Source organism: Amblyomma americanum, chromosome 3 (genome assembly GCF_052857255.1).
Source record: "Amblyomma americanum isolate KBUSLIRL-KWMA chromosome 3, ASM5285725v1, whole genome shotgun sequence".
NCBI classification, from domain to species: domain Eukaryota; kingdom Metazoa; phylum Arthropoda; class Arachnida; order Ixodida; family Ixodidae; genus Amblyomma; species Amblyomma americanum.
The window spans coordinates 74,385,252-74,457,340 of record NC_135499.1 but is presented as its reverse complement, the minus strand read 5'-3'; the positions used below and the strand labels follow the sequence as shown (position 1 = coordinate 74,457,340).

Below are 72,089 nucleotides of genomic sequence, written 5' to 3'. Positions count from 1 at the left end.
GTTAGGCTATCGCAATTAGATGGATATTGGCTCTGAGCAGTATGTGTGCTTTAGTGGCTTCATAGAATGCTTTGTATTGAAGAAAAGAAGCTGAGGGCACGTTTTCACCTTTGTTTTTTGAGCTGTATACATGACACTTACTGCTCGTATTCAGAGCAATTGTGAGCGATGTGTGAAGGCGCAGCGGCGGTTGTACACATAATTGAACTTAAACAGTTAGGCCATCGCAATTAGATGGATATTGGCTCTGAGCAGTATGTGTGCTTTAGTGGCTTCATAGAATGCTTTGTATTGAAGAAAAGAAGCTGAGGGCACGTTTTCACCTTTGTTTTTTGAGCTGTATACATGACACTTACTGCTCGTATTCAGAACAATTGCGAGCGATGTGTGAAGGCGCAGCGGCGGTTGTACACATAATTGAACTTAAACAGTTAGGCCATCGCAATTAGATGGATATTGGCTCTGAGCAGTATGTGTGCTTTAGTGGCTTCATAGAATGCTTTGTATTGAAGAAAAGAAGCTAGGGGCCCATTTTCACCTTTGTTTTTTGAGCTGTATACATGACACTTACTGCTCGTATTCAGAACAATTGCGAGCGATGTGTGAAGGCGCAGCGGCGGTTGTACACATAATTGAACTTGAACAGTTAGGCTATCGCAATTAGATGGATATTGGCTCTGAGCAGTATGTGTGCTTTAGTGGCTTCATAGAATGCTTTGTATTGAAGAAAAGAAGCTGAGGGCACGTTTTCACCTTTGTTTTTTGAGCTGTATACATGACACTTACTGCTCGTATTCAGAACAATTGCGAGCGATGTGTGAAGGCGCAGCGGCGGTTGTACACATAATTGAACTTAAACAGTTAGGCCATCGCAATTAGATGGATATTGGCTCTGAGCAGTATGTGTGCTTTAGTGGCTTCATAGAATGCTTTGTATTGAAGAAAAGAAGCTGGGGGCCCATTTTCACCTTTGTTTTTTGAGCTGTATACATGACACTTACTGCTCGTATTCAGAACAATTGCGAGCGATGTGTGAAGGCGCAGCGGCGGTTGTACACATAATTGAACTTGAACAGTTAGGCCATCGAAATTAGAGGGATATTGGCTCTGAGCAGTATGTGTGCTTTAGTGGCTTCATAGAATGCTTTGTATTGAAGAAAAGAAGCTAGGGGCCCATTTTCACCTTTGTTTTTTGAGCTGTTTACATGACAATTACTGCTCGTATTCAGAGCAATTGTGAGCGATGTGTGAAGGCGCAGCGGCGGTTGTACACATAATTGAACTTGAACAGTTAGGCCATCACAATTAGATGGATATTAGATCTGAGCAGTATGTGTGCTTTAGTGGCTTCATAGAATGCTTTGTATTGAAGAAAAGAAGCTGAGGGCCCATTTTCACCTTTGTTTTTTGAGCTGTATACATGACACTTACTGCTCGTATTCAGAACAATTGCGAGCGATGTGTGAAGGCGCAGCGGCGGTTGTACACATAATTGAACTTGAACAGTTAGGCCATCGAAATTAGATGGATATTGGCTCTGAGCAGTATGTGTGCTTTAGTGGCTTCATAGAATGCTTTGTATTGAAGAAAAGAAGCTAGGGGCCCATTTTCACCTTTGTTTTTTGAGCTGTTTACATGACAATTACTGCTCGTATTCAGAGCAATTGTGAGCGATGTGTGAAGGCGCAGCGGCGGTTGTACACATAATTGAACTTGAACAGTTAGGCCATCACAATTAGATGGATATTAGCTCTGAGCAGTATGTGTGCTTTAGTGGCTTCATAGAATGCTTTGTATTGAAGAAAAGAAGCTGAGGGCCCATTTTCACCTTTGTTTTTTGAGCTGTCTACATGACAATTACTGCTCGTATTCAGAGCAATTGTGAGCGATGTGTGAAGGCGCAGCGGCGGTTGTACACATAATTGAACTTGAACAGTTAGGCCATCGCAATTAGATGGATATTGGCTCTGAGCAGTATGTGTGCTTCAGTGGCTTCATAGAATGCTTTGTATTGAAGAAAAGAAGCTGAGGGCCCGTTTTCACCTTTGTTTTTTGAGCTGTATACATGACACTTACTGCTCGTATTCAGAACAATTGCGAGCGATGTGTGAAGGCGCAGCGGCGGTTGTACACATAATTGAACTTGAACAGTTAGGCTATCGCAATTAGATGGATATTGGCTCTGAGCAGTATGTGTGCTTTAGTGGCTTCATAGAATGCTTTGTATTGAAGAAAAGAAGCTGAGGGCACGTTTTCACCTTTGTTTTTTGAGCTGTATACATGACACTTACTGCTCGTATTCAGAACAATTGCGAGCGATGTGTGAAGGCGCAGCGGCGGTTGTACACATAATTGAACTTAAACAGTTAGGCCATCGCAATTAGATGGATATTGGCTCTGAGCAGTATGTGTGCTTTAGTGGCTTCATAGAATGCTTTGTATTGAAGAAAAGAAGCTGGGGGCCCATTTTCACCTTTGTTTTTTGAGCTGTATACATGACACTTACTGCTCGTATTCAGAACAATTGCGAGCGATGTGTGAAGGCGCAGCGGCGGTTGTACACATAATTGAACTTAAACAGTTAGGCCATCGCAATTAGATGGATATTGGCTCTGAGCAGTATGTGTGCTTTAGTGGCTTCATAGAATGCTTTGTATTGAAGAAAAGAAGCTGGGGGCCCATTTTCACCTTTGTTTTTTGAGCTGTATACATGACACTTACTGCTCGTATTCAGAACAATTGCGAGCGATGTGTGAAGGCGCAGCGGCGGTTGTACACATAATTGAACTTGAACAGTTAGGCCATCGCAATTAGATGGATATTGGCTCTGAGCAGTATGTGTGCTTTAGTGGCTTCATAGAATGCTTTGTATTGAAGAAAAGAAGCTGAGGGCACGTTTTCACCTTTGTTTTTTGAGCTGTATACATGACACTTACTGCTCGTATTCAGAACAATTGCGAGCGATGTGTGAAGGCGCAGCGGCGGTTGTACACATAATTGAACTTGAACAGTTAGGCCATCGCAATTAGATGGATATTGGCTCTGAGCAGTATGTGTGCTTTAGTGGCTTCATAGAATGCTTTGTATTGAAGAAAAGAAGCTGAGGGCACGTTTTCACCTTTGTTTTTTGAGCTGTATACATGACACTTACTGCTCGTATTCAGAACAATTGCGAGCGATGTGTGAAGGCGCAGCGGCGGTTGTACACATAATTGAACTTGAACAGTTAGGCCATCGCAATTAGATGGATATTGGCTCTCAGCAGTATGTGTGCTTTAGTGGCTTCATAGAATGCTTTGTATTAAAGAAAAGAAGCTGGGGGCCCATTTTCATCTTTGTTTTTTGAGCTGTATACATGACACTTACTGCTCGTATTCAGAACAATTGCGAGCGATGTGTGAAGGCGCAGCGGCGGTTGTACACATAATTGAACTTGAACAGTTAGGCCATCGAAATTAGATGGATATTGGCTCTGAGCAGTATGTGTGCTTTAGTGGCTTCATAGAATGCTTTGTATTGAAGAAAAGAAGCTAGGGGCCCATTTTCCCCTTTGTTTTTTGAGCTGTTTACATGACAATTACTGCTCGTATTCAGAGCAATTGTGAGCGATGTGTGAAGGCGCAGCGGCGGTTGTACACATAATTGAACTTGAACAGTTAGGCCATCACAATTAGATGGATATTAGCTCTGAGCAGTATGTGTGCTTTAGTGGCTTCATAGAATGCTTTGTATTGAAGAAAAGAAGCTGAGGGCCCATTTTCACCTTTGTTTTTTGAGCTGTCTACATGACAATTACTGCTCGTATTCAGAGCAATTGTGAGCGATGTGTGAAGGCGCAGCGGCGGTTGTACACATAATTGAACTTGAACAGTTAGGCCATCGCAATTAGATGGATATTGGCTCTGAGCAGTATGTGTGCTTCAGTGGCTTCATAGAATGCTTTGTATTGAAGAAAAGAAGCTGAGGGCCCGTTTTCACCTTTGTTTTTTGAGCTGTATACATGACACTTACTGCTCGTATTCAGAACAATTGCGAGCGATGTGTGAAGGCGCAGCGGCGGTTGTACACATAATTGAACTTAAACAGTTAGGCCATCGCAATTAGATGGATATTGGCTCTGAGCAGTATGTGTGCTTTAGTGGCTTCATAGAATGCTTTGTATTGAAGAAAAGAAGCTGGGGGCCCGTTTTCACCTTTGTTTTTTGAGCTGTATACATGAAGCTTACTGCTCGTATTCAGAACAATTGCGAGCGATGTGTGAAGGCGCAGCGGCGGTTGTACACATAATTGAACTTGAACAGTTAGGCCATCGCAATTAGATGGATATTGGCTTTGAGCAGTATGTGTGCTTTAGTTGCTTCATAGAATGCTTTGTATTGAAGAAAAGAAGCTGAGGGCCCATTTTCACCTTTGTTTTTTGAGCTGTCTACATGACAATTACTGCTCGTATTCAGAGCAATTGTGAGCGATGTGTGAAGGCGCAGCGGCGGTTGTACACATAATTGAACTTGAACAGTTAGGCCATCACAATTAGATGGATATTAGCTCTGAGCAGTATGTGTGCTTTAGTGGCTTCATAGAATGCTTTGTATTGAAGAAAAGAAGCTGAGGGCCCATTTTCACCTTTGTTTTTTGAGCTGTCTACATGACAATTACTGCTCGTATTCAGAGCAATTGTGAGCGATGTGTGAAGGCGCAGCGGCGGTTGTACACATAATTGAACTTGAACAGTTAGGCCATCACAATTAGATGGATATTAGCTCTGAGCAGTATGTGTGCTTTAGTGGCTTCATAGAATGCTTTGTATTGAAGAAAAGAAGCTGAGGGCCCGTTTTCACCTTTGTTTTTTGAGCTGTATACATGACGCTTACTGCTCGTATTCAGAACAATTGCGAGCGATGTGTGAAGGCGCAGCGGCGGTTGTACACATAATTAAACTTGAACAGTTAGGCCATCACAATTAGATGGATATTAGCTCTGAGCAGTATGTGTGCTTTAGTGGCTTCATAGAATGCTTTGTATTGAAGAAAAGAAGCTGAGGGCCCATTTTCACCTTTGTTTTTTGAGCTGTCTACATGACACTTACTGCTCGTATTCAGAACAATTGCGAGCGATGTGTGAAGGCGCAGCGGCGGTTGTACACATAATTGAACTTGAACAGTTAGGCCATCGAAATTAGATGGATATTGGCTCTGAGCAGTATGTGTGCTTTAGTGGCTTCATAGAATGCTTTGTATTGAAGAAAAGAAGCTAGGGGCCCATTTTCACCTTTGTTTTTTGAGCTGTTTACATGACAATTACTGCTCGTATTCAGAGCAATTGTGAGCGATGTGTGAAGGCGCAGCGGCGGTTGTACACATAATTGAACTTGAACAGTTAGGCCATCACAATTAGATGGATATTAGCTCTGAGCAGTATGTGTGCTTTAGTGGCTTCATAGAATGCTTTGTATTGAAGAAAAGAAGCTGAGGGCCCATTTTCACCTTTGTTTTTTGAGCTGTCTACATGACAATTACTGCTCGTATTCAGAGCAATTGTGAGCGATGTGTGAAGGCGCAGCGGCGGTTGTACACATAATTGAACTTGAACAGTTAGGCCATCGCAATTAGATGGATATTGGCTCTGAGCAGTATGTGTGCTTCAGTGGCTTCATAGAATGCTTTGTATTGAAGAAAAGAAGCTGAGGGCCCGTTTTCACCTTTGTTTTTTGAGCTGTATACATGACACTTACTGCTCGTATTCAGAACAATTGCGAGCGATGTGTGAAGGCGCAGCGGCGGTTGTACACATAATTGAACTTAAACAGTTAGGCCATCGCAATTAGATGGATATTGGCTCTGAGCAATATGTGTGCTTTAGTGGCTTCATAGAATGCTTTGTATTGAAGAAAAGAAGCTGGGGGCCCGTTTTCACCTTTGTTTTTTGAGCTGTATACATGAAGCTTACTGCTCGTATTCAGAACAATTGCGAGCGATGTGTGAAGGCGCAGCGGCGGTTTTACACATAATTGAACTTGAACAGTTAGGCCATCGCAATTAGATGGATATTGGCTTTGAGCAGTATGTGTGCTTTAGTGGCTTCATAGAATGCTTTGTATTGAAGAAAAGAAGCTGAGGGCCCATTTTCACCTTTGTTTTTTGAGCTGTCTACATGACAATTACTGCTCGTATTCAGAGCAATTGTGAGCGATGTGTGAAGGCGCAGCGGCGGTTGTACACATAATTGAACTTGAACAGTTAGGCCATCACAATTAGATGGATATTAGCTCTGAGCAGTATGTGTGCTTTAGTGGCTTCATAGAATGCTTTGTATTGAAGAAAAGAAGCTGAGGGCCCATTTTCACCTTTGTTTTTTGAGCTGTCTACATGACAATTACTGCTCGTATTCAGAGCAATTGTGAGCGATGTGTGAAGGCGCAGCGGCGGTTGTACACATAATTGAACTTGAACAATTAGGCCATCACAATTAGATGGATATTAGCTCTGAGCAGTATGTGTGCTTTAGTGGCTTCATAGAATGCTTTGTATTGAAGAAAAGAAGCTGAGGGCCCGTTTTCACCTTTGTTTTTTGAGCTGTATACATGACGCGTACTGCTCGTATTCAGAACAATTGCGAGCGATGTGTGAAGGCGCAGCGGCGGTTGTACACATAATTGAACTTGAACAGTTAGGCCACCGCAATTAGATGGATATTGGCTCTGAGCAGTATGTGTGCTTTAGTGGCTTCATAGAATGCTTTGTATTGAAGAAAAGAAGCTGAGGGCCCGTTTTCACCTTTGTTTTTTGAGCTGTATACATGACACTTACTGCTCGTATTCAGAACAATTGCGAGCGATGTGTGAAGGCGCAGCGGCGGTTGTACACATAATAGAACTTGAACAGTTAGGCCATCGCAATTAGATGGATATTGGCTCTGAGCAGTATGTGTGCTTTAGTGGCTTCATATAATGCTTTGTATTGAAGAAAAGAAGCTGAGGGCCCGTTTTCACCTTTGTTTTTTGAGCTGTATACATGACACATACTGCTCGTATTCAGAACAATTGCGAGCGATGTGTGAAGGCGCAGCGGCGGTTGTACACATAACTGAACTTGAACAGTTAGGCCATCGCATTTAGATGGTAAAGTAAACCTAAATTCTTTCTGATAGCCGTTTGCAGCACGCTGGGCCTCCTAGAGAAGTGGTATTTTTTAAAAAAAATATTTGCTCAGGTTTTTTTGGGTTTGGTGAAAAAGTGGTGTGTGTGGCTTAGGTTGGAGCATCCCTTCTTCATATTTTCAGCAACTAACAAGCGCATATTTTTTCCTAAATTCTAGGTTCACCCTCATTAACAACAACAAACCCTTATTAAATTGGTTAACTTATTTCCTTGCATGCCCAAGCACTGCACTAGTGGACTCTCCTGAAGCTGAACGCGGTTTGTCAGTTGAGTAAAATTTATGGTCTGGTCTGGTTAGGGATTTGCAGCACCTCTTTCTAGTTACTGCCATGGTGAATGCGGCTGAAAATAAAATGAGCTCCGGAACAGGCGGCTACTTTGCAGTGCAACGTTGTAGCTTTGACAAGCAGTGTTGCATTAGTTGTGTGTGTGTGTGGAGATCAGCTTGAAAAAACAGTCAAATAATTTTCGGACTCAAACTTTCTTGCTCAAAATATCTCTGTCCTCTAAATCATAGGTTAGCTATGGTTTTTTGCTCGTTGCCTGTGTTCTTTCCAGTTAACAGTAAACCACTGTTTCAATTAGGGCTCTTCTATGCCAAACTTCATCGCGAACGGAAGCTGCTTGCATGCCTTTCACAGCGTGATTTCTGCCTGCGTATGTCCAACGTATGCGGCAGCAATTACCTGTTGTTAAAACATGAATATGTGGAACTGTAAAGACAGAAGTGCGTGCCAAGAGGAAAAGGAGAGCACTTGGACATCATCTAGGTCCCAGCATTAAGATCAGGTCAGTGTCCTCGTCAATGCTTAATAACAGTTAGGCACATCCTTTGCACTCTCATGTCCCGTTGAAAAGGTTAATAGAACGGTAGCGTTGGCGCTTTGGTCATTCAATGCTTACGCATTTCTTGCAGTGCCCGAAACCTGGAGTCAGCCCGGATATGTGACCGAGTCTGCGGCAGCCCGCATAATCCGCAAGCATGCGACGGTATCCCTCGCCCGCAAGTAAGAAACTACAGTTTGAAGGTGACTCGCTCATCATTCTTATTGAGAGAGGGAATAAAACTGTAATGAACTCTTATGTCTGGGGTTTCTCACTAGGCCTCGCCCAAAACCTTGCGGACATGTTAGACGAACGCCTTGTTGGGCAGCGGGCCAGTTGTTGAGGGAGGCAGGACGAATAGTTCGGTCTATTGTGCGTAGCCTATTTGTGCGGGATTCTTTGAATATGGGGCATTCTGGCGGAATGTGCATGAAAGATGGGATGGCCTCGCAGTGGGGACAGGTAGGGGAGTCTGGGGGCTTGCTTGACGTAGTGGCATACATCGTGAACGGGTTGATAAGTAATAGGCTTGTGCTCTCCTCAGTAATTAGGATTCGAGGGTCAAATCTCGGAGAGGTGTAACTCGATATTTTGCTTCTGTGAGCTTTGTTTGTTTAGCTCGGCTTTCTCTAGCATGCGTTTTTTTGTGCCGTCCTCGTGTCCTCGAGTCTGGCTGTTGGAATGGGGTTTGCAGTAATTGCACTGGCGGGTGAGAATGTTCGCTCTGTCGGTACCCGGTATGTCTATGTGGCCAGGCATCTACGGAAGGAGGATGCGGTGATGTTGGCTTAATTGTTTACTACTAGCACTTGCTGGAAGGCCTGCAGTGCTCTTTGACTGTCCGGCTGAGCCAGGACATTGTTGTGTTTCTTGTAGTGATACAGTACCAGCTCAAACAATTAGCTGCCATTTCGCCATCTGTAGTAGAGCGCACGTCCAGTTTTAAATATGTGGTGCGCCATGCATTTTACGGGTAGTGTTGCCATGAGAGTAAATTTCTCCTGTGGTGACTGCCTTGCCTGTTATAGATACAGGCGTCGGGGTAGTGAATTTTCAATTTGCCACAGTAGTAAGACTTTTACAGTTTAGAGTAGTAGTAAGTGGATTTATTAAAATGAGAATAAAAAGAAAATAAAAGATTTTTGCTAGCCCCGGCATCTGCCATACATACTGAAGCATCTGAGCTGGGGCAGTGGAATTAAAGGATAGCAGGCAGAATGGAGAAATGAAAGAGATCAGGGGACAGAAAGAAGGAATAGGAGAGAGGTAATGCGGTTTAGAGACTGAAGGGGGTTCTAGGGGAAACTGGAGCACAAGTGGAGGCGTGTCCAAACTCGACATTTTGCCTAGTGTCGCTGAACTTTTAATCATGCAATTGTATGAACTTGACGCCCACTGCAATGTTACTGAAGGTGCAATTGAACGAGAGAAAGAAATCGAAGTGAGCATTGAAAAACGCTTGCCCAGAAATTCTGCATAGCCACATTTTTCAACGCGAAGTGTATTATGAACGCATTTTTTCGACTAACAATCAATGTATCTCCTCATCATCCTCATCGGTTCTTAATGGCAGTCTTAACTACTCAATGCAAATGATGAACAATGATAAAAAAAAAATTTGTTACGCATCCGAAGTATGAACCATTACGTTAAAAGAAATGAGGAAAATATTCCACTCTAGCGTAACAATGAAAAATATCTGAGTCCCGGACTTGAGAAAATGACGCGGAATTCTGCACGTCACATTTTCAGTACTGCAAAGCTCTAGCCACCTCGCATCTTAGATTAGGCGTAATTGTTCAGGTATGCAATTAGCCATTGATATTTTCTTTCAGAATAATTTCAGCCTCCCGTTGTGAAGAAAGTATTTTAGCAGGGAGCTACAGGTGTGACAAAACGCTAGCCGGTGACTTTCTGCATGGACGCATGCAAAATTTATTCCGTGCTCTAAAGCTTTATTCTTTTTTTCCAGGTCTGTAGGATAGACTGAAAGTACAATAGAAAATAGGAAGGAAACTCTGGAGAGACACAAACAGCACCAGTTTGATAAAACATTTGGCGGATAGCGTAGGAACCCACAACAATTAAAAGTGACCAGATATGAAATGCGACCAGATATGAAGCGCAAGACGTGCATAAAAATTCGTGCAAACCTCGGCACCACAGTCATTCAATTGTCATGAACAACTGCTTGTACAGCATTGTTATAGTGAGCAAACAAACTCTGTTCGCTCTGGCCTGAAATCACATTTAAAAAATCTCCTCTTCACGTGCTGTGCATCGTACCAAGGCGCATGTCCATTAACAGGGCTGAGGGAAACACCAGCAACTGTTGCACTAAAACAGAATCAAGCAAATATCGTGTAGGCTGGTGGCTGGATATAGATTTGCCATTTATTGGGGCCATAGAACAAAATGGTTGCGGGTTCGCTGTGGGTTTAGTCTCTTGTATTCGAGTAGGGTATTTAAGGTGGTCTATGTGCAGATGGAACCAGCGTCGCATAAATTTATTTTAAGGAGCCATAATATTTTGATTTTGGAATGGCGTCTCATTATGAGTCATGCACTTTCATTTTGACTTGCGTGTAGAGGCAAAACGTGAGATTTCGTACATTTTTAAGATTTGCTTTGTGCTTGTCTTCTCGTATTTAGTGAGCATTATACTAGCATTGTGGTAAAAACTTTAGCTTTTTTAGTAGTTGTGAGTAATGAAATTAAGGGGTCAAGTTGCAAACCTGTGTCACATTTTGCCCCACTCTTCGAATATTTCCTTCAGACTGCAATTAGACTGGTTCTGCTTTTGTCCTTTCTTGAAAAAAAAAAAGAACCTGTACCCTGTGGGCAGTGGGCCTGTTTTTATCGTTTGTGGCACAAATACTGCTCTAGAGTGAGAAGCAAACTGTGTGAGTGGGAACAGCCACAATGTTTTTACTCTTAAGAGGCATACGATATGGTTTGCATAGATGCCATACAATGCATGATACAGTAATTTAAAATGTGTTTTTCGAACATCAGTAATTCAATATTACTGTTTCTAGAAATCTTCTCTCTTGAGTTTCATCGGGAATAATTGCTCTTCAATTTCATCGTCAGGGACGTCAGGTAGCAGTTGTGAGTATTAGCTGAAATGTCAAGCTAATAGAAGCTGGCACGGCGAGCAGAGTTCTGTATATGCATGTTGGTCCTGCTTTGAAGTTGAATATAATGGACGACTTGTCAGTCCCTTTTCCATTTGTCTGTCATCCTTTCCTTGCCATGCTGCAATCACTTTTAGTGAGCTTCGCTAACACGCTCGTAGTGAACCTGTACAGTAGTCTATCATGGTCCTCCTGTTGCCAGTTGGTATTGGCAGAGCTACAGCCGAGACATCTGTGGCGTGGCATTTTGCGCCCGCTGAATGAATAGATGAACAGCACAAGCAAGAACCGGAAAATGTGTTTAGCCGGTGGACATGTCAGAGCAACACGCGATCCTATATTTTTACGGCGATGTCCTGTAGTAGTGCATGTGGAATATAATACATGTCTAAGGAAACATCCTGTATAAGGAAACATCCTTGCACAAAGAGCTAACAGGTACAGTGGCCGTAGACATGCGTAGCTGCTGTTTTCAGACACGATGCACTTGAGAGACAGTGGTGTCCACGACACTTCTATAAAGGTTGGTTGATTCCTTCCTGTGCGTTGTCTAGCAAACTAAACTGTTAGCTTGCGGGATCCGTGCATGAGCGAAGACGCAAGTTTATGGGCTGAAATTTTATGCCGATGGGAGCCATATTTATGACACCAGCCTGCTGGAAAAAACACTCGCTCTTTTTGAAGAAGCCTGACAGAATGCGCGCTCAGCAGGGCCGCATGATAATGAGGTCAATTCCTTGCTTTACCGATTTGTCTAGCAGGAAGCGTCGACATTTCGTTCCCCGCACAGTTCATTCATGTAGGCGTATACGTAGGTGGAAAATCGTAGTCTTTCTTCGTCGATAATGATAGCTCGCGCTCCCACGCGCGATCTTTGACGTAGTGTCTAGTCTCTGCTATGCACTTTAGCTCACATGTTGTATCAAGTAGAATCCGGCAGCTCATTTCACAAAAGGTCTGGAGAGCTTTTTCTCACGACCGCTATTCTTGTGTTTTTCTTGCGTGATACGGGGGCACAGTTCATCCCGTTTGAACAGCACTCGAGACACCGTAAACTTTGTACTTGCCCGTGAACTTCGCAGGTTGTGCGACACCTATTATGAATACGGCATCAGCACCTGCTTTACTTTAGTTTCAGCCCTTTGATGTTCTTTGCAGCAGTGTTTCAACCACTGCCTCCACGATAGTGCAAGAGAAGCCAACATATATGAGACTGCACTGAGAAGTAATACATCACTATTCAGTGCACTCAAAAGAAGTCGAACACAATATCAGGACTCTGAGCCTTCAATTTGCTGTCCTGACGATTTGTCTTCAAGATTATAGACCTTTGGGATCGTGGTGGTGGGGGCCGTAGCATCAGCAATAGGTAAGAGTGAAAGAGAGACAAAGAAAGTAAATGGAAATAAAACCGGTTGTGATGCCTTATGTGCATAAATTGTCACTTAACTGGAAGAAAGGTAAATATTTAGGGCAATTCCCCAAGGGGGAGTAGATTTGTTGTTATAAGGGTAGCCGGCCCGCCTACTTGTCGGTCATGTCTGCAGAAAGCGTACCTTTACGAAGAAACAAGGTGACTGCTGCATTAGCAATGTTGTTTGTTGATTTGCTAGCGTGAGTGAGCAATTGCTGCCTTGTGTGCAATGTGGAACCTGTTGCTTTTCCGCGAGTGCCTTTATTCTCTTCCCTCAAATTTTCATAACGAACTTTCCTGAAATGAAATTGTCCTGCATCCTGCCTTTGGCACTTTTGCTATCTTGAAATAGGACGCAAACTGACTTCAAAACTTCGAAAGCAATCGCCACAGTAGAAAAAAACACCAGCAGTAATAACTGGAGGTACTGCTTGTCGTAAAGTATGAGGACACAAGCAGGGCACTTGCGCGTGCATCGTCACCACTTTGGAAAGTAATTCCTGTGGAAAGAGTGCCTTGTTATCTTACCATGAAACCACTTGCATGGCTGGAACTTATCATCGCAAATGATGGAAGCTCCGACTCCATCACACTTATTCTCGAACTTCAAAATGCTGCTTACCAATCAGACTATTGTCAGAAAGCTATGGATGTCGCTACATCAAGTCACTACAATTTGCACTTACCTGCCCAGTCCCGACAGAGGATTTTTCAAGCGAATCGTGATATTCATGCCACCCAGTTGGTAACTGTAGGAATTAATGCATTTGAAAGTGCAGGGCACTGCTTCTGTTTGGAAGACATAGGAGACGACGTTCCAGTGCTTCTTTAATTCAAGCTTAACTCAACTCAAAGGAATCTGTCCAACCCCGCCATACAGCGCCTTATTTGTAGTTACTGAAATCATCTTGTCTTCAGTGCTTGCTGCCAGTCACCTATGTCGTTTTCTGTTTCATCTCAAGAATTTTCAGTGAGTTATTATGCCTTTATGAGCCCATTTGTTTGTAGTTTAATACTTAGTGTTCATCAAATCGCTTTTTAGGAATGGTAGTTTTCTTATAGTCCATTTCTTAATCCATCCAGAAGATACTGCATTCTGAACAAAGGAAATGTGTATAAGTGCTAGCAGTTCATTTCCTGTTGCGAATATAGGCTTTAGCTGAGGCCACTTGATGGGGCTATACTCCACACCAACTGCTACTTTTGTCGGAAATGAAGCTTATCCTTCTCCTCTTATTGCGAATGTAGGCTGTAGTTCGCAACAAAATAAGAAAACGGGTAAGCTCAGTCAACCTGCTCATTTCTCTGACCAGAACACCAGACTGCACTAGTTCTGTGACCTTCTTCAGCTTTTACAGTCTACATCAATGCCGAAGGCAGTTGGCAGGTGTAGAACTGTCTTATTGTCTGTCGATTTCACTCGACAAAGCTTGCCCCGACTCTGGTTTAAAACGAGAGTTACTGCACTTCACTGGTCTGATATTCAGCATTCATACTGGGCAACATTTGGACTTTTCTGCCAGTGAAGCCGACGTTAGAGGAAGCTTGTCTTCAACCCAAACCCCAGCAAGATTTACTGTTTTTAAGACTGTCCCACTGATGAGAAATTTTGGTTCTAGCAAACTGAATCCTGCTGATGGCTGGATGATGGCGGAGGAGTCTTTATCACAGCTGCTGAGTTGTTCCTGTCAATTCGAACCTTGAGCATTGGTAATAACCTGCCGAGATATCGCTGTCAGACAAATTTTATCAATCGGCTACAAATTACCTCTATTTGTTAATCGATCAAATGTTGTCGGAAACATAATGAAGGCACAGCTCAGTTCCCAAGAACCCAATGCGTACCTGTAAATTAAAGCAGCGTCATCGTCAGCGGATTCGCCAGTGTTGTTCAGTGTTGGAGTTTGTTTTCCTAGATTATGTTACAAAACTCTTAAGAAAGCTGCTAAGTTGCGAAGAGGTCCGACGGGCAAAATAAAAATGCTTATGGAAGAGAACGTGCACGGTAGGTGAACATCACCATCTTTACCTGCACACTCCACTGAAACAATTAGGCTGAAAGTGTCGTCTAATATACAGGGATAACAATAGTGTATTGAACCGTATAACTCGGCTCAATGCTAGTGGGTATTGGAAGCGATGAACCATGGAAGGAATATACCCGGAGTACACATGGATTGAGTAGGTGACCGCCCCACCCCCCTCTCCTTCCAGCCTCGATAATAAGCAGTAAGATCAATGCCGGAGCTTAGACAAAAGGCTTCATGCAATCACCCACAACCCAGGTGGTCGATATTTTCGGTGCCCTTCACTGCGGCATTCCTCACAGCCTCAGTCCCTTTGAAATGTTAAAAGCACCCAAGCAGCGCAGGTAGCCAGCCAAATATTGGAAAAAGTATTAGAAGATGCTGGTCCTAAGAAGGAGCAATGTGAAACCATTCCTTTCCAATTTTGGGCCAATAATTGTCTGTGCTATTCGCATACGTGCTCCGTTAAAACTGTCTAGCGCTTTCAAATTGTTCTTATTAGAAAATTTTCACTCGCCTTTTTCCAGGCGTTCCTTCCACCCTGTCGACCACTGGACCGCCGTCTGCGAGCGTTCATCCTGCTAGCGGTACGTATTAGTACCACTGTGTATGGTGTTTCAAGCTGTAAAGTTAAATATACATATTTTTCACCTACTGGGAAGGTTGCACACCTGTTAAAACAAAGGGCACTGGCATGGAGCCACGCGAGTAGTGGCTGCATCCATATCCTGTTCTGCATCCATATCCGTTTGATCTCCTGCGCAGGTTCTGAAGATAACACGTTGCATGAAACTGACTTACATATAACCGCCACATGTTGCCAAGTTTCCTAATCATAATGATAACAATTGTTGACTGCGCGGAATGACAGTGGCTTCGAGAGGTTGCATTGACATAACATCGTAAAGGGATTCCCGTCACTGCAAAGCCTGCATCGTACTCAGCGTGGTTGGATGTGAGCGAAAAATGTACAAAAAAATCCTGATAAGCAATCTAGTTTGGACGCATAAGAGTAGGGCCACCTACGTCACGTGACCTTGTGACGTCATCACGACCTGCTTACAGGAATGTGTGCAAACCGCCTACAGTGACCAGTGGCAGTGAAAGAAGACTGGGAAACGAAAGAAACTGGGGTCTCACAAGCCCCACCTTAGCCTGTGCTTAAAGCAGCACCTGCCGGGGCAGAGGCACATGGCTTAACCACTTTACCACTGCGCTAGGATAGGTATGAGGACTACGCGATCTATGAATGCAAAGTAGATAGTGATATATCCTGCACATATGGGGATTACCGCAATAAGCGTATTGCATCATGCTGCTGAGGCTGTAAGAATCCTCTGGAACTTTTCACGGAAAGTAGCTAGCGGTTGTTGCTCCGCATACTTTATGTAGTGTAAGCAGCTTCACTATTATGCCATTCGATAAAGTAATCTTGCTAATAGCACGAAGAGAACGAAGAAACTGAGTTTTAAATCTACAGAAAGCAGAATAAATTGCAGAAATTGATGGACCCGAAGCAGCATTTGGGCTGCGAGGGACGTCGTATAGAGGGCTCCGGACTCCTACCTGAAGCTTTGAGGCCCGTAAGGAACAACCTGGGCCATGTGCTGATATCTCGCAGTGGACACGTTTCTTTCTCTTCTGGCGGCTGCAGCGGGTAGAGCTACGCATTTATCTAATCTCGACAATCCTGAGGAGCTTATGCGTAAGATGGTAGTGCGGTGGCGCCAAGAAATTATCTAGCTAGACGTTATGCGTAAGATTGTAGTGAGCTAGTGCCTAGAAAGCTAGCTAGACGCACGCACTATTGTCGATGCTACCGTGTGAGACCAAACGAACATTTTGCATTTGTGGACTTCTGCCTGAATTAGCACAATGAGAAAAACTTCGAAGGAAATAAGTCTTTGAATAGGCTGATAGATTTTAAATCTACAACCTTGTAATTCATCTTGTTAGAGCCACTTTGAAAGTGTAGTTTTAGGAATAAAATAAACAGCTAATTAATGCAAAGCAAGTTACATAGACAATCCTGACGGTAAGTATCAAGTGTAAAACACCCTTTTTTAGAATCGTATGATAATTTTTTGCTCCCTCAAGCTTTGTTTATCAAGTTGGGTGAATATTAGTAGCCTAATCCATGATCAGGAGGTTAACTGCAATTTGATATCATGAAAAAAGTCCGCCATCAGTGAAATTAAAAAATAATCGGGTGGCCCCAATGCGGCGCCCCTCAAAGCACATATGTCTCTTTATGAGGTAGACGCATATAATGTGATCGTGCATTGCGATACTGGACACTTATGGTAAGCAGAGAAGTCACTTTCTCAGTGCTGTAGGTAGTACATACCCATACCTCTTTAGCAAATAGGCAAATGTGGCATGACCTAATTAGTTAAGGTCTCTCTGCAGCACATATGCAAACCAGGTGGTAGGCTGCATACTAAGGCAATTCTCAGCGCTCCAAAACATTCCCATTTCTGCTTGTATCACGCAGCACTGGTTGAAGTGCGACTGCTTTCATCCCGTGGGTGCATAACCAGCCTGCATGCAACGAAGCCAATGATAGCAACCTCTCGTAATGTGTGTCCGTGGCCAGTGATAGAGTAGTTGCGTATCTATTTATCAAGCCACATACCGAGCATTTACTGATCTCCGCTAAGGAAGTCTGCAGTCTGGCTTCGCCCACTGCACCACCGCTTTCGCTCCCAAACCTGTGGCATTGGTAGGGCTTTCAGCTTATTGTTAGTTATTCTCGCCTAATAATAGGCAAAAAATTTTATTGAATGCTCGGTGTTGAAGCGGGTTTAAAACGAGGCCTTATACTAACTTCCTTTTTTGCAGGCAAGGCATCAGTGACGAGCGGGCGGCCAACTATGGCCGGTACGTAAAAGCTTATTTCCCTGCCTGGTCAATTCATTGAAGTCGGGCTAAAATACACTTTTTTTACTGCCGTGGTAGGGGACTGAACAGCAAAATTAGCTCAGGTACAGGCGAGAACTTATGGAGTGCATATGGTCTGTCAGCTGTGGTGTTTAATTTCAATGCGTTCGCGTTGACGGGGAATGTTGCATTTGCTAACTCTAGAGCAATGTTAGCTGTAATAAGGAAAAAAATGCGTTTCAAACTCTGTGCAAAAGGTTCTCGTAACTTACGCCGCTCAGAATATTGCTGCTTTCCTTTCCTTCTCTAAAGATTATTTTAGGAGCCTGTTTCAGGCATTTTTCAAAGTTATCATCTTTTGGCTGTAAGTTCAATGATGTTTTCGAAATATACACATCGGCATCGGAAACCATTCGCATGGCTCCCATAGCTTTATCTGTCATGTTTTCTAGTTGCTAACAAGTGGCGTTCGAAAAGCTGTTAATTAGCAGTGAAATAATTAAAAGCTCTACTTTTTGCCAGTTTGCGCTTCTAAAACCCGGCTGCGATCTAAAAGGAAAGTGGCAGAGTCAATAAATATTTACTGTGCCAGAAATTGAAAGCAACCTTGCGACTCGAGTCAAATAAGCATGAGCATAATGTTTGAAGGTGTGCGACTTTCTGTGCCCAAACGATGGGCGCCGGTGTTTTATGCTCGTAATCCACGCAATATAGTGTACTGCATTTTCTGTGCTTTTTCACGGATTTACAGGAAACTCTATGTTAAACACATCTTATTTAGTAAAGTAATGGTGGTATTGCTTTGTAATGCAGCGGGTCGAGGAGTTCGTTTTCTGAGCATATGCAGCTTTCTTCGCTATGTCCTGTGCTTATCATTGCATCGCTGCGTTATTAGGTGTTGTGGAAAATACGATTGCAGGTTTATGCTCAGTTCTACAAATCAGTATGCATATGTACAATATTGAGTATATTACAAAAAAGAACGGATGGACATCGGTTCGGTATAACACACTCAAATACTAATGATGGCATGCATGTAGCCGGAATGCTTGACAATCTCTACAGAAGACTACGGCAGAGGTCGAATGCTATTGCAGACCCCAAAACTCTTAATTGGCCAGTGCCTAGGCAGGCATCTGGGCCTAACTGTTTTAGGCACCATTTATTATATGGTTTGAAGAATATATTGTCTATTATTAAATACAGGCCTGAGGAATGCCAGTCAGATTAGAAATTTCATTATTCAGTACAAGTATTCCCGAAATTACCATGCTAGCTACAATTTCAACACTTTCATGCTACATGCTACAATATCAGAAAAAGAGAGATTGGTACCGGGGACAAACTTCGTCAAAGAAATGGCGCATGATGTGCTGCAACGATGTATTGAAAAGTATCTGCTCCATTTGCTAGTTGCCAAAAAAACTGCCTATTTCCAAAATTATGGTTGTTAGCTTAGGTGGGGCACACTCGAAAAAAAAGCCGCAAATTCGTATTGTAGGCTTGTTTACCGAGGTCCTCAGAGGATCGATGCGCATGTTGGCTCCAAGCCGTGTGTGCGTTTTAGTGGCTTCTTAGACTGCCGTGTATTGAAGAAATTAATCTTGAGGGTCTTTTAAAGCTTTACGACTTTGAGCTGTGTAATCAATACTCACTGCTTGCTCCTCAGAGCAAGTTTCACAGATGAGTGCAACCATAGGGGTTGTGCAGAATATGCACATTTGCATTAGGACAAGAAGTCGTGACAACACAGTTAGATGCTGCGGTGAATATAAATAAAACATTCTTACGACATCTCTGTTGCCATCACATTAGGCTGCTTAGGGCAGGGATGTTTGAAAATAGTTGCTGGAACTTTATCGATTTGCGATGGGGCAAGAAGTGTACCGTACTCCGCTTAATGGTGTGAATTTGATTGTGGAATTCCTTTTCGTCATACATTCAAAATAGGCACGAATTTTTTAATTCTGACATTGAAATTGATTAGTAAGAACAAATCATTATACGACTGCTTAATTAATTTCCTTGCAGGCCCAAGCGCTGGGCTTGTGGGAACATCTAATCTCATCCTCCCATCAAACTTTCGGCCACCCCCTGCTACGCTTACCTTCTCTCGAAATAATTTCCTACTCTTAAGAGCCATCGGTTATTTTCCTTTGCATTACATGCCCTGCCCAAGCATAATCATTTCTCCTGATTTCGACTCGTATGTAATTAACCTGTGTTTCTTCCTTGACCCACTCTACCATCATCCTGTCTCTTAACATTACACCTGTCACTTTTTTTTGCCTAGCTCGCTGCATTGTCATTAAGTTTGGCATCCACGTTTATGCCCTGTAGGTATGGGCATCGCATACTAGTTAAGTAGAAAAAATGCTATCTTTCCGGATTTTAAAGATACGAGTTATAAGTAGACTAAGTGTGGAGTGTGTCGGAACTAGTTTGAAGTGCATAAGCAAGCAGAACAATGCAGTACACCTGGTACTATGGGTACATATAAATATTAAAAATTAGCTCTGATCGATAAAACAATCTTGTAATGCTGAATTTCTGAGTAATATTTATGCAATTATCTTGCTTTGTTTTTGTATCAGCGTCCACCACCCCAGCCGTGACCATGGCAAGCGGTACGTGCAAAACATTTGCTTCAACGTGGAACAAAAAAAAAGACCGCGTAGAGCACTGCTGAAGTTTTCGTGAAAGGTAACCAGGTTAACGAGACCACCGAAGATGAGCGCTGTTTGCTGAGCGGTGCGCTGCCCTTGTGTTCTCCCAATACATGAAACGCTGCAAGGAAAGCCTGGCTACGAGTGGGAAAGATGGTAGCTAGAATGGACCTTATCGGTAAGCAGGCAGGCCTATCTCTGCCTTTTTTTTGACATGCCTGCCTGGGCTCGGGCACGGTAGTGTTCGAAACTAGGGCTTTAATTTGCCATCCGCGTGACATCCACCTGTCTTTTTGCTATCTTTCTCTAGAAAGTGGTTTACTACTTAGCGTGAGATGCTGCAAGAGTACAACCCCGAGCTCGTCGCTGTTTTCCGCGAGATGCAAGGACTACAGAACATGTGCAATATAAAACTTGTGCAGTCTTCAGTGCATGCGAATAGTGGTATTGCATTTAAGAGTATAGTGGTATTGCACATGAGAGACAGGTAAAAAAACTACAAAAATAACTCCACTGATCTCGTCGAAGTCTAAACTTTCATTATTCGAAACTCGGTTTTGTTCGGAAGTTATGTGTGTGAAGATGTTCCCCTAATACGAATCTGCATGCATCGAAAAATATTTGGCACCTGTGGGTTATGAACGCAATAACAAAATATTAGCAAAATTTTGAAAGGCAGTGTCTGCAGATAGCGTGCATCTAAAGTACCACATCTCGCGGTAGGTGAAGCATGACCGTTGGCATTTTCTCTTGTATTCTCAGCAGCGACTGGTGTAAACTGTGGAGATGGGAAGAGTGCGTAAGTAGGGCTGCCTACCTCATCTTTGTAAAAGGGCAGGACTGGCACCACGTGCACTACACGCATGAGTGAAACAACTCTTCCCTCCGCGGCCACACTGGTGTTATCTTTTGTCAGTGCTGTTATAGTCATGTTATTCGGGTAACATCACCACATGTCTCTGCTCTTCTCGATTTCAGGAGCCGCAAAAAGGAGTAAGTCATCTTTGTACTCTCGATGCTAGTAAAAATTTATTTCGCTGTTTTTTGCGAGACTTTACCCTGTACAATGGTGAGAATGAATTCGAATCTTCAGAGCCGTACACGTCCAATATTCTTGGACAAGAATTTTGCATATTTGAAAACTGTAAGGTACTGGTTTTGAAATAATGTAATCACATAAATTGCATATTCCTATTCCGCTATATGAGTGGGTCTTATGAAGCGCTTCAGTGGGGATATCCCTTTTTTCGGCACCTTATTGACTTTGTTATTTCCCATAAAATTCAACGATTTCCCATCAGGAACAGTAAATGGCAGTATGCAGTGAGCACAAAAGAAAATAGCCCTTTTGGTTACCTTTTTACTACAGATGATGAGGAGACGGAAGTACTATATGTACAGAAAGTAACTGTGTAACTAAGCATCACTTTACTGGCGCATTACACAGTGCTGTTACGTATGGTGCGATTCAAAGCTTGATAAGGCGTGAATGGTTTTACGTTTTTAAGTGGAGGTAATCAAAGCTCGGGTTCAGCGCTATCAAATATAATTTAGTATTGTGGCCTTCCGAAGCAACACGAGTGAAAAATCTCAAGCAGTGGGGCTATGGATATATATGAAGCATGTGTCATAAGAGGAAAGGTTCCTCACCGTATGAAATTTATATTTTAAACAGATTGATAACTTCTCGTATTGATTTTAATGTGTATGTCCAGCATTTCTGCTGTTTCGGTATAATTTTTGACACATTGTTTCACTCATTTGCGATCTAGCAATGAGAACGCACGAATAAGAGGAAACCTTTAAACTAGTTGTCGAAACTGGGAATAGATATCGAAACTCAGCTTGGACTTGACATGGAGCCCATTAATTTAGCCGCCGATGTGTGGGTGTAATTTTCTAAAAAAAATGTTGCTGCCTCGCTGGAGGCAGAATTTTGGACGACAAAGAAAAGTTGTTGAGTACCTTATGGACGCTGTAAGCTGTGGAAAGGAATACAGTGATAAATCAAACTTGTGCATATATAAATTAGGAAGTCTTCTGTAGGCTTATGCTAGCACAGGCTTGTGTTAGAAGTGGTCTAACGGTGGAGATGTGGCGCGCCCACGTTTAACATTCTTGGAGAAAAATGCTGAGAATTGGAGAATTGTATGACATGTTTGTTGTAATTTTGAAGATAATGGTCCTTTCGTCTCCTAGGTAGAAAACCCCTTTAAAGTGTTGCTATCGATTGGATCTAACAGTTGACTGCCGTCGGGTGATCTGCGAATATATTGATTGTTATAGTTATATGCAAAAATTGAGTTCATAAATGGTTTCACGCTCAAAAAGCATTTTATCCAGATTTGCTGGTTAAACTCTCAGAACAACGCATTAGTATGTGCATATGCAACTGCGTTGTGGTGAGCATTGCGAGGCGGAGGTTTTTGTCTGACTGGTCGGGGGCGCAGACTGGACTTTCAAATGTCCGGCGGCAGTCGGTGCTTATGCATATTTTTGCGCGCGCAGGAAAAACAGCTTGCAAAGCAATTGCAGCAGTGCCTGTTTGATCGGTTACAATGCAGGGAGAGGAAGACAATCAAGTGGATTCTTTGGATAATATGCCTGATCCTCCTCCTCCTTTTCTGCGTAATCCCGATATTCTGTCGTAAGTAGCTGCATATCTTCTGTAAAGCGTTGTGTGTAAGAACACAGATTGGAAAGAGCTGCTATCGAAAAGCGACACTTCTCTCGCGTGACAGGAATCAATCGGCTAAACTCTATGGCACTCACAATACTTGTTTTGCACGCGGAATAAGGCTGAAGACCCTGTGACTTCTTCCCCAAACTTGTAGCGCCCATGCTATAGAGGACCATCAGCTCTAGGTTAGAAAGGTACAACAGGTTGTGCACAGGCTTCCGTACAAACCCAAAAGAAGCGTGTACGCTGTCTCATGGAAGCATCGGCTTTTTGTATTCAAAATTAATGTGCCGTGGACAAATTTATTCAGGGCAGACCTGCAGTCGGAGTGATCATTTTGAAGCGACAGCTTCACTACGGGACCTCGTGCTACAATCGCCGTTTATCTAGTTTTCATCTTCACCCGAGTTAGAGGTCAAAACACCAAAAAGAGAAGAGAAATTTAATCAATATCCTTGACCTGCGGTCGAACCCGCGGCTGCGCGAACAAATGTCTTTTAAAGGGCCGCTCAGCGAGACCTCTAGGCTATCGCCACACCCAACACACTTCGTGTCAAACTGCACCACACACACAAGCTGTGCATTGGAGAGCGTCGTCTTCATCAAGTTCCATCTGCTCCGTCCGGCGGCACTGCCCGCTCACCGCGTCGTCTTCTACGTAGCACAAATCCATGCTTTCTCCCCGATTCGAATATAGTAAACATTCTCGGTAGTTTTTCGTTAATGGCATCCAGATTTTGGTCGATTTCTCTGGACGATTAAGTTTCTGTGCAGCGGAGTTGTAGGTTGACATTATGCACAGCAGTAAGACATGCTTATTAGGAGGCAGTTTGTCTAATTCCGAGTAGTTTCGTTATTAAAATTTTTGTTAGGCTCCTTAAATTATGAGTCGCGTGGTACCCATATTAAATAGTCTTTAAAATTTTGAAAACGATGTTATTCTCGGTGCTGTGGCCCGAAATATTTGGGCTACATAGTGGCAAAATACATGTGCTTTCGAGAAACTTGCAGCCAGAGCAACCTCGCCGCTGCACGTATCTCGTCGAAAAAGCCAAAGTTTGTGTGGCCCCGGTGCTGAAGCCAACCTCTTTTTCTAAATTCTCAAGTCTTATGGATATATCTTAGAGTGGGATACTTGCTCTCGATAATTAAGGAGCCTGTAAGAAAATGACGATTCAGAACTGCCGCACATCGCTGGGGGCTAGAGTGCTGGTCTCGATTGAAGCTGCTGCCTCCGGCTGGCTGTCGCGTCCTGCTGCTTCCTGCATTGGTGTCCGCGACTCTTCAGTAAATGCCCTCTTCAAGCCTAGCCTGAAGCCTCTAGGGTCTCGCATTCCACTAAGGCATTATTACGTACTTCGCACGCTGGCTCTTCAAGTCCTGTGACGCTATTTACCAGCACGGCGTGTTACTAGCTCCAGTCGCGCGAGTCGCCCTCTCACAATTTTCTTGGTTGGTGTTGCACCTCGTCAGAATGGGATTGTATAGTTCGACGCGGGGGAGCGTCCTGCGTGGTCTCGTTGCTCTATGCTTACCCAGTAGGTTGGCCATGCCATCATGTCGTCTAAATGGGCTCGGGCGCTGGAAGGCCACCACTAAGAAGTGTTTACTCATCCTAATTCTTGCTGGGCATCATTCTTTCGTGGCGAGAGCCAGGCCTGAATATCTATTTTTCTTAGAGTAGAATACTCGTGTTTAGAGTATTTTTTCCTTGATGCTCATCGAGTCCGCTTCCACGTACATCATCGATTCTTGTCCTCACTTTGCAAGTTGTCGTCGCAAAATTCTTTGGGCAGTAGCGTCTTAGTGGAATAGACCAACTTCTCATAGCGGGTTCTTCGCTCTCCCAAGCCGTTCTTATTCGTAGTCCTTGAAAACAAGTGGTCATGAAACAACCCCCAGCAGCTTGGTTTGCCTACACAAGCGGGCGCTAGGGCACCACCGCCTATCAAAGCGGAGAGCACTAGACCGCATAGAAGTCTTATTGAGTGGCTGTGCCAGAAAATTTGTGGAGGACCTGTTTTTGCTTTAGATTTGTTAGTATAGACCACTTGACACTTATGTGGAGAAGCACTGCCTTCAGTTCCCTTCTCTGCTGCCGTCCTAATCAACGTAAAACATACCTACCTTTCACTCATCGGTTAACATGTATTTAAACCACTTAAGTTTTAATAACAGTACTTTTGAAATATCGGCCTATAAGTACCTTCTGTATCTTCTGAAAAGAAAGTTAGATGTAGAGTTCTCAAATTTGAATCCGAGTGTATGTAGGAGAGGCATTAGGAAGTGGTTTAGTTTCCCTAGCCGCAATTGATCCTGGCGCCAATTTCAAGCCTATCATTACAGATGGCACCGTATGCTTGAGAGCGGCTTTCAGAGTTTCCTGTTCAGGTCTTGGCTACTTGTGCTTGCTTACCTCATTTCTGGTTTGACTTGGCTGCAAAGCATTAACTAACAACGTGCCACGTGCGACAACGGCGAGCTTTTTGTGCCATGATAAAGAACTGATATCATCCGCTTGCATCATACATAAACCGAGCAAATCAGTGCTCACAATCTAGACAAATGACTCCCTAGCACGTCCAGTAAAATGAATCGCAGGGATGATACCGAGCATTTTTAACATCCCTTACTATAACGTCGCCCAATTTAATTAAATAATCTTTGCTGCTAAGTGGCATTCTTGCATGGAATTAATTGGAGTCTTCACCAGGCTAATGACTGTGCAGCTTCGTCAGAGTTCATTTGGCCAATGAACGAGTATCACTTGTCACCTGCTACTTAGCCTTAGTTGTGCAATTGCTTGTGCTGAATTTCGTTACATGCCTAGCAGGCATAAAAAGCTATAAATTAGTCTCATTTTGTTTTAATGCAGTGCCGCGCTCACCACCAACCGAACGACAACCAACGACAATGACTGAAGGTAAACGCATATTGTGTTTCGGTATATGAGTTATCGGAGTGAACAACCTTTTTGCTCTGAAGTCTATCAAGAAAAATTACATAACCGCACAAGATATTCATCATTCTTATTAATGTGGGTACCATCTCTTCTCTTACTGTAGATACCACGCGCGTATCAGTGCAGCTTAAGTAGTGAAATAGTTGGCGACTTGAAAATTATCAATACAAGCAGTAAATATGGCGGCAAAACCACGGCGTTGAAGCAGTGTCTCAGGTCTGTCAGTGTGAGTGGGCTCAATATTGTAGTTGCCTAAGGATGTGCGATCCAGGATGTGGTAGGGGCCATATTATTTTTAAAGAAGATTCTTGTAGAGGCCGGGAGCACTGGAGGAGATCCACAGCCAGACGAGTGACCCGGACGGGAAAGCCGTGTCAAGCTTACCTTCGTCATGGCGGTGTTTTTGGCACCCTTGAGTGTCGGTCGTGAGCGACCGTGCAATCTGCAGGGAAGAACTGTTTCAATAGGAGGGGATGCATTCCAGCCATAAGTCAAGAAAAATGGGGAAAAACCAGTCATGGATTGTGTAGCAGTGTGTTAGGCGTACGTAATATAAGGTAGATCGAGGTCCCAGTTCGTCTTGGTGGCAGTAAGGGACGTATCCAGCATGTCGCCTAGAGTGCGAAGAATGAAGCGCTGCAAAATGAAAAAAGCCATATCACGAGCTGTAGCAGCCGGGATGCGGCAGTTTCAGCATACTTGGTGATGTGATCTAGGGAGTGAACAGCGGTTGCCAGCAGTTGTGTGTGGCAGAGGGACGTATAAATCGATGACAACATGGTCGAAAAGGGGAGGCAGATAATGTAGTAGCTGCAACTCGCTAGTAGAGTAATGAGGCAGTTTCTTACGGCGTTGGCTGGCCGGCAGAAGCGGGCGTACTTGAGAATGAGGGTATATATGTAGCGCCGTTAGTAAGGGAGACGGATGCCAGTGTATGTCTTGAATACTTCTGTGTGGCCGCATTGCGGGTCAGCGCGAAAGCAGGTGCATTTGGTACTGTAGGTGACGGGGACTGACAAGCCATTTACGCCCATCAGAGATATAGCTACTCCAATAAAGGATATTACTACTAATTTCAAAATGTGCAGCTTCGTGAGCCTTGGCGCCGGATGCTGGAACCAAAAATTGGTCAGGGAGAAAGTTGAGAACAGACAATCCATGGATCTTTACACTGCTCGGAAGGTATATCGCAGGTGGTGAACGTAGGCGTAGAGCGTTTGAGGGCGCAGTGGCTGAGTCCCTGCTGGTAGTGGGGTGCGGGATAAGGCGTCGGCACCCCGTTGCTTGCGGTCAGACCGGTAGGCGACACGTATGTTATATTCTTGTAGACAAACAGCCCATCCAGCTAAGCGACTGGAGAGAAGTTTAAGAAGAAAGCAAAGACAGGCATAGAGGTCCGTGACCACAGGAAAAGGACGGCAAAAGAAATAAGGTCGAAACTTGCCAAGGACCCAGACAATGGCCAAGCACTCTTACTTTCACACTGTAGTTGGATTCGAATGTCATGAAGACGTAAGAAACTACATATTCATATAATTCATACTTGCCCTTAGAGAGGACAGCTGCGAGGCCGATACTGCTGGCGTTAGTTTGTACTTCGGCTGGGGCTGGCGGGACGAAGTGGCTCAAGATTGGCAGTGACATGCGGAGACTGCCAGAGGTGTTGTAGGTGTCGTCGCATGCAGGTGACTATCTCAGGATATCAACGCTGCTGCCGAGAAGCAGAGTTAAAAAACGTTAAAATTAGGAACAGAGCCCTCGGAAGCTGCGCAGTTCATATACAGGTGATTTGGAAACGCAGGTCACAGCAAGAAGTTTGGTAGTGTCAAGGACACCTCCTTTGACGCAACGTGGCCTAAAATTGCCAGTTTACGAGCAGCAAAGCTGCAATTTTTTAAATTTAGCTGAAAGCCGGCGTGTGCAGGACAGATAAGACGTGCTTCAGCTGGGACAGAAGAGTTTCAAAGTCGAGTGAAAGATCACGACGTCCAGATAACAGGCACGTTTACTTCAGACCGTGCAGAATGGTGTCGATCATGAGCTCGAAAGCAACCAGAGCTTTACAGAAGCCGAAAGGCATGACGTTAACATTACAGAAGCCGAAAGGCATGACGTTAAATTCAAACAGGCCTTAGGGGTTAGAATTGTGGTTCAGTGCAATTTTCAGCTGCCATTGAGACCTCCAAGTACCCAGAGTGTAGATTAAGAAAGAGAAGAGTTGCGCTCATTGTAGGTAGTCCGCAGCATCATCAATAGTGGGAAAAGGCTAAACATCCTCCACGTGATCGTGTTGAAGCGGCGGCAATCAACGCAGAAAAGAATAGTGAGTTTTATTCACGAGTATCGCGGGTTAAGGCCATCGACTGAGATGCCTGAATCAAGCCGCTACGTAGCTCTGTCAAGGTGTTCTCGAATAACCTGGCACCCAATGGCCGACACACGATACGGGCACTTGCGCAGAGGGACACTGACACCGGCGTCGATGTGGTAGCGACCCTCGACGTGTAGCTCCAAGCGTGGCTGGCGTGAATCCGAAGGAGGAACGAAATAAGTAAAGCAGAGCGAGAAGTTAGACTGCGTTGAGGTGCAGAGAGATAGGCGTCGAAGGAGGGAAAGAAAACTTCCGTAGGCGAAGCGTCGAGTGCAGGAATCGGCGTTCTGAAGGCATCTACGCCGAGACACGACGAATTGTCATTCTTATCGTGATAGAGAGCGAAATCAATGAGCTGGACGGCACCGAGGCACAAATCGCGACGTTCTGGTGAAGCACATGTAAACGGACTGGTCACAAACAATGCGGTAAGTCCAGCCGGATTGGTGACTACATCGTAAGATAGGGGCAGGTACTTGCAGCGCATAAAGAGAGAGGGGCGATGGGGAAAATAGAACTTTACCTTCACGAACAAAATCAGAAGCGATGAGCATAATTAACGACGGCATGCAGGCAGGTCAGCGTTCGGTAACGACGGATATGGCAGAAGCACCAGAAAGGGCGTAGCGCAATCGATGACTGCACTATGGAGTGAGAGTTAGTCCCAACCCAAGATGTCATGAGAACTGGTTTGATAAAATGGATTCAATGACTTGGACAATCAACTGATTGAGTATATTGCAGGGATTGTGTTCTCATAATGCACAGATGATGGAACGAGCAAAACTGATGTAGGACAACAGGGAGGCACAAACACAACACCGCTGGACTTGCAACTCCAGCAGGGCTGTTGTCGTGCGAACACTGACAGAGCAGGGTCCACAGGATCCTGCTCTGTGCGATGGCAGTGCGGCTAGTCTAACACCGGTCTTCTTGTTCAGAGTCATTTCAATGAGTGCACATGTATCCACACTGCTGATAAAAACCACGTACCACACCGGTCTTCAAATACTCTGCCTCGAACTTGTTGGCTTACACCGCTTAATTTTTCACTGAAGGCAGTGGACAAAGAAAAGGCCCGACGTTGTGCAGTCCCTTATGGGACTGCCAACGATGTGGACTAGCAGTTGCTGCCCAAGCGTTTGGTTTTTACTTTCACCAATCGAAATCAATAAATCCTGTTGACACTCATGGGATCAGTTTCGTGCCAGTTTTGACTGCTTTGTTACAGCTTTTGTGCACCTCTAGTCGATTCATTCTAAAATTATGACTTTTTGAATGGTAATTTGTTTTACTATTTATGGATCTCAGAGCCTGAATACTTTATTTTTTTGCAGGCCCAATGACACACACAACAACTGATGGTACGGTTTTCCTTGTGTACTAAAAATTTCGTTGCTCCAATGCTGCAGCGCTTTGAATGTCATATATTATTATCATCCCAGCACTGTAAAGAAAGAGGGTAATACCTACGAGCTATATTGATAAGCATGATTTCGCTTGTGACCAGTGTTGTTGGTACTAGGACGGAAAGAAGTGTTGGTCTGTGCAAAGTCAATACGAACTGAACAGAGATTAAACAGCGAGGTACACGGGGAAGGTCCCGCATGCTGTACTGTGACACATGTGCTCATGCTCATCCTGTTATACCACTTGAAGTAAGGAGTGACATGAAGCATACTGCCGTTTGCTCAAAACGGCATAGCGAGAACAGAAAATAACCAGTATCGAAATAGCCTGAGAAGCAAAAAAAAAAAGGGCGGCCGAGAGAAAGTCCGGCACCAAGCTCACATTTCAAAGAAATACAGGGACATGACACTTTTTAGTGAAAACTCTTCCCGTTCCGCTCGTGACAGCCGGAAGGAAAATGCACGAACGGACCTGTAAAATGTGCAGACCGTGCAAGCCGCATATGCGCGTGTCCATCACTCGCCAATGCCAAACTGCCGAGAGCGGATGGCGTGTCCAGCTATCGTCGATGTTAGAAGCAGCGCACTGTTGCTGGAACAACTTGGCGGCCGATGCGTACAGGTGTCAAAGAGAAAGGACTCTTTTAACCAAGTTTTACAGTCCACGCAGACGGGAGTATATTCCCAGGCCAAACCAAGGTGACAGCCGGAAGGAAAATGCACGAACGGAACTGTAAAATGTGCAGACCGTGCAAGCCGCATATGCGCGTGTCCATCACACGCCACTGCCAAACTGCCGAGAGCGGGTGGCGCGTCCAGCTATCGTCGATGTTAGAAGCAGCGCACTTTTGCTGGAACAACTTTGTCACACCACAGCTACAGAACATCTAATTAGGTCACTGTCTTTGGAGCCATTTTTGGAGGTTTTGATAAAGACAAGAAAAAATAAGTGTCTGAACTACTCGTTGTCGTGTAGCTGGCGCCGAGAACTGCCTCCAGAAGCAGAGTTCTTCATGAACGGCACGTATGTTTCTGACGTTAAGACATTTACTGTATGCCCGACCTGGTTGCAGAGCATTTACATATGGTTCCCTGCGTAACACTGTTTCATGAATAACCGCGTAGAGACAGCCAGTACGCTTGTGCGAGCATGCTGCAGGGGATTTAATCAGTCGCTGGGTTGTGACTGTCATCTTTCTTTACGTGGTGAAGAGGTGCAAGACAAGTAAAAATTGCGTTGCCCACGTCACCTATCCCAGAACAGGCCTGGAGGTGCTGAAAGCAGTTAGGTGGATTTTCGTGTCAAAATACATGCCTGCGATTTTTGTTTTGAGCTTCAAATCATCCAGATGATGCCGTAATGTACGTCTAATGTATATATATGTCTCACCGCTGCAGAACTGTCATGCAATGCTTCAGTCTAATATGTATTCTGCTTATCCTGGGAACTTCCGTTCTTCAGTGATATAGCTATAACCGGCCCGTTCACTGTGCAATTCTTTTATGCTCTTCAGCAAGCATTTTAAAAGAAAGTGTAGATGTCATGTTCACACCTAATATGACTCGAAGTGATCATAAGATCAGATCTGGCAGCCTTTGCAATCTGAGCTTTCATGGTATTTAGACACTTTCTTATGCTTCGCTTTTAGAATTTATCTTACTATTACAGCTAAGAATGTGCATCACCATTTTTACTCTTCCTCCTTTTTCGTAGATTTGACAGTCTGTTTTTTCTCTTTCTCTAGTAATTTCTCTTGTACTTTTTGTTGTGCGCTAGTTCTGAATGGTCTTTCGCGTAGGCCGAAAATCTCAACAACCAAGTTTAGACGTCTGTAAACCTTAAATATACATCTGAAATATTTTTGAAAACATTGTACAAAAATATTACTTAATGCTCTGAAAGGTCACCTTTTGGTTTTTGCCTCAGAATTAACAACACTCAAAGCGCATGGAAACGTATTTTTGCGCAGACAGAAACAACGTGTGAAAAAAGATTATCAGGAAGTTCTTATTGTGACTGTCAAAAAGTTGCTGTATTCTTCTATACTGTTACCACAGTAATTTTTTCTCTCTTTCTTTACAGAAGACGAATTAACTACCAAGGACACTAAATGTAAGCTGTTAAATGATCTAAACACTTAAGTATGGCAGATAATTCTGAAAAGCAAGAAATATATGTGCATGTTACATAGCATGATTGCATGCAACAGAATGAATCACTGAACTGGGTCTAGTGACGCCATCTTACTTTCAGGACACTTCTTTTCACCTCGATCGCTTTTCGCCGAAAAATAGTCTATCGTCCTAATTTGTTGCAGAGTTAACTGTCAACTCATGACAATTAAGCGTCAGTTGTTCCGTAGTTTGAAGTTCTCACCACAGCCCAGGAGCTTTCCTAGGATGCTTTTCACCACACTTGGTCCTGGAACAAGCAAAAGTACAAAAAACAAGCTGACGCAGTGACACATATATGCACCCTGCATGAAACCTATAGGCATTTCTCTTGCGACTTTTCTGCATCACAGGTAATTTTAGCGAAGCAGATGTGGCAACAAAACCAATGCAGGCACATTTTGCATTAAAGGCACAGGCTATGTTTAAGTGATAAAGATAGATACGATGATTCACGAACACCTGACGTCATAAACGTGCTTCCATAAAATATTTTCTCAGGTTCATCAACAAAACAAGCAGGTAGTTTAAGTCATTAAAGGATAAAATCAGCAGAGAGCAAGGTCACAGGTGGTGCTTTGTTATATTAGTGAACAAATTGTTAGCTACACTACAGGGGCCATTTTTGTCTTTCTTTCGAAACCCACAGCTCACAGGTGTATTGTAGTGTAGTTGATATTTCGCCACGAATGACATATACTGATGTGTGGGACGTAGACTGACATTAGCGAGTCTACTGTTAGACGCTGCTTCAAAAAAGAAATAGGGTGGCTACAGAGCACCCGCCGTCGTAAGCTCTCATCTACATGATTGCAGCATGTTTACTCCTCCTTAACGCACAATGGGAAAAGCACCTATGAACCCCGTACAAGAGACCTCCTTAACTACCAATCGGAACATTCAAAGTCGTTGATGCAAAGCATAGACAGCTTGAGTTTTTCCTACGCTCCCAAAAAATCTTGGCCGCACAGTATGCATACCAGTTTTGAAAACCAATGTAATGGCTTGTCAGAAGCGCTCTACCCTTCATGACATCTGCTTTCAGTCGCCCAAAAGCTGCAAAGCAGATAGATTAAAATCAAAGTAAATCAGAATGATGTCACTAGATTCCTTATTGCCACACTTTTTCACGCAATCTTAAAAACATGTAAGCTCTGCCAAAGTTCAATTGAAAGGAAAAGTTTGCAGAACGAAGCATCAAAAGCAATTTGTTCCATGGGAAAAAGAAGGGGCAGAAAAACCAATGCAGATCAGTCTTGCGTCAAAAGCACAGGCTATCTAAATGACTAGTTTACATTAGCGCAAATATGACATCAAGCATGGTGTTAAAGGCAACCTAGCCTCTCTTTGCAAAACATGTCACATGTCTCATCCAGATTCGGTGCACTGATTTCTTAGGTTCCCATGCTTAACAACATGCGTATTAGAGAAGCTATTGGGGCCTACTGACACAGCAAATTCTTGTCCACTACGCGTCGATGTCTAGTTTGTACACAAGACTACGTATTGAAGCGGCTTTGATCATGTTGTCCTTGCAGAGAACTTGCATGAGTTTTCCTGTTTAAAACTACTGCGTGGGTGAAGTCGTACAGACCAGCGGTGCGATTCTAAAAATAGAGAGCACCAGCTTCATTTGACCGCTCACTTAGAACTGCTTTTCTACCAAGCCCTCGTGGATGAAGTGTTGCTTTACTATATGTCCTATCACAGCTTTTGCTAAAAATATCGCCCTTTGTATTCATTTTTTGAATTATTCCTCTTTTCGTCGCAGATTTGCCAAAACAAAAGTAGTTGTACAAGTTCATGCGGTGTCTCTGTCTTCTGTGCAAATTTCGCGTTGCCCTCTTTCACGTAGCCGAGACTTCTGAATCTAAATTCACGGCACCCCTAGCGCATTTAACCAGGTATTTTTTTGAAATAGATAAAAATGAAATCCATAGCAGCTACTTTGAAAGATGATGCAAAATAATTAATATTTGCTGCTGTACTGATCTCTGAGTAATTTTCTCCACTCTTATTTACCAGCAACACAGATAACCACGAAGACCACTGAAGGTAAGCGGTTGTGAAGTGTGGAAGTGCGCTCAGTGACAGCGGGAAATGAATGTGAAGTTATATAGTGCTGAAGTACGTAAATAGAAATGGTGCTAATGATTTCCCCAGATTTAGGGTTGCTGAATGCACAGAACGGGGCGAATAGAAAAACGCAGCTTGGGTATGCAATCTTCACGACACTGCATTCCAATGGAAGAGCACGTTTCCCATTAAAGGCACTGGCTATCTTTTGTTGAGGTGAATGTACGTGAGTGAGCAGGAAGACGTGACGTTTAAAACTCGCTTCAATGTCCCATGATAAGTATCCAGAGCACTTCAGGTTCATCCCGAGAACCCACCATCGTAAGCGCCCACCGGCACCGTAAGCAGCTAGGCCGGCAGCAGTGCGCCTGGTATTGTGAGCCGCCGCAAAATCTCCGTGCCGCATGATCTGGGAACCTATGTCGAGAGCGCCGCGCCACTAATAGCTGCTCAAACTACTCGCTAGACGCCATATGGGCCGGCGTTCTTCCGTGGAAACACCCCTGTTTGCCCATTACCCGCCCTTGACAGGGCCCACTCCCTGCATAGCAGCCAACCTCTTGATCCTTCCTTTGGCAGCCATCGTCCACTTGAGCACTTCTCCACTGACTATAATAACCTGCAAAGCCAGTGAAGAACCAGCAATCTCCACCCTCTTTCCTCTCGTGCTTCCTCTTCCCCCTCTCCCTTAAATGTAGAGGGGGCTTCGCTGGAATTAGACTCATTAAGAAAGCACGTTGCGTAAGTTCAAGTAAACTAATTTATCATGTAATTAAGGTCTTCCGACTGACGCCGTACAGTCAACTATAGAATTCAGGGCTACATTGCCTGAACCAAGGTTCACAATTTTGGCTGCAAAAAAAGGAACCCTGCGTTGAGCCAGGAACACAGATGCAGAGCTCTACACGCGACAGAAAAGAGCCTCTCGCCTACTAATAACCAGTACACGTCGCTACTGCGGTGGAGGGAAACATGAAACATTTTGCGGAAATTACCAAATGCAAACTTTTCACCCCGAGGGAGACAACAAAGCACCTATAAAGGAAGTCGCAGTGGAGTTGCAGTTTACAATGAACCCAAGCAATAGTTCCTAACACGTCCGCAAGGCGAAATTGTCTACTTATTTACAATGCTTACTGAATGGTAGTACTGAGTAGTACTGAATAGTAATAGTAGTAGAAATCATCCTGGGAAGGTCCCACGGCTAAAATCTGTTGGAACTGCTTTTAACCGTGGGACGTACATGAACGACGAGTTCGACTTGCGTGCGGAGAAGCGTTGTCCTTGGGAGAACTGACTTCGCCGAAAGTAACAAGCGCGTGCACCAGGCACTATTGAGGCAGCAGGTCTTTGTCCATCGGCAGTGAATACTAATTCTGAAATGCAAGCTGTCTGATTAGGCTAAGTAAGTCATAAAACATTTTATATCTCGTACGGCCACTGCTTAAGGTTAGAAATGGGAATACAGAAGTCATTTAAGGATACACTAGCAACGACTGGCAATGATTTTGTTCTCTTAATGCGTTCGTTCAATAAATCAGGCCTTATTTGGGACGAGTATACTTTGAGGTGAACATCAACAACGGGAGTTGGAGGCGCAACAGGAAACACTGTCGCCATGCTTCCACTTTTTTGCAACAGGTGTCATGAAGCGTTCGTCAGCCCTAAGTGCATTGTACTGTGGAGCCCATCTGGCACTCGTAGCGCCGATTTTGCGAATTTAGATACAGAACTGATGTATTTGACTTACGGTAATTTACAAGATGGCGCGTAATATAACTCAAGAAGCCATATTTGAGACTTCGTGACTACGCTGAAGCTGAGAATGAATGTCGCACCTCGAAAACACGCATATTGTCGCCTAGTGGTCGGTCTATTGTGGAGCTGCCACAGTGTCTCCGATGTTAATGTCGCTCGGCTGGGGGTCATAATTTACGGAGCCCTTCACTACGGGATCCTCCCAAGCCTGAGTCACTTTGGTACGTAAACCTCCCGTGATCTTTCACTCTCTATTTATTCCTTCCTTTATGGGCTAGTTCAGGTGTCCGCTGAGATGTGACACAGATACTGCGCTATATCTTTTCCCCAACAACCAATTTAATTTAATAAGCTTTTTGAATCTAATCAGTGCTCTCTTAACAATTGACGGAACCCGAGACAAGCGCTTGTCGTCTCCACGGCTGCCGCCTCATGGCAGATGGCTTTGAATGTTCAAAAATAGCCCGTGGACCTCATCCAAAAGTTAAGGATGGAATAATTCTCTATCCACCTTAAAATTCCTATTCCTTCACATCTGAGGTTCTGGGTTTCTTGTTTAGTCTGGATTCTTGCAAACGTTCCGTACGATTTTTACAAGGAAGGTAGTTACTCCACTTCTCATCAGGTCGGGCATGAAATATGACCTGTAGGAAATTGTATGCCCAGCCTGTGTTGCATTTTTTTATTACGACTATTTGATATTACATAGCACCCATATATACAACATTTCAGAAAACCACAAATGGTTTAAAAAAAGTAACTGCACCACCCAGCTATAATTGCTTCCTAGAATATTATGCGGTATCTGGTTGTAGGTAAGTTAGTGTATATTTCGAGTCTACCCTAAGAGCTATTAAATTCTGTCTTTCTAGATCACGACTCCACCCTTAGAACATCAAGAGATTTTGAGAAAGGTGAGGGTATATTGACTTCTTCATGAGCATGCCGTGGGAATGTATCAAAACGTATGGGAATTCATTTATGGAATACAGTAAAGCAATCAAATGTAGTGTCATTATAATTCAGCACAACCGCTTGTCCTTCCCGTAGCTACCACCATGTTGCGCAAGGCTTTGAACACTCCACTATAACGTGTGAACATTATCCACGACACGAGTTGCTTGAGAACGGAACGTGACAGGACAACAGTCCCTAATTCTTGATGGTATAGAAAGCTTTACAGCGTCAAGACTGTGTACTGCGTGTTAGGAGGTAACTGACCTTTGATGTTCAGGACTGTAACTGCAATGTCGCCTGTAATTACAGTTAAAAAAAATGGTGTCATAAAAAATGCATAAGACTTCATGTGCCACCTCCGAAGTGGTTTCAGTCCGCGCTTTTCTGAATTTACATCCATTACTTGAGATGAAAGTTTATCACCTAAATTTATCACATCTACGTACCTCACCGATTCTGGGCATTGAAACACGTAAGGCTTTCAAACACGTACGTAATTCAATTTTTATAAACAAATGAATACCGAACTGCATATGGTAAAATTTATCCTCAGTGACAGGTAGTGGTCTTGACACCAGGAACGTTTATCTCTTAAGTCGCTTTCTCATTGGACATATGCATCTTACATACTTAATACGTATGAAGCAAATAACGCTTTTTTGGTCTATGGAGTATAGCGGCCACAGAAAAAAAATGTGAAAAGCTAGAGAAAAAAAAGCCCAGTAAACCATGCCAACAAGATTTGTAGGCTGAAGAAGGCTGTCCTCGATATAGAGGCTGCGATATTCTGCATGACGTTTGAAAACTTTAAATATTAATACACAAAAAAAGGTATTAAGAAAAACTGGCATTCAGTTTTCAGAATTTCGAAAATGCGGTCACCCTCGGCACTGAGGCTTAACAAATTTTTGCTATTACGACGAGTTGCATGCACTGGAGAGGTTGCTTTGCCTGCAAGCTTCTCTAAAAGGCATGTATTTTGGTGCGACGCCGGCAATGCTTATTCGGCCACAGAACCGAGGGAAACCGCGTTTTGGAAATTCTAAAAACTGATAAGGATATTACTTGGGTGGGCTGCACGCCTCTGAATAAAGAAGCCAAACTGTTATATTTGGACAGTGAACTATTTCATATCAGTTAACCAGCCTGCTACTTCATAAGAGTTCTGATGTACTACGGCAGTGACAATGCTATATTCAAAAAAGCGCTGTTCTAACTCAATGCCTATCTTATTTTCTTAAGAGAATTACCTCCTGAACGACGAGATAGCGTGTGTTCTATTAATTGCGCAGCTCGTTAAATTTAGTCAACATTGACTGTTTCCATTGTTTTTATAGGTGATATTACCGAACTTCCTACCTCAACTACAGGTGAGCCTTGTTTTAGCAATATACACAGGAAGTGACACGGTGTCAAAATTTCCACATGAACATCAATTTCAATTGCTTTATTTAGTAAGCGTTCGGGAACCACGCATAATATTCATGTGGAGTATTTACAAACAATACACTCGAGCTATCTTAAGTTACTACCTACAGATCATAGGAATGCAGTGCTGCGTTTTTTTCTCAAACAAGGCACTGTCAGTGTCCCAGCTTGCTGGCCATTCTGTTGCCATTTTAATGAGGAAACTTCTAGAATAGAGTGTCATTGTCTGTCGTTCCACAGTTTTGTCTTAGAAATTGCAGCTTACCGGTTGGTTGTTTAGTTAACAAGCGGGAATCCTTGGTAGCATTAGGTGTTAACGTTTGGTTACAGGTTTCAGGCCAAACGATAGATCGCGGAATTTGGTGCCATTGACATTGCAGGAGAACGCTGTTAACACAATTTGTAAATCAAAGCTGTCGTTCAGATTACAACTCGCGCATAGGTCGTTCCGATACTAGAACGGACTCGTGACATGGGCCGGAAGTGGTATAGCCCCAGTTAAGGCTGGGGACTGCTGTTCAAAGAAATAGGGTGAAGTAATTGTCTTGCTTCTTCGTGCACACCTCAATCACGGTGTGATGAAAGTTAAGGAGAGAAAGGTGTTCCGTAATGAAGGCCTTCATAAGTTTTCAATCAAATGGGAGTCTTGCACAGGCATTGCGCAGCACACAGCTGCCCTATGCATGTCGCCACCCTCAAAAAGTGCTTAAAGTGTACGCCTATATCAAACTGGGGAATACTATCGAAATATATTATCAAAGGCAGTAACTGCTGCTAGTCGCACTACTTATTTCCGTCACAAGTATTCTCCGCTGCGGTGCACTGCGTCAACCTCATCGTTTACTCCGATACGCAGGTGAATCTCTTAGCGTCGCGGCTATGCGCTCGGAAAATCGCTCGCTTCCTTAGGAAGGTTCACTTTTAATTTGGGCGCCGATCCGCCAGCGACGGCTCAGTGCTCAGCGCGCATGGTTAATGAGCCTGAGAACCGGCGTTCTTGTGTGACGCAATGGACGCATTTCGACGGAGGCGAACCATGAAAGTCAGCCACGTGGCGTGGGAATGAATGCATGGTAAAGAAACCTTGTGGGTAGAAATAATTTAGAAGCCAACCACTACGGCAACTTTATCTCATTCGCATTTCGAACTTTTTTAAAGTGGCTTTGCTTGTGATGTAGGATCCGTTAGCCTTTTCACCATCACCATGCCACAAAATCCACTTGTAGAAGGAGCATTCTCACATATTCAAATTTTTAAAGCAAAAATCTCTACATTCAAGCAGGTATATTTTTGAAAGGAATAAAAATAAAATACATTGCAGTTAGTTTGAAATACGATGCAAAATAATTGATATTTGCTGCTCTACTGATCTCTGAGTAATTTTCTCTACTCTTATTTACCAGCAACCAGATAACCACGAGGACCACTGAAGGTAAGGGGTTGTGAAGTGTGGAAGTTCGCGTAGTGACAGCGGCAAATTGATGTGAAGGTATATAGTGCTGAAGTACGTAAATAGAAATAGTGCTAATGATTTCTGCAGATTTAGGGTTGCTGATTGCACACAACGGGCGTATAGAGAAACGCAGCTAGGAGATGCAATCTTCACGACATTGTATTCCAACGGAAGAGCACCTTTCCCATTAAAGGCACTGGCTATCTTTTGTTGAGGTGAATGTACGTGAGTGAGGAGGAAGATGTGACGTTAAAAACTCTTCCATGTCCAATGATAAGTATCCAGAGCGCTTCAGGTTCATCCCGAGAACCCACCATCGTAAGCGCCCACCGGCACCGTAAGCAGCTAGGTTGGCAGCAGTGCGCCTGGTATTGTGAGCTGCCGCAAAATCTCCGTGCCGCATGATGTGGGAACCTATGTCGAGAGCGCCACGCCGCTAATAGCTGCTCAAACTACTCGCTCGACGACTTCTGTTACATTTGTCGGTGTCTGTACGGCAGCGGCTTTGTGTACAGAAGCAATGTTTAACCTTATCATGCAGCCATTATCAAATGGTTGCATGCAGCAGCCATTTTGATAATGTTGTCATTCGAGCTTGAAAAGCCATCCTAGGACGCAAAAAAAATGGTTTGTGAAATGAGAGGTTCGCTGTGACAGATTAGAAGGAAGCCAACCGATATCACAGGAAGGAGCATTGGGGAAAGTTTTCATATCTTATTTTGGTCCACCAATTAATGAAATGCCGGCTGTAGGATAGTGCCCCAGAGCCACTGTCTAGCAGCAAGTGAACTACTACAAATGGTGCGCTTAACGTAACTTGAGTTTCCCAGTGTTGCCCTCGTCCGCAACGGCTATGTTGTACGTGCTGCAAATCTTGTAGTACCATGAGGGCGCAAGCGGTGCATGGACCTCCTTGTGCTATCTAAGGCATCAAAAGCTGAATGCTCTCAAGATTAGGTTGCAGGCAGCATAAATACTTTCGAAATACCGCCATAGCTTCGTTGGTAGAGCATCGGACGGGAAATCTGGAGGCCGTAGGTTCAAATCGCAATGACGGCATGTTTTTCATACTACTTGATACACACTTGTCTTTTGGAAATCAAATTAACAATTTTTTCATTATTAATACAAATAACACAACAAACATACCTGCATGCTGCGGCGCGGTTTGGGTGACCCCCGATATGCGAGACGATACTGCGCCATTTCCAGAGTGCCAGAGCTCTGTTCCCGGTTTCTCAGTCATTAAATCGTTCACTTCTTTGTGTTATCAGATCTGGTGTGATTATCCAAGGTTGCAGCTGGCCTGTTGTGGTGCCATATTTGTATCTCGAACACATGGACCCCTCCACCTTAGCCTTAAGTCAACACAGAAAGGGCGCCAGCATCTCCCATTCCTTGTCTAAAAGGTCGGGACACACCAGTGTAAAGTTTGTTCGCTATCGCTGCGCAGCATCATTCCACAGTCCTGGTGGCTTCCTAGTTTGACAGATGTTTGAAAGATGTCTGTTGGACAGATGAGAAAACAATTTCCTTAGACCATCTGGACAGTTGCTATAAAGCTCAAATCCTTCGCACGGTTTTTAAGAGGCGTATGACACTCTCGAGCGTTACTTGTCAAGTAGGGGCGACCATTAATGAGCCCATTGTATCATCAGGAAGATGCCTAGGCTTTTTATACCATGAAATGTTCAGTGCACGAGCACGAGGTGTGAATATTAGGCACGGTGGTCGCGTTTCGATGGAGGGAGAATTCAATACGCACGTACCTCGAAATATCAGCTCATTACAAGATGCCCATGTGGGAGAAATAATCGGAGCCACCCAATAGGCCTCCTTCACAACACATGTGCTGCTTTGGAGCATAAACCCTTATATTATACTGGTAGCATACTTAGCACTAGAGATAAGCAGGGTCGATACATAATCAGACCGTTTCCGCATATACACAAATGGGGGATGAACCATTTTGGTAAGGGCATTCCGAAGCACCTTCTGAACCAGGATAGTATGGCGTTCTCTTATGGAAGTCTTAGCGGAGCCCCTCCGCTTTGCTCCCATAAGCCTTCGGCATTGCTGGAGGCTTCCGTTTATTGTCCTTATCGTCGCCTAATAAAAACATAAAATTTTTCTCCTCAGTGTGGAAGCGGGCTTAAAGCGAGGTATTATACTTATCTTCGTTTGACTATGACAATGACTTCACAAAGTGACTTGAATTTCCTACCACTCTCTTTTCTCATTCATTTTTTTTATCCTCTCACCCCTTTCCCCCCGTGCAGGGCAGCAAACCGGTTATTGTTCCGGTTAAACTCCCTGCCTTTCCTCCTCCTCCTTGCAGGCAAGGCCCCCATCTCCTACTCGCGGCCGTCCCTGTCCGGTACGTAAAAGCACGGTTGGTGTATAATCAGACAGGCCGCACACAGCAGACTGGCTCAGTGGGTATGGCGCTCGACCGCTGACCTTAAAGACGCACGTTCGATCCCAGCTGCGGTGGTCGAATTTAGGTTTTTAGCTGGGCTCTAGAAATCTGTGTCGGTATCTTCGAAATTTCACACAAGGTAGGCGACTATCTTCGTTGGGCTCTTAACGACACCGAAATATTAACAAATAACATTCATAGAGCCGGAGTGCTTTGGAATGTGCACAGAATTGACTACAACAATGTTAGAGGGGAACGACTTCAAAATGCTATTCCTGGGGAAAATATTCATCTGGGATCATTTAGTTCGAGTCAAAGTGGTTTAAGGAACAATTTTCCACTTGAACTGGTTCAGTTACAATTGGTCCCTGTAAAAATGGAAACTTGTTTCTTAAACCAGTTGGCTATAGGTCCCAGTGCAACTGGAAACTTGTTCCTTAAACCAGTTGGCGACTGGTCCCAGTTGAACTGCAAATTCGTTGTTATTGAAACTGGCCACTGGTGAATCTTCAGGAAGCACGTTGTGTACGTACAGGCAGTTTTGTTCAGGAAAGCCAGAGAACAATATTGCACTTTTAAATTCATGCCTGATGTTCCCAGCATTAAATCGGCTACTCTGCCTTCATGTTCACAATTACTGGTGCCACTGTTTCTGCAGGTATTTAGGCTTAACCCTTATAGGCACTGGTGGTTGCAAGTGGTTGCTCATTGGAAACAAGAGAGCCGTAGCGCTCCCGAAACGTCAATTTCTTTTGTTGACCTTGGTCAGTGGCCAGTGAACCTCAAGCCATGATTCCTGACCAGACGGTATGCCGTCGAACCCTCCACTACACTGCTTATCACCTGTGTCGCAGAATATTTCTTTAGAACATGAGGCAGATTAGAAGCTGCAATTTTCAGATACTAATACTTCTGAGATTAATGCACTAGTGTTCATCATAAATTGTGTTTTGAAGATGCAGTTTTCATGAAGATGCACACGCCAATAGAGATGCGAAAAACTGCACCATGGCCAAATCTTTATTAGTGGAATGGCGGGTTACATGCTTCAGTGCTATTTTCAGAAATATTTGCTGAGTTCGCTAGCTGGCAAAGAAAACGGCTCGTTCCCAAAATAATGGAGGTCATGCTACGTGAGGTACACCCGACAAAAAAGGTCAATGTGAGTGTTGGCTCTGAGCGGTATGTGCACTTTATTTGCTTCATAGACTGCTATCTACTGAAGAAATGAAGCTAAGCGAACTTTTGCAGCTTAAAATGTTTCAGCTCTATACACGGCACTAACAGCTTCAACTTCAGGACAATTGCGACCGATGTGAGGAGGCGCGGCAGCGGTGCAAAGTACACATCTTGCACAGTTAGGCCAATGAAGTTAGACGGTAAGGTAAATCTAAAATTCTTTACGATAGCTGTTGGGTAGATTAGGGCAGTGATGTTTAAAAAAATATTTCCTCGGACGTTTTCGAATTGTGCTTGGCGAAAGAGTGCCGTACTGGGCTAAGTGGTGTGTGTGGCTCTTGTTAGAGAATCCCTTCATATTTTCAGCAGCTAAGAAACGCTTATTTTCTTTAATTCTTGATTTAACCTCACTAATAACAAAATCCCCTTATCACATTGGTTAACTTATTTCCTTGCAAGCCCAAGGCACTGAGCTAGTGGACTCTCCTGAAGCTGATCGCGCCATGTCATGTGAGTTAAAGTTACGGCCCTGCCTTGCCAATGATATGCGGCAACCCTTTGTAGCTTCTGATGTAAGCAAAATGAGCTCCGGCACAGGCGGTTAATTTACAGTGCAAAGTTGTCACTTTGACAGGCATTGTTGCATTAATTGTGTGTGTATGACCATCAGTTTGAAAAAATACTAAAAATTTTCGGAATGAAACTTCGTTGCACAGAATATCTCTGTCCATCGAATCATAGGTCAGCTATGGTTTTTTCTTCGTAGCTCGTGCTACAGGCAATCTTTTCAGTCTTTGTCGTGTTTTATCATGAAATAGAATGAGAGCTCTTCTAAACAAAGTTGAATTGCGATCGCAAGCCGCTTGCATGCCTGCCACCAGCATGCGTTCATTTGGTTATCATTTGCATCGTAGAATATCGTGTCTGCTTGTGTCGTGCGTGTGTGGCAGAAATGATCCGTTTTTTCTAAAATTAATGCGCTGAAATGTAAAGAGGGCAGTTCTCACCAAGAGCAAAAGCTGAGCACTTGGACATCATGTACTTTTAAGCATTCAGATCAGGTCAGAGTCCTCTACCACGCTTAATCACACTTAGGCACATCCTTTGCGCTCTCATGTCCTCTGAGAACAGGCATCTTGTGTTGAGAAGGCTTACAAAATGGCAATGCTAACAGCGTTTTTAGTGCAGTGCTGCCTTCTTTCAGTGCTGGTGCATTGGTCACCCAATGCGTACGCATTTCTTGCAGTGCCCACATCCTGGAGTAAGCCCGGATGTGTGACCGAGTATGTGGCAGCGCACTTCCATTCCAAGCCTGCGACGGTATCCCTTGCCGACAAGAAACTACAGTTTAAAGGTGACTCGCTTATCACCCTTATTGAGAGAGGGAACAAAACTGTATTGAACTCTCGGCCCCTGTCTGGGGTTTCTCACTAACATGTACTAGGCCTCTCCCAACACCTTATGGATGTTTTGGATGAACGGCTGAAGAATAGAGATGCAGGGTTTGGTTTTGGCAGCGAGCCAGTTGTTGAGGGAGGTAGGATGAAGGCTTGAGTCTATTCTGCATAGCTTATTCTATAATAATCAATATATCCACAGATCTTTCCTTTGCAGGCTTGCTTTTTTTTGCTAATCTTTGCTATCATCAAAAATGTGCCCTATTGGTCCTTCATGACACTCTTAACTATTCGATGCGCATGATAAACAATCAGTAAAAGAATTCCCCTCATTCGTGCATGCGCACAGACCTTGCCATGCTGCACTGCATATTTCCTCTTTTTCAGTTGCCACCTCTGAGTCGACTGCAGATCCAGGAACAAAAGGAAATCCAGATATACAAGGTAAGGTGACCCACTATACTCACGGCATCTCCATTTACTGAGTGAGAAAGAGCCAGGAGGTCTATGGCAGGCTGTTCTCATATCAAAGGATATTGGCACGCAGCTTTTGAAGGACGGTTCTTTGAATTTGATTGCCATGTGTAACCAGATAATCCGCCGTGGCTCTTTGTTCTCGAAAGCCAGATTCATCTGGATCAAGGGCCTTTTATTCTTCAGTGCACAAAAGCTTATGATACATCATTTTTTAAAAGGTTTGCCCTGCTGCTCAAAGTCTACGGTGGCTGCATTCCTAAGGAGGTTCCCCCTTTTCACTCTCTCTCTCTCTCTTTCGCTTTCCGACTTCCACAACACCGCAGTTTTTCTGCGAAGTTGTCGCTGGAAACAGCTCGAAGGAAGCAGGCGTAGCGCCGAAGCAAAGGAGGCAGCGCGGCAGCCGAGCGCGCCGTTCTGGGCCACCGAAATCGCGCTTCACGATGCAGCTGGCGTGAAAGAGCCCGAGCACGGCACGTAGCCGGGGCCGATCGGATTTGGAGCCTTTCTCGTTCGCGGGCGGATGTGGGGGCGGCGCGCATGCGGTTGGAACCCGAGGAACAGACTCGAGAGGCACAAGCGAGATAGAGAAAAAGGAACGAAGCGCGATTGCGCAGGGATCTATGAATGTAGATAATGACATTGTGCATATATATGAACTAAACCATCACGCTGCCGCGTCATACACTCAAGCTTGCGCCATAACCACTGAGCCACAGAAGCCGCTCAACCTTAAGGGTATGACGAGGCTCCGAATTAAGGTGGAGCCGCGGCGGTTGCACAGTGCTTATGGCGCCCGACTGCTGGCCCGAAAGACGCGGGTTCAATTCCGGTCGCAGCGGTCGAATTTCAATAGGGGACAAATTCTAGAAACCCGTGTACTGTGCGGTCTCACTGCACGTTAAAAACGCCAAGTGGTAGAAATTTCCGGAGTCCTTCACTGCGGCGTCCCTCATAGCCTGAGTCGCTTTGGGAAGTTAAACCCCCATAAACCATAAACCACTACCTCTATCTAAACCATAAACCAGAGCCAAAGGTGAAAGGTTAAGTAATGTTGCACTGGCCTGCGATGGCACATCTTCACTGCGATGGGCCTTGATCACCCCGAATTCTTCCCGAGTAACCAATCATTACCTTAACTGCCACCTGCCACACTGGGCTGTTTGCTGAGTGTCCGGTGGGCAGGTTGGGATGACACTGCAAGATTATTGGACATAGGTCGTCCGTGCGCGCATCAAGAAGCTGCTAGACAGTCGTGTCCGTGCTGCGGTCGGCGCATTTTAGTTTATTTTGTGCTTGGAAGTGGCTCTCCTTACGAGTGTGCCGCCCGCTTGCGAGGACTACAGCTCGCTGCTGATCGGATCAGCCCAGGGAACGAGATATATTTAGAGGATATCCACAAATGGTCCCAATATCAAACATCATTTTGAGAGACCCATGAAACATCCGGGCGAGCATTTACAAGAGATCATCTGTTAGTGGAAATCCATTTGACTTGCATTTTGTGATATGGTCAGAATGTTACTTTGTGCACATCGTTGACTCTAGCAGTGGAATTTCTGTGAACGTGCACAATTAGACACGATTAAATGAGGCAGGCTCGCGCGCTCGGCCATCACGAGGTACTCGACTGCATGTGTTCCCGAAAGCTATGAGCATAAAAAAGGACAACCCTTAACAGACTAATGACTGTCACAAAGCAGTTCGCACCCGGAAGGACCGGATTAAATATCGCTTAGAGTATGCGATGATGTAAATGGCCTACTACTCGAGGGAGTATAGGTAAAATACTGTTCACGTGAGAATAGCACAATATTGATTGTGCAAAACGACGCCAAGCGTTTCAAATCCATCAATTCATAAATTCACCGAAATTTGCCAATAGTCTTTTTCTTCGCTGCTCTGAAAATTGTGTCTTGACGTTTGGTTGCATTTAATTTAATGTGGTGAGAATCAAACAGGCTCTAAAGAGATTTTGCTACACATCTGAAGAATGGAGCATTACTTACAAAATTTGCGTAACAGAAACCAGGGCAATATTCAACGCTTTCCTTACAGCCTAAATTGATGCCTAAGAATCCTGGACTTGGAGAAAATTACGCAAAATTCTTCATACCACATTTTCAGTACTGTGAAGGCCAAGGGACCTTGCTTCATAGATTAGACGTAATTGTTGTTTTTTTGTTACAATTAGTCAGCGCTTTTTTTTAGCAGAATAATTTGAGAGTCGATGAATATTTAGGCAGCAGCCTACAGTTGTTCCAGAACGTTACCCTGTGACTGTTTGCATGGTCTCATGAGAGATATTTTTGCCAATTTATGTTCTGCCCATATTTTCCTGTTCCATAGGATAAGACGAGGTACAAGCGGAGAAGAGGTAGAAAACTCTAAACAGTTGCGAACAGTGCCGGGGTCATGAATTAAATAACTTACAGTGAGTGCATATGAAGCGGCCGGACTAGGTGAGGGAACAAGCATATTTTCAAGGTTTATGAACGAAATTGTTTGATTACAACAATCAGTATGCTGCAAATATTTCCTGTGCAGGCTTGCATTGTTTTGCTATTAAGTTCTTTGCTCGTCAAAAACATCCCCCATTGCATCTTAATGGCAGGCTTAACTACTCGATGCGCATGATGGACAAGCAGTAAAAGAATGATTCTGCTACGCGGGTTAATAACTTTCAAGTCGAAATCAAGAAAAAGAAATGGGATATGACGGGGTATGCAATTCGAAGGCATGATAACCGCTCGTCTTGAACAGTAACGCACTGAATTCCAAGAGAAGGCAAGCGTAGGAGAGGGCGGCAGAAGGTTAGGTGGGCGGATGAGATAAAGGAGTTTGCAAGCGTTGGTTGGGCGCAGCTGACGAAGGACAGGGTTAATTGGAGAGACATGGGAGAGTCTTTGACATGCAGTGGGCATAGTGAGGCGGATTGATGATCAAAGGAAAGACCTACATAAAAAATTTTTAGAACCTCGTTGCCACAGTCGTTCGATGGTTATGAAGAACTATTTGTACAGCACTTTCTTATAATGATCAAACTCTCTTCGCTTGGTCTGAAATCACATAAAAAAACCTTCTGTTGACGCATTTTGAGTCGTACCAAGGTGCATGTTCATTAACGGGGCTGAGCGAAACACAAAGAACTGTTGAAATGAGAGATGTTGCGATGATAAGAATGGAAAAAAATACCGCATAATCCGGTGACTGGCTATAAAAATGCCATGACTATAGTGGGCCATAGAACAAAGCGGCGGCGAGTTCTCTTTGGGTTCAGTCTCTCATTCGAATAGGCTTGTTAAGGTGGTCTAAATGGATGTCCATGGAGCCACCGTCACATGCATTCATTTTAAGGAGCCGTAACAGTTTGACTTTGGAATGGCGTCTCAGTTTGGCGCCTCCGCTCTCATTTTGCCCTGTGTGTTAAGACAAAATGTGAGATTTCGAACATTTCCTTCAGTTTTTCTGTGTTTCAGCTGGTGTTATCATATTTATTGAACGTTATGTTAGCATAGAGGGTAATACTTTAAAATTTCGGTAGCTGTGAAAAATAAAATGAAGGGGTCAATTTCCAAATTTGCACTGCATTTTGCTCCGCTCTTTCAACGTTTCCATAAGACTGGAATCAGACTGCTTTGGCTTTTGTTCCTTCTTGGAAGAAAAACATCACCCTGCGGGCAGTAGGGCTATTTTTATGGTGGGTGCCTTACATAATGCTCCACATTGAGAATCACACTGTGTGAGAAGGAATGGATGCACTGTGTTTAATTTTGAGAAGCGTAGAGTTTGCATAAGATGCCATATAGCGCATAATGCAGTGATTGCAAATGTGTGGCTCTTCGAACATGAGAAATCTAATCTCAGTGGTTCTTCAGGGCAAAGCTTTTATTGAATGGAAGCCATTTTTTCTATGCCCCAGCACCTTGTGGCTATGCAGCAAGCCATAGTGAATAACGGTTCTCAGTAAACTTTGCCCCTTTTATCCTGTGTGAAGCAAAACTTGTTGTTGATGTTTGAGCACTTATCAAAGCATCAAAGCATCAGGCTCACGGGATTGATATTTGATATCTCGATTTGTCTCATCGGAGGTGCACAATGTCTTCGAAATGTCACATGATTTGATATTTCAGGGTTGTGAGGTTCTAAAGTGTTTGGCCACTTATGTGATACATTCACAATCCTCAGGTTTGCCTCATACTTTAGTTATGCTCGCCAAAGAAATCACTTCTTCGTCGAGGGTTAAATTTTTCTTTGAGACAATGATGCGGGAGCGGAGCTTAAAGCACGTATTGAGACTGCTCCGTTTATTATCAGTTTGGGTCTGCGCCTATTATGTAAAGAAATTGATGTGTAAACATGCAGTTTTTAAACGGTAAGCACTTGCTGCCGTTCAAACCTCACCGTCAGGATTTGTTCTGACTGCTGTGCTGATGTGTGACTTGATCCGAGGACAGTGTGTAGTGCGATTGGTTCATCTTGCACCACATGCTGACGTCATCGTCCATTGGGCTGCAGGGAAAGACCGCCCACACGTCCCGCTTCCAAGCTACGTTTTCCGTCCCGAACATAAGCCCAATGGCGGCGGAGGAGAAAGAGGCCCACCGAGGTGAGCGCTTCTGCGTCACTGCCGGTTCCTGTGCCAGACGGTAAGAATCCGCAAGAAACTGTTGCCTTAACTCGGGTCTAAATTTGATAAAGATTTCAAGATTGCGAGGTTTGACTGTGTGGGGCCACTTGCGTGACATCTTCACATTACTGGAGTTTGCTTAATATTTTCGTTACAGCATGATAGCAAGGTTAACACTTGCAGAAAGTGCTACAGTTACTGTTACAATTGTTACAGTAGTGTTGGGCCACTTACGTGACAAATTCACATTGCTAGAGTTTACCTCATAATTTCGTTATTGAATGATTGAAAGTTAGCACTTTTTGAAGTTGTTGCAGTCACAATTGTTACCATGCTTTAATTCATGGTAGTTAGCTAACACATACAGCAGTTAAGTATCAATGGTCTTTACGTGCTATTCAAGAATGTAACCTGTCATCGAGACATGTGTTCACTGTCCACCCCACTCTGGGAGCCGGAAACATGTAGCATCGTGTATCCAGTGCAGTGTTAACTGCAATGATTGCCTTGAATTTCATGTGTCGAGCATCTCTGGAGAAGCTAATTCGTGATTGATGACGTTTGCGATAGCCATGAATAGCCCACTCATAACAGAAGTTTTTCTCGTTTTCAATACTGCCTGCTGTCAAGAAAAAAGTAGTGAAGACTCTGCTTTGTCTCTCTAGAGAGGTTCCTAGATTGTCCGTGCAAAACTATAAAACTGAGCCACTTTAGAAGCCTCTACATTGAATAAAACGGTCAGGAAGACAGCCAGCGGGCAGTGAAGTTGAACCCGACTAGCATTAATTGATGACTTCGCGAGTTAGCTCTTTCATCTTTGAGAAATCCGTGTGCCGCGCAATGGTCGCTCGAGAAAAAAATTTTATGTAAGAGTAGAATGCGATATTATTCGGAACTAATTACCCGGCAATATTTAGCAACTGAGTTGTGAATGTTCATTGAGAAATTAACGTCATATATACACTGGTATAATATATGATGTATGACATATAAAATGTACTAAATATATAAAATGATATATAAAATGTACTAAACTGAGTGGATTTGTTGATCGCATGATCTAGGTTGGTGGCAGGAATAAGGGGCCAATGCGGAAGTTTTAGGTCGGCTTGAACAGTCGCACACATAATTGGCAACTAGGGTACCGTTTACTCAGTCTGTCTAGCGAGCTTTAAAACAACCCATGAAAAAAAGAGCTATCACGTGACACTGGTGCTATTTAAGCGTACGAGGACGCATCTGCACGAGCAGAATACGCTTTTCTGTGGAGGGCTACCCCCGTCAGTGTTTAGAATGTGCACTGGGTGACAAAGATGCACCAGGATTTGTATTGTGCCATGGTAGTTTTCTTGTTTCGAAAGAGTTTTTTTAATGCGAATAAACTTAGTTGTGTAAATGGCAGCTTGGTTTAATTATTTTAGCCAATTGTTTTTCAAGACTGTCTACAACTCGTGAATTGAATCTATATCTGAAGCCAATATTTGAAATAGTCAGCTAATTAATAATTTTTTGTTAGCGAAATGAAAAAAATACCATTCACTTGAATATGCGACTCTGAACAACGCTGTTAGAATCGCTCAGCTAGGACTCCCTATTTATATTTATCAGCCACACCCATGTGGCCTCCTTGGATGCAAGGTTGCTCCCCAGTTGCCAGTGGCACATGCCACACCACGCGTGAGTTGCGTACCCACCCTGCACTGCGCCCATCATCAAGTCCGGTATTGAGTCCGTGTTACGCCGAACACCTATGTGCCCATTAGATGAGAGATTTAAGTGCGCATGGGTCTTAAAGGCGTGCGGTCCGCGTAGCGATCAAACTGCTCTCATGCGTTTTATGCTTCGCGAGCTGTTGTATTGCCCAGTTGTCAAGGTTCTTCAGGAGCCAGTACCCTGCTCCATCGGCTTTGTCGCAACCATGCAGTGCTTGCGTCCGGAGTGGGCACGGATGAGTCATCGAGTCTGCTTCACGAAAGCGGTTGCTGTGGGCCTGAAGGGACCTCCGTGGCGACAGCATTTACCATTGTAAGAAAGCAATCACTTGAATTTCCTAGGAAGCTATCTCCGCACTGCAATTGCGTATGTGTGCTACGCGGATAGGCTTTCATTGTCAGCCACTGACTAGAAGATATAGGTGTGCCTCTATCCTCTCATTTGGAAATAACTCCTATAGTTCAAGTGTTTCCAGTGATTTTCTTATGCATTCATGGGAGTGCGTTGAAGTGCGCACCAGTGCAGGACTGAACTGAAAACTGCGTTGAATTGCATGACATGAAAATCTAAGAACCTGAAAGGAATCTGGTGGGCCTGGGCCAGGATACGTGGGCCTGGGTTTCTAGAGAAAAAGTTGCCGAACCTCTGTTGAAGCAATGCTTACGAGATTGTTGTTGCGGGCTAGTTGGTATAACATTGCTGAAAAAGAGAACAGCGCGAACACAAAACGAAGAGAGGAACGAACAACAAGGAAGGCGGATTCATCGTCGCAGCCAATGAGACGTACTCCCAAAAGGCTAAACAGGCACTAGGAGAGAATTTTGAACAGGTCATAGGAAGAGCCCTAAATAAGGAAAAAGCAGAAGCTGAGGCACTGTGCCGGAAAGGAGGCTTGGAAAAAGTTGGCATCAAATATAAAGAATTGCAAAGGGCTGACTTTGAATGCCTTCTTCACTTCAAAAACCCACAAATAAGCTTCTCCTTTGCGTGTAATCATCTCCGAGCGACGAACCTGGCAGCAAATGGTAGGCACTTATTTGCAGAAATTGCTCTCGGCGCTAGCAAAAAAAAAACTGCGCCTGTGTTGGACGTTCCTCTCTTTGTCCTGTGTTTGTGCTGTTCCCTTTAAAGCAATGCTTCGTGGGACGTTGTGGATGCTGTGTAGTCACTCGTGTTTCAAACGCCGCATTCGTCGCGGAGAAATTATTCTGGCCAGCTATAACAAAAATATTGAGGGGTTTCTTGCTTGTTGCATGTCTTATGCACGCTCTGTCAATTTGGAGCTCTTTTTATTGCAAAAGCATATGTCCGCATAAGCACCAAAGCTGGCGTCCGCGTCGTGACTCATGTCCTATTCTTCTACGTAGCATGACTCCGCACTTATTAAGTAACCTAATGTAAGTTGTGCATAGTTTGTACAAAGTATGCATAGAAAGAAAAAGGAAGGAAATAATCGGAAAATGGGAATTTTCTTACACACACACATGCACGGACGCAGACACACAAACCCACTGATGGCTCGCAGTCATAGTCAAGCTCAGTTATCTTGCAGCGCAACATGACCGGGCACTTCAATGTTTTGGAATTCTCATGCGTATGGAGTCGGAAGTGTGCATGCTGAAATTTTTGTGTTAGATGGCTGTCACATTATGATAAAGGTTGGAGTGTCATTGAATGGCCCATATGCAGCGAAACTTGCTCGGTAGGGGGTGCATCTAATCGATTGTACTACAGTCAAGCACTGTAGCGACAAGTAGGAATTCATTCCGAAATATTCACGGCAGCTGAGTTATTCAGTAACTGTACCTGAGCTTGTTAGTTCAAGCTTCAGGAAAAAATGCATGCGCAAACTGGAGACATGGACACATTTTGAGGCTGGGACTAGCGATGAAATTAGCCAGAACATAGTCTTTGGAAAGGGTTAACTGGAGGTCAATGGGCGAGGTGTTTGTCCTGCAGTGGATGCAGTCTTAAGGCGCTCATGATTATTCAGATGATTTGTGGGGATCGAGATATGTACTACATTTTCTCTCGAGCCCATTATTCATGCCTGGAAGTATTCTGGCAAAACGCCGGCACTGGGAACGCTGGGAAACAAACAGGGCCTAACGAATGAGGTTTGCGATTCAACGTTTGCCGCGGCTGCGGCGATCCGTCCGAAAACACTTTCGCAGTGAAGAGAAAGCTGTGGCCAGGAGGCGACGGCTTCTAAAAGCTTGGTGCTCGCACATACACTTTGAAGATAAATGTCCAGCGCAAAAGCCATCGCTTCGTACTCTGAGCTTTCGTTGCCCTCATAGCAGGCTCAGACGACTGTGGATACGCCTTTGTAAATGCCGTCTCGTGTGGGCTTATCGTTGGAAGTGATGCAGTATTATTGTAACTACTGCCACAGGTCCGGCTTCCAATCTGTGGCAGGTCTTCCGGCAGTCGGGGCCTGTATATCTTACAGCCCCCCCCCTCCCCCCTCACCACATGAGGGATGTAGCCAGGAAGTCCTTTTTGAAGGGTGCTTTACGCATTCTCAGCAAGCAAGTATATCAAAACTTTTGATGAGAGAAGGGTGGGAGGTGTTTATGCAGTAGCACAGCCGCCTCATTAAGACTGTCGGAGGTCGAAATTTCTCGGAGCCATCAACTATGGAACCTATATAACGACATGCCACGCCATGCCATGTTATGCCATAATACTATACAGTTGTGATCCCTCGAGAGGGCCCCGGGAAAGTCATGGTGTCTGGCAAGCAGATTGTTCGCCGTGGACCTGATGGCGCATCCGCGTCGATAGTATGTCACCTGATATGAAAAGGTAGCAACTCACTCGTTTTGGTGAGCAGCCTCCGTTTGCCAATGCTCAGTGCGCGGTGGTGACGGCTGTTTTTTTCTCACTTCTGGAACTTCACAGAAGGCGGGCATGATTCAAGACTTTTTGTGCAATAACGCCTGTAGCACGTAGTTTGCATGGAGTGCAAAAAATTCCGAACTATGGAAGAGAATGACGACCGGAGCAAGTAATTGTTGGAGAGAAGCGAAAATGGGGAGTCTGTGATCAATATTGAGCTGCCTAATTGGTTTATGGAGGGATGAGTACAACTAACGTTTGGTGGGATAGCCCAGAAAATAGGCATTTACTCACTACGGTTGGAGAGCCATGCGTAAAACAATCACCGTGGGGAAGTGTGGGCTAGTACGGAAGTAGACAGGGTTGCGGTTACTACAGGTTGTCGTGGAAGCATGCCTTGTTCCCGTTGATGTTCAGATGTCTATAGGACACGCTTGATTAACAAAGAATTGCCGTCAGTAGGTGTTTTTGTCCGACTTGGTTTGAAGCCATATAGGCGCAAGGTTTGAAAAAAAACACGCAATATGGAAAGCTTTAGCTGGAAATGGCTATCTGGTTGCTTGGGTAGATTTACATTAACATGGAACGTGGGTAGAAATCCTGCATGGGGGCCCCCTGAATCTTCGTGTATATATTTTTCATGGGGTTTAAGGTCCCAAAGCGACCCAGGCTATGATAGACGTAGTAGTGAAGGGCTGTGGAAATTTCGACCACCTGGGGTTCTTTAACGTGCACTGACATCGCACAGTACACGGGCCTCTACAATTTCGCCTCCATTGAAATTCGACCGCCGCGGCCGGGACCGAACCAGCGTTTTTCGGGCCACCAGCCGAGCGCCGTAACCACTCAGCCACCGCGGCAGCTGCAGTTGGGAAAGGACTGTAGCCTCGAAAAAAAGGCTGCCTAGTATACTATGCTTTACGTGCACTCTGTTCTTGTTCCTTGAACCTCCTCTCAGGAAAGAAGTTATACGCGAGGCTTCTAGAATGTGGTCCTAACAAAGAACTTAAAACTTTTGCATGGCGCCTACAGCTTCCGATGCATGGTTAGCAAGCTGGGAAGAGGAAAGATACGTCGGTCTTTGTGTGAAATTAGTGAAGATCCATGTGGTTCATTTATTGACACCTTAGTGTCCTGCATGTAGTCTAACATTTTTGCTCGGAGAGCTTGAGGTATGACAACTTTGCTGCCTTTAAAGAGTGTGCCACCTGTCACTGACAGTTCTATGGCAAAGGGCTTGAACTGTCCAGTAAGAGGCTGGTGGTACATAAGAGCTTTCATGACCTTTGAGAGAACTGGGCCATTTGCGGTATCTTCAGCCAATTTCTTCCTTGTTTTCTCACTGACCAAGTTGGAGCAGACCTAGATGGCATGAACCTCGACATCATTGTCATCTGCTGGAACCCCCTTATCCTGGATGTCAGGTGCATGAGACAGGGTGCCTGCCAAAACAAGAAGTTAGCCAGGGACATAACACAATTCGTTTTCGTATCTCGTAAGCCTAAGAAAGAGGCATTGTAATCTTGGTCTCTGATCTTGTGGTCACTGCCCATGTCTTTTGTATTGCACCGATAGCCCCGACTCCATCAACAACAAAGATTAGATCCGCCGCAGTGTCTGCCAAAACACTGGTCCCTTGCCTTGTTGTGAGGGCGGGGTCTGTGAGGAGGACAAGCCTGTGCAATTGTATGTCTTCCCAAAGCTTTCTACCTTTAGTCCCATGCCGTATGATGCGCTTTGAAGTCCCCCAGGACTACCAGCGGGTTTCCTTTAGCCTTCCTATGAGCACGCGCATGAATAGATATCTGCAGTCGCTTTACTTCTTCCTCTGAGAGCGGTCATGTGGCAGCAATAAAACGGTGTCTTTTGGCAAGAACTGACTGTGATCCTACCTCACATTTCTCTCATTGTAAATCATTCGTTTATCCTAAGCACTTGCCACAAAGCTGTTATTGGTTGGCGTGGTGGAAGGTTCAGCTGCCATTACCACTCGGCGGCGCTAAAATATTGTGCTTTCGCTGTACTGACAGGGATTTTCTTAACTTCCGCGATGCATCAGTGCTCATGGTACTCGGCTGCTGACCGAAAAGACGCCGGATTGATTCCGGCCGTGACGGTCGCAGTTCGAAGGAGACGAAATGCTAGAGGCGTATGTACTATGCGTAGTAGAACTTTCTCTGGCTAACTAGTTAATTTGGTACATTTCAATTGCATAGCGTGCGCTAACAGGACGAACACTGGAAACCTAGAGAAGACGAAAGAAGCGCTTCTTTTGTCTTCTCCGAGTTTCCTGTGTTCGCCCTGTTAGCGCACGCTATACAAATGTGCTATGCGATGTTAGTGAACGTTGAAGAAAACCAGGGGATGGAAATTATCTGGAGCCCTCCACTACGGCGTTTGAGTTGCTTAGGGACGTTGAACATCATAAACCTACCTAGTGAGACTGAATTAATGATCTCGCTGGAGAACGACTGTTTTGAGTTTTTATGATGATGACCTAGTGTTCAAGTATATTAACAAGCTTAAAGATATTGTTAAAAGTGCGCAATAGAAGTAGGTGACCGGCTATCCAGACAAAATGCTGGCAAACTCTCAGGAAACAAGCGCCAGGGCATAAAAGCCTCTAACTGCATAGATTGAATTGACAGAACTGTCAAAGTTGAGCGCAGCGTAAATGACAATATAATTTAGATCATCAAGAAGTGTGAAGAAACGATTAAGAGTGTAGACGAGCCTTAAAAAACGCAGCAGTTCCATGATTAGCACAGTCCTCGCATGAAAAGAGATAAAATCCCAATAAGGAAGGGTGTCAGGCAGGAATACTAGGGCTATCCATGAATATGCACTGCGTGTTCAGAGGTATTTATGGTATAGAACTGGAGAGGGAAGAGTTAGGGATAAAAGTTTATTGGCAACAACTTAGGACTAGTGGTATTTCTCGTTCGGCAACCCAGGGGACGATTTTGAATGGCGATCAAGGACCTCTGGAGGGAAAGCAGAAAAGTGGATGAAGAGAAATATTGTCCCGGAAATAACTATTGTTCATGAAGAGGACAATTGCGTATTAACAATGTAGGAGCAAGCAGTTTTATTGGAAGTGGTAAGACAGCTACTTGATGAGGGCAGTGACCACATATCCATGCACGAGACTGAAATATATAGGACTTCAACGGGGATCAGTACATTTTACAGGTACTCAGGTACTCAAGGAATAAAAATATCGATATGCCACCAAAGAGCCCCGCTATAAAATGTGGCAGAAATTTCTCCAGAGCCTTCGACCAGCTCTACCGTACCACATGCAATAACATGCTGTGCTAACTCCGTGTGTTTATATCTTGCAGTGTGGCGGCTTTCCTGGACAAGTCATCGAGTCTGAAGTGAGACGTACTCACGGAGGCCTTTTGGGGTGGCCGGGTTGACAACGTGCTACCCTAAACTAGTGCTTTCTGTGTGGTGCCATTCCTGGAGAAGTAATGGAGTCTGTTCAGAGGCTTGCTACCAGAGGACCTCTGGGGAGGCCGAGACGACAATGTGTTACCCTAGTAGTGACGCTTGTGGTGCGGCGCACTTCCTGGACAAATCATCGAGTCTGAAGTGAGACGTATTCACGGAGGCCTTTTCGGGTGGCCGAGTTGACAACGTGTTACCCTAGACTGATGCTTGCAGTGTGGTGCCTTTCCTGGACAAGTGATCGAGTCTGTTGTGGAGCGTACTCACGGAGGCGTTTGGGGTGGCTTGGTTGACAACGTGTTACCCTAGCACACTGACACTTGCAGTGCGGCACCCTACCTGGACAAGCCATGGAGTCTCCAGTCTGCTGTGAAGAGCACTCATGGAGGCCTGCTGGGGAGGCAGGGTTGAGAACGTGTTACACCCTAGTAGAACGACGCTTTCAGTGCGGCACCCTTTCTGGACAAGTCATCAAGTCTGCTCTGAAGCGTACTCACGGAGGCCCTCTAGGGAAGGGCTGGGTGACAACGTGTTCCATAGTAGGCTGACACTATGTAAGATAAAGTTTCACTGTGACACTTGCGGGGCTGGCAACGTGAGCGCTGTCATAGTCCTTAAGGGCAATAAACCCATCGTAACTGAGCTAAGCAGGTTATGAGCCGTGTTTTATTGTTGAAAGAAGCCACATGTATGGGTGTTTTTTCCTTGAGCTGTGATCATTGGCTTCGGCACAGAACCGGTGTAAGTGAAAAGCTTTGTTTGTTTGGTTGCATAGTAGGTCTCGGTGCGCAGGCTTGTCTGTAGACTGTGCAGACGAAACCTGCGCACATGGCTGCTGCTCGCAAGAGAACTTTGCGCGTTCTAAAGCAAGGCGATACTTTTCATTCTTCGATCGATTTTTTACCACTTCTGTTAATGCTTGTGAATTATTTTGCTCTTCCAATATTGGTAGTGGCAGCTTGTGATGGAAGGGCCACTAAAGTCATTTGCGGGCCGCTTTTCTCCTTTCCTTATGGTTGTGGCCTGCGTAAGAGTAAAGTTCTCTTCACTAAAGAACTTTCTGTGTAGTTATCTCTGTTTTGAATTCGTAGCTGGTTTACAGGAGTTTGTGGCTCACTGGAGAGGTTGAGTCGCTAAGTTCAGTTTTCGCATTTATGGTTTCGTGGTAGTGTTTGATGGGCCGATCTTTTGCCGCCACCCCTTTTTTTTCTGAGTATGAGGGGAGCATGTAGAAAAACACTGCTAAGACACAAAAGCACCTCCTGGGATGAACAGGCTGTCGCAGTATAACCCTGCAAGTTATACCCGCCGTAAAAACTGCAGCGACCAGCGCTCCCCAGTGGCACAGCAGTGGCGTTACAGAACGCACTTAGCTGCCGAGAAACCTACGTAACTCCTACGATGTAAGCACTCTAAGATACTAAAACCTGGTTTAAAGAAAATGCGTTGATTACACATGCAGAACTGTGCAGAATCGAGAACCTTGCCGGCTCTCAGCGTGGTCTGCTGCTTAGTATAAAGCTTAGCCCATGCTCCATGTATGACACCCTGCTCTCTGATTGACGACGTCGCGTTTTCGCCGTGTAAAAACTAATCTCTAGAGATCTCGGGATTACTTGGGATCGGCGCTATCGAACTGGCTCTTTCAATGCCTGTATCAACGTGCCAAGCCGGCAGCTGTAGTCGCGCCCTGGATTGAAGGAACAACGGCTGCATTAAAAGAGCGACTCAATCAGGAGCTCGAGAGGTGATAAGATTATCTCTCTCTCTCGAAGCCACGTATCCTATCCGCGGCACATTAACGATGCTAGCGCTTTTTGTTGCAGTGGTTATGCACTTCGGCACACGCAAATGGAAATTGTTCTTTCATGACCCGATCCTCCTAAGCGCTATGGAGACGTGAAAAACAATACGGCCGCCGCGGTGGCTGAGTGGTTATGGCTCTCGGCTGCTGACCGGAAAGACACGGGTTCGATCCCGGCCGCGGCGGTAGATTTTCGATGGCGGCGAAATTCTAGAGACTCGTGTACTGTGCGATATTAGTGCTCCTTAAAGAACCCCAGGTGGCCGACAGTTCAGGAACCCTTCACTACGGCGTCCCTCATAGCCTGATTCGATTTGGGACAAACCCCCATAAAGCGTGCCAAACTAAAACAATCTGCCTGGTCGGGCTCAATGATCGGGCGAGGGATCGAGTGTATACCGTGGCGGCCACGTGGGAGGAAACAATTTGGGAGAGTGCGATTTCTTATCGCCAGTTTCAAGGAACACTATGGACAAAGTGAAAGTGGCCTGCAAGGCTTCGCCAGCACCGGCAGTTTGCACATCCCACTACGCTTCCGTTAACTTGTGACAATTATTGCGAAGTCTCTCTGTGCTTTTATGTTGCGAATATCAACCTAGTAACGGGAAGAGAATGTTTCATTGCGAAATGAAATATTTTGATCAAAAGAGGCAAAGAAATATTGCTACAAACAAATCGTATGGAGTTGTAAAGTTGTGGATTCAATAAGCCATCTTAGGAAGCGCTATAGGTGTAAATTGTTAACTTCACATTTCATGGCCTGGTTTGCACTGGCAATCGCCTACCGGGCCTCATCAGAATGTTGTGACGCAGCCGCATTCATTGGTGTGTGCAGGAAGACTGTTTTTTAAATATGACCGACGCCCTGAGCAGCCATAAATCAATCCACAGCCTCACCAATACGTCATGCCGCTTTTGTGTTCAGAAAGATAACAACGAACATATGATCTGGGCATGCGAAGTCCGTAAGCCTCCCGCTGAACTCTTGCCTGATCCCTAAAAAGAAGCATGGGATAAGCTAAGGCCCAGCGACGACCCCGACATTCAGTCGAAGGCTGTGGAATGGGCTGGCGTCGGAAAAGGTCTCCACGGCTTGCGGAACGCTAGATATCTTGCCTTAATTTCCTGAGCTTATGCGCTAAAATGTTTTGTCAGCCTCAGCCGCTTGTGTGCATTGCTGTTAAGACTTTGTTCGCTCTGCTCACAGTTACCTGTGTGTGAAAAATCATTTGCTACAAGGTTTATCACTGCAGTGATGCTGTTTCCCTAATCTACAACACCCATGTGTCGCGGATCCACGAGGTACGGAGTTTCATGTGCACAAGGTGTACACGTTGAGCTTCTCAGGAATTGTGACGCTTTCTTATGAAAATGCACGTGCCCCTGCCTCTTCCCCCAACGATGGTTGGTTTCCATCCCCATCTCTCCACCCAAGATATGCTTCAGCTCTCAGAAGACGTCCTCCACCCCCGAAACACGAGGAGCACGTGCGCGGTCCTGGCCCTGGATCTAAAACAGGCATTCGACAATGTACACCATTCGGCCATCTTGGACGCCCTGTCGTCCCTACACGTCGGCACTCGTACCCATCAGTACATCTCGGCCTTCCTCCGCCACCGCACAGCTGAAATAAATTTTGGCCCACTCTCCTTCCCTGTTTTCACCCTCGGTAGCCGAGGTACCCCTCAGGGATCGGTACTCTCCCCGCTTCTATTTAATATAACTCTCATCCCCATGGCAAAGGCTCTTTAAGCCATTCCCGCCCTCTCGCACTCCTTATATGCCGACGACATCACCCTGTGGACCTCCACGGGTAATGTCGCACCATTGAAGAGACACAAGCGGGGGTGCCTCCTATGCCCATCAGGTCGGCCTTGCATGCTCTCCTACAAAATCGGAACTTCTGGTCCTTCGCCCCCTCGGGGAAGACTGGACAAAACTCCCCCACCTGGCATCGATGTCACCATTGATGCCACCCGCATATCAGAGGTAGACAAAGTTCGCATCCTGGGGATGGTTCTCCAGAACAATGGCAAGAACACTGCCACAATCACCAAGCTCACTGCTATGGTTCAACAAACCGCTCGCCTCATCAGACGAATCGCTAACAAACACCGAGGCATGCGGGAACACGACCTCCGCCGCCTGATCCAGGCTTTCGTCCTTAGCCGGGCAGTATACTCCCTGCCCTGTCTCTTCCTCTCCCGAGTAGAGGAGAACAAAGTCAACTGCCTCATCCGTCAGGCGTACAAGACGGCCCTCAACCTCCCCCAGCACACGTCGAATGAACGCCTTCTTAAGGTGGGCGTACACAACACCCTCGCCGAGCTCACCGAGGCCCATCGATCTGGCCAACTCTATCGGCTCTCCTCCACCCTAGCCGGCCGTCACATTCTTGACGCCATTGGCCTACACCCCCCTGGCTATTATACCCACACCTTCTCCCTCCCATACCGCACACGGGACCTCATCACCATTCACCCCCTCCCCAAGAACATGCATCCCGAGCATCACGCGGCTCGTCGTGCTGCTCGGGCTGCAGCCCCACACAAACACTATGGCGCACAGCCGGAGAGCGTCTACGTCGATGCAGCCCCTTACACCTCCTCTTCCGCCTTTGCCCTGGCGGTAGTGTCCAATTCGTACACACCTATTACGGCAGGCACTGTCATTGCCTCCATTCCTGCGGAAGCGGAGGAGGCAGCCGTAGCCTTAGCCATCGCTAATACATCGGCGATCCACATTTTCAGCGACTCAAAGGCCGCGGTCCGTAACTTTGCGAAAGGGCGCATCTTCGAACCCGCTTTCCGGCTTCTAAGCCGGTCTTCCGCCCCTACCCGACCTATTCAGCTTCTCTGGGTCCCGGCCCACGCCGGCCACCCAGGTAACGAGGCGGCTCATTCTTTAGCTCGAGGTTTCGTCAGCCGAGCAGGAGCCGCCGACGCCTGGGGAGACGCTCGAGATCGAATGGTCGCGTATCACGAGATCACTCTACACTACCGTGAGAAACTGCTTACGTAATCCCCTCAGCACAAGTCTCTCACTAAATTGCAGCAGGTGATGTGGCGACAGCTACAATCCCGCACCTTCCTCTCCCCTGCCCATTTAGCCCTGGTTCACCCGGGACTGTTGACGCCAGTATGCACCCTCTGCGGCGCTCCGAAAGCGGATTTTGCACAGCGGCGGCTGCGTTTTTATGGAGGAAAAACGCTAAGGCGCCCGTGTGCTGTGCGATGTAAGTGCACGTTAAAGATCCCCAGGTGGTCGAAATTATTCCGGAGCCCTCCACTACGGCACCTCTTCTTCCTTTCGTCTTTCACTCCCTCCTTTATCCCTTCCCTTACGGCGCGGTTCAGGTGTCCAACGATATATGAGACAGATACTGCGCCATTTCCTTTCCCCCAAAACCAATTATTATTATTATTACATTCTTGATTCTTGCTCTGAGGTCCTTCCACCAGCCGAATGGCAACTCACAGACATCGAGCGATGGGAGGCTGCGGCGTCCAGTTCTGACCCGGCTGCCCAACGGCAGCTAGTGGACTGTGCTTTGGAAGTCGCTGAGAAGCATCACCTTCCGGCCACGACACGCATCCAAGAGCAATCCCGTCACTAGGATGTAACAATTAAGACTTGTTCTACTTTATAAAAATTTTTCACCACCACAACCCCTGCTAGTGAGCTGCAAAAACAAAATTGAGCGAAAATTTGTGGCTGCACGTCAGTCTAAAGGCGCGCTTCGTGCGTTCAGTTAGAGCTGTTGCCGGAAGAATGAAAAGTTTGCACTGCCTGGGCCCCTGACAGAATGAAATGTGTAGTATATAGACGGAGACAAAACACGTAACAGGCACTGGATCCTGCCTGCCACTAAAGCCTGTGCTGGCAGCGTCTTCTGTCGGCGGAGAGGCGAAGCTGACCCGGCAGAAAGAACATTCATGAACTCTCATTTTCCAAAGAAACTGGATGTTTCCATAGGGCGCTTGTTTCTTCTTGGCTGGCCAGTGTTCAGGCTACTACGTCCTATATATATGTGGTGAGGGTTCATTTTTTGCGGGGGAGGGTGGGATGGGGGTAGTAATATACTTCTTATACTCTGGAGGCTGTGTTTTTGTTGTGTGACTGTGCGTGTACAGCTAAGCGTACAGTTTGGCGTGCCGTGCTTTGGCCGTCCCGACAGTTCGTTTCCAAGAAACGTCAAGGACCCAGAAATCTTTAGTTCAAACGAGGTGAAATCTGCCATATCAGCAACGAGCATTCCAATATAGGTTTATTTACAAGAAGTAAGCCTGTGCTGTCTAAAGTGCATCACAGGCCAGAGAACTATAGAGGACGAGAGAGGAAACGAAAACATTTGTCCTCTGTCTCTGCTCTCGTCCCCGTCTTCTTCTCGATCTTTGAACCTCTCTAGACACTCGACTGCAAGCCCGTTTTGCTCAGCCATGACAGGCCGTTCTCAGAAAAGCTCACAACACAAGCGATGAGTCCGTGAATATGCCCTTCGCTGTCTTCGGTTGCCCGGCCGTAGACGTCCGCTGGCGCACGGTAGGAACCTAGGCCAGTATCCTAAATAAAATTTCGGACCAGAGAGGATGGCACCAGGTCAGGGCAAATCTTGTACTCACTTGTAAAGCGGGGGTTACTCGGCGGCGCTGGACATCCAAATCTATTTCGGAATAGTACGGTGCCTCAAAGTTTATAGTTTTCGACTTCAATACTATATTTTACAGTGACAGCTGATAGGAGAAGGTTTTTGGAGTCTGCGATGTCGCTGGCGCAACATGAAGAACAGGGATGTAGAAGGACAAAGGGAGTGGCGCCCTCTGCATTCAGAAGCGTGAACTATTATTATCTCCACGTGGGTCTGCGCGCAGAAGGCGCCCGGCTCGGCGAACTGCACATTCACCACCGTTAAAAGTTGTCGATGAATCTCGCGTTAAAAAGTGTTACAAACCGCTGGCGAGCTTTTTTCATAAACTTAAACGATATCCTCCTAGTACCGGCTCAATCGACAACCAAGTTGGCCAGAAATGTGGCAATCTGCTTCGGAATGAGCTTCACCAAAACGTCGCCGGTTGCCGGTTCCGTGCGCATCTCCGGAGTGGTCATACGTATTCTGCTCGTGCGCAGCGGCAGTTGGTTGCGCCTCGTCGGCCATTGCTGTCGAGTGGCTTGCGGAAGGAACTGGTTGGCCGCCAGAGTGACCGGCTGCACGTTTCCCAGCCGGTAACATTTGAGAAGGCGCTGCGAGCAACGATAAATCAATAATCAAACTATAGTGAACAATCATCTCTAGCCGCTATCACTAATATTTCAGATTTGCAGTTCCTCCAGCTGACAATCTTCGAACTACCAGTCTTGTACCTGCAACTGATTTTTTTTTGTTCGTAACAGCGACAGAGGGAACTGAGGACAGTGATTTCTCAAATAACGGGCTCCTGCGCCATATCTAAGCGTTTGGTCTTGTTACTTCAAGTGGAGATCCAAGACCTTCATTTACAGCCGTCGGCAAAGTTTGCGTCGGAAAGAAGTAGAGCTGTTGTATGGTACGGTGTGGTACGTTATGAGGTAGGACTGGATGGGATGGCATGGGATAGTATGGCAATATTATATGTGTGTTAGCGTACAGATTACGTAAATAAGATCTGACGATTGCCTAGAGTAGAGCTCCAGATTGATTCGGACCAGCTGTGTTTCTTTCACGTGCGCTGGGCATCGCACAGCACTGACCCGATTTTGCATGTTGTTTTCATTGTAACAAATCGTCCAGTGCTGGGATTCTATGCGATGACATTGGGCTCGGCAGCCGAACACCAAAGGACTGCAACTGCCTTGAATGTTGTAAAAAAATAGGCATGAAGAAAGCATGGCTTATGCAGCGCTGCAGGCTCTGCAGTATAGGGATTGCCCACGTTCACACCTTATTAGTAATTAACTTCTTTTCTTGCTTTATTTAGAAACTGGCCCGGAGCCTGAGGGGCTTCGTCGCTCGATACTAAGCTCGACACCCTATAGGATCAAATCCCGCCACATTTCAGTGGCGGCGAAAAGCTAAAGCGCTCTTGTGCTGTCCACATTAACAAATCCTAGGTGGTCGAAAATAAGCTGAGGCCTGCACTATGGCACCTCTAATAGACCTCTGCCTTGCGTGACGTTAAAGCCCACCAAGATGCCACCACCTGTCTTCTTTCCTGGAAAACTTCTCCGATAATGACCTGTAAAGTTTTGTAAAGCTACGGTGCAAAGCGCGTACTTCGTACCCCCTTCCCGCGTGTAGGGCAACATACTGGGCGTCACTTAGTCAACCTTCCTGCCTCTGCGTTCATCATTCTCTCTCTCTCTCTCGCACCTCTTTGACGGGGGAACCGGCTAATAGAGGCATATTGTTTGATTATTATTGACCTATGAGGAGGGAGGGGGTGGAGGAGTGCCGCATCGTAATTTAAAGAAATTGTAAACGAAGGTTGAAACAAAACACCCGAATATATGCCATAGCTGATTAGTTTTGGCTTGCCACAATTTAATTTTGAACGTAATTCTTTATCAGTAGTAAGCAGTTACAGAACAAATTTTTTATTGTTATAGTCTAAAAAGGTTGAACTGCTAGGCTCGCTATTTTGGACGCATGAAGTAATGGGGAGAAAACTTTGTATGAGTGTTGTCACTACTTAACCATGGCCGGTTAACCGATAAGCAACGCTTTGGATCAAGTGACCGTGGTTTAACACTTAACCAATTTTACACTTCACCGTGTGCATAGATATGGCGGCATAACTACCGCCCACATCTTATTTTTGACGCCGCTACGTCGTTTGAATGGTTTTACTCTGAATCAAATTTATATTGTGCACTTCGGGTTCCCAGATTTCTGCCTGCGCACATTTTGGGTCCAGATAACCAGTTACTAACAGGCCGCTGCCACGTTAGAGTAGGCATAGCTCACTAAACGATGAAACAGCAGTGAAAAAGCTGCATACCGAAGAAAACCTTTACTCCGAAGCAATTTCATGACGCCTGATATGTTCAACGCCGCCCTTTGCGGAAGAAGATCCCTGGCGCCCAGTCGCATAATTCATTGCATCAGACAGACAATGTACCTTGACTTTTGCTTACGTCGAGAGCTCGCACCGTATTAACACTGCAATATGCAGTATTTCCACCGCTGTTCTTTGGCGAACCGTGAACGATTTGGGGATTTAGAGGAAGTTTTTCCGCCGAGTCAAAGCCTCGCCCTTGTCTGCAGAGCGTTTTTTTCTCGAAAGTCCACTGTTCCGGATCAGATGTACAAAAAATTTCTAGGACACTTAAGACTGCTTATGTGCTTTGAATGCGAAAGCATTTGGTTTTTTATATCTATATTCTTTTATTTTAATTTTTCCCTTCCTTTCTAACGACACACCTATTCATTAGCATTCAGTTTTAAGGCAACGTGCATGCTAGGTTCCCGTTTGTTCGCCAAGTAGCAACGCCATATTGTTGCTCATGGGTTGCGTGCCCGCCTCGCAGTCTATATGTCCGGGGTTGAATTTCCATACACCACGGTAACGCCATCTGGGAGTTTTGGTACCACTTTTTGTGGTCAGCGCCGACGGCGAGTTTTGTTGCCAGTGAAGGATATAATGCTTGTGCATTGCGACACGAATGGCAGCCCGCCCCTCTAATCCCACCGCCCCCTCCCCAGCAAAGGGCACAAAACACTGTCATTTGACGAGAGAAGCATAGCTGTTCCGCAGAAATTGTGGCAGTTAGAAGACAATATTTGCTTAGGGTTATAGATAGGTATTCATTAAAAGCGTTTGTTCACGTGAATCATTCTTTATGTCGCTCGAACGGCATTCTCTTTATTTACGCACACTGGAGTCAATGACGGACGTATGCCATACCTCGGACGTATGGTATAGGTGTGACGATATAACTCTGCTGCCTTTTAAAAGCGAAGAAAGTGATCAACGAGAGTACAAGAGACGATTTACTCCATTGGGAGAGTACCAGTTTTTAGAGTTTATATATATAGAAGAGGACTAAACAGTGCGCTTGAAGAGGGCGCAAGTTTTACATGACGACCGATGCTTCTGTCGGGAAACTCGGCGCTGTTCTTGAAGTCCTGGGCTTGTGTTGTGAGAGTGCGAAATGGGGCGGATTAAATTTCGCGTTCTCTTGCTCCAAAGACGGCAAACCTCGGTAAATCAATTTTGCGCTGCGTTTATTTATGCAATGGCAACTAATTTTTAATCCGTTATGACATAAAAGGAAAGACAAGCCAACCGGCATCCACAGCTCAGAATTTGGAACTCAATCCAATCGACACAAACCGAAATGGACATGTCGGCTTAGCCAACATTTCCAGCATACGGGTTCCAGAGGTAATTCTGGGCACGGTTCATTATCAGCCACGAGTGTGTGCTTCGCGCAAAGAAGTGTCCGCTGATTACTTTAGCTTCGAACTCCACTCTCTACAAGTCGCTGCAAATGTGAGCACCTGCCGGTCTCTTTACTACTAAAACACTCCTGATTCATCAAAGCTCCTTTCTCCGGTTTTCGTTACCAATCGATGTGTTCTGCTTTTTCACCAAGTGTAACATTTTCTTTTTGTATTGTTTGCCGATAGCGCAGGGAAGTAAACATAGCGGGAGAAATATCATGATTTAATATGGTCATCTTGAAAACAAAACAAAATCCAGTGCACATCGACGGAGAAGAGTGCTTGCAGTGTCTACGCTTCTTTGTCCTTTGTCCGTTCGCGCTGAGTTTTGTTTTCAAGATGAACTACATCCAAATAGTCCATTTCGCCCTTATTCTACCCCTATACAGGTTTTCTGCAGTCATTCAGCAGCGCGTAGGTAGGTAATGAATGAATACTTGCTTAATTGTAATAATTTAGCGATGCGCAGGAGAACGTGGTACATGTCTCAACACTGGCCGCTTCATATTGTCAAGATAACACCGTCGGCAGCGCAGAAAAAGACGTGGTGACATACTAACAGTGATGTTAATCATGACGGCCGCTCTCTTGAGAGCGCGGTGCTCGAGACGAAGGAGCACCTGGTTGGAGGTGCCAGGCAGCCTCTCCAGGGTAAGCACGTGCATAGTCCGGGGCAACGGTGACCGCAGAGCAGAAAACTGGAATCGTTGAACAGTCAACACAATGCACAAGCCCCTTCTAGCAGAGGTATTAGATTATACTAGTTACGGAACTCGGGTTGAAAAAGTGACTAGTCTCAGTAGCCACTTTCTGGGTGTTCACGGATGGCTGTGCCATCTGAAAGCAGCTATTGAAAGCTACGGCCGTATGTTGCCATTGTGTCATGAAAATAGTTTTTTTGCTTCTTACTTCATAATTTATTGCTTTTGTATATATGAATTTTGGTTAATGCATCTGTATCACTGATGTTGTTTCCTGGCGATTGGGCGTTTATGAACAATCCCGAAGCTTGCAATTTGAGCACAGTTCCGTCATCGATCGCGGTAGGCGCGCCAATCTGTTAGCACCAGAATTTTGCGTGAAACTTTCAAGTATTGCTCCAAACGCGGGGCGGACGCCTCGCATGGCCTCGTGCCAGGCTTAGTTCGGGCACGCTACGCTTTGGCCTAGGCCAGGCGCCTAACCTCCTTACTCGTGCACTGCCATGGCCTCCCTCTACGCCAAGCCTGCTTGAAGCAGCATGGCTTACCAAATCGAAGGGGAAAACATCATGTTCGAAGAGTTTGGTACTGATCCAAGATGGACCCGGGCATTTACGACCCGCAAGCCAGCGCACCAGCTTCGTTCTCGTTGGAACAAGCCGTCTCTGCCACGTGCTCGCTACTCAAGTCTTCGCCACCGGCCGGCCTCGCCACACCAGCCTAGCCCCAAAAAGACAAGTCGTCTTCGCACACTTTACCTAAATTCAAGCGCCCTGCTCCGCTACCGAAATTGCCCAACCAAGATCTGAAAGTTATATTCCGACCCAACGGAGGCCTAGACCTTCGCAAGCACAACGTGGGCCTCCTCCTCTTCCTTCTGTGCGTCATATTGAAACTTCCCGTGTAAGCATTACGTCAACAGGACATCATCCGTATAAATGCCCTGAACAACTCGTTCACCGTGATTACGCCCTCGGAAGAGCGCGCGGCGCGCTACGTGCAGATCACCTCCCTACTGGTCGGAGAGACGACGTATCCGGTGAAAGCCTCCATAGCCCAACCCGACAAAGCCATCCGAGACGTACTCTACAACGCTATCTATGACCAGCAGAGATCGTCTACGACCTCTAAACCTGCAACAAGAGCGAATCCTACACCATTTCCGACGCGAGGCAACTGGGCAAGACGAAGTCGTTCCACGTCACTTTCACCAACACCAAGAAGGTCCCCAAGCAACTTAAATTCTACGGGGCAATCTACAACTGCTATCCCTTCTTGGCGAAAGCCGGAGCGTGCTTTAACTGTCGGAGGCCCGGACTTCAGAGCGACATGTGTACGTCTAATCGCCAAACTCTCTGCCGCAGATGTGGAGAGAATCATCCACCAGCCGACCCACCCACGTGCGAGGTCAAATGCATCCTGTGCAACGGATCACGCTTTACGGGCTGCAAGGAATGCAAGATTAGCTTCAACCGCTCGGGCAGCAAGCAACCAGGCACTACCACCAACTGTACCAAAGAAGAAACGGAGTTGAAGCAGTCGCCGACCCACCGAGAGTCACGGAGCCGGCAGCGGTTAAACGCGAAAGGCCGTGCCAAGTCCCGCTCCACATCCAAGTCCAGAACGAGGAAGAGCTCTACCTCACCGAAAGGAACAAGGAGCAGATCACCGCCTTTCCCTCCCCTGGGCAGCGGAGGTCGAGCCGCGTCCGAGAAACAGGTGAGCTGGGGCCCGCAATCTCTCTCCTTGGTTGGGGAGAATAACCAGCTAAAGACACAGCTAGAAAAAAAGACAGCAAACCAATCCAAAAAAAAGCCAAAGTATCGAAAACCTAAGTGAACAGATTCAATTTCTAATGAAAAAATCAACCACCTCAGAAAAGATTGATATCCCCAGAAATACCCCTACTCCTACACCAGTAGCCAGCCCACCAAGCTGCCTCACACAATGCGTCCCCGTGAAACGCAAGACGAAGGAACCGAACTCCACCACAAACGATAGCGCAATGTTACTCGAGACAATCTTTAAGGCTATTAATATCCTCGAACAGAAGATAGAAAACATGTCCAGGGAAACCAAAACTTGAGCAGCAACAGTCAACAGCCGCCTGGCAGCGCTCGAGCAAAAGATGAGTGCACAATATGCTATCACTATCAGAGAAGCCTAGAGAAACTCCTCTCCAACCAAACCAAATTCAACCCTCTCGCAACCGCTAAGCTAATTCATGATAGAAGCAATTCGCAAGGAACTCAGAGTGTGGCAGTGGAACTGCAGAGGTTACCGCTCTAAACGCAGTAACCTGCAGCTCCACATATAAACCAGGGGTCATCGCGTTGCAGGAGACGTACACCCCTGCTAAACACCTCACCTACACACCTCACAAACCAAACACATCCACCACCCAGCGGATAGCCACCCTCGTCCACAGAGACTTCACCGCTACAGATCACCCAGTTGACCAAGAAAACATAGACTTCCACTTGATAGAGCTCCTTCCATAAACTAGAAGCCCTAGCTTATTCATCCTCAATACGTATACAGTGCCCCAAAAAGCAGCGGAGCCCCCGACTCGCTGTCATTACAAAAACGTTAAAGATCAGCGCTAAAAACCCACTACTAATCCGAGGAGATTTTAAAGCAAGGCACATAAGCTGTGGCTACGAGCACAACTGTAGAAACGGATCACAACTCTGGTCATGCATTAATGCAAAACGAGGGCCTCACCCTCGTTAACGATATGCAACAACATACGCGCATTGGAAACAGCGTGCAGCTAGACACCTACCTCGATCTCACGATCACCAAAAACATCGCGCAATGTCAGTGGACCAACACGCAGATCTTCCTAGGCAGCGACTAGGAAGATCATTGAAACAACCTTCGCAATGAAGTGAATCATCCCCTCTGCAGAACGGCAACTAACAATCAAAGACTGGGATAAATTTAGGAATCTCCGGAAGGAATCTTCTGCTGAGATAGAACACCTTTCAAAATGAGTGAAGACAATCACGAAGGACGTCGGAAGTGCCACATCCCAAGTCCCCAGCAATTTGGAAACGGAAATCTTAGACCGCAGACTTCTCTACATGTGGGAAACACACTACAGTATGCAAAAAAGATGTCTGAGGAACAAACACAACGGACCTCTTAAACTAAGGATAGCGGCCTTAGTAAAAAAGATCGAAGCACATGCAGCACACCTAACCCGTCAACAGTGGGGCCAGATTTGCAACTGCATGGAAAGAAATCTGGGACAGAAAGACACGTGGAAACTTCTGTGTTGCCTCTCGGAACCAGAAAACACTAAAGACTTCCAACAACGTAACGTCACCCGCATCGTCCACAGATCAGATGTGGACGACAGCACCCTGATCCAAAACTTAAAAGTCAGGTATCTCATAACCACATCTAGATCCCACCGGTTAACTCCCCCCACCCCCCCCCCCCACCCCCGAATACTCAGGCCCTCCGAAACCCGAGGACGATGAAGACATATCGACGTGGGAAGTGTCGAGCAGCCATGCACAAACACTGCGCACCACGTCGGCGCCGGGCGCAGATAAAATCACCAACAAAACATTACAGAACCTGAACGAAAATTCGATTCAAGCCATAAACAAACTGTTCAACAAACATTGAAGGGAGGGCACCCTCCCCCCAGTAGGCCTTCGAACCACTCCTCAGGTAA

General features: G+C 45.3%; 1 protein-coding gene and 1 long non-coding RNA gene across 2 annotated transcripts; both read left to right on the top strand.

The window, feature by feature from the left end:
* The first annotated feature begins 29,456 nt into the window (after positions 1-29,456).
* On the top strand, positions 29,457-41,720 carry LOC144123071 (uncharacterized). The gene is made up of 7 exons (XR_013312997.1): positions 29,457-29,482; positions 31,611-31,640; positions 33,725-33,754; positions 36,406-36,447; positions 37,828-37,860; positions 39,322-39,350; positions 41,651-41,720. It is a non-coding gene; the product is annotated as an uncharacterized LOC144123071 (long non-coding RNA).
* Positions 41,683-58,105, top strand: LOC144123070 (uncharacterized). The gene is made up of 6 exons (XM_077655975.1): positions 41,683-41,748; positions 44,216-44,323; positions 44,754-44,810; positions 49,359-49,449; positions 51,395-51,495; positions 57,369-58,105. Exons 2-6 carry the CDS (start codon positions 44,255-44,257, stop codon positions 57,444-57,446), a joined length of 396 nt encoding a protein of 131 aa, XP_077512101.1. The 5' UTR covers positions 41,683-41,748; positions 44,216-44,254; the 3' UTR covers positions 57,447-58,105.
* Positions 58,106-72,089: the final 13,984 nt, after the last annotated feature.

Bases quoted from the DNA above. Each gene is read 5' to 3' on its own strand.
- LOC144123070 (XM_077655975.1), top strand. From the start codon at position 44,255: ATGTGGCAGCGCACTTCCATTCCAAGCCTGCGACGGTATCCCTTGCCG. The intron at 44,324-44,753 runs GTGACTCGCTTA...CCTCTTTTTCAG, and splicing joins CAAGAAACTACAGTTTAAAG to TTGCCACCTCTGAGTCGACT. The intron at 49,450-51,394 runs GTGAGCGCTTCT...GCAACCATGCAG, and splicing joins GGAGAAAGAGGCCCACCGAG to TGCTTGCGTCCGGAGTGGGC.